Source organism: Simochromis diagramma, unplaced genomic scaffold, assembly GCF_900408965.1.
Source record: "Simochromis diagramma unplaced genomic scaffold, fSimDia1.1 OVJJ01000176.1, whole genome shotgun sequence".
In the NCBI taxonomy this organism is placed as follows: domain Eukaryota; kingdom Metazoa; phylum Chordata; class Actinopteri; order Cichliformes; family Cichlidae; genus Simochromis; species Simochromis diagramma.
This window is the reverse complement of record NW_024386892.1, coordinates 1,083,971-1,156,059: the sequence shown is the minus strand read 5'-3', so window position 1 is coordinate 1,156,059 and position 72,089 is coordinate 1,083,971. Positions and strand designations below refer to the sequence as shown.

The 72,089-nt window shown below is 39.0% G+C and overlaps 1 protein-coding gene across 2 annotated transcripts; it reads right to left on the bottom strand.

Moving 5' to 3' along the window:
• Positions 1-36,732: 36,732 nt before the first annotated feature.
• Positions 36,733-42,968, bottom strand: LOC120734819 (SLIT and NTRK-like protein 5). 2 transcript variants are annotated; one of them, XM_040033813.1, is made up of 3 exons: positions 42,016-42,968; positions 40,797-41,102; positions 36,733-40,142 (listed from the first exon to the last, which is right to left on the bottom strand). In XM_040033813.1, exon 3 carries the CDS (start codon positions 40,082-40,084, stop codon positions 37,457-37,459), a length of 2,628 nt encoding a protein of 875 aa, XP_039889747.1. In that variant the 5' UTR covers positions 40,085-40,142; positions 40,797-41,102; positions 42,016-42,968; the 3' UTR covers positions 36,733-37,456. The 2 variants fall into 2 exon arrangements, with proteins under 2 accessions (XP_039889747.1, XP_039889746.1); XM_040033812.1 differs by lacking the exon at positions 40,797-41,102.
• Between the last annotated feature and the right edge of the window lie 29,121 nt (positions 42,969-72,089).

Genomic DNA, 72,089 nt, shown 5'->3' with positions numbered 1-72,089 from the left:
CACTGTCGAGCGCAGATCCACTGAGCGCTCAACACAGACAGCATCGTCAGAAGGAAGAGCGCAGGGCAAGCTAGCGAGACAGAAGTTAAGCTCTCCTTGCAACATTCAGATCTGGCGTTTGGAATTATTTTGGTTTTCATGTGACGTATGACCCTGAAGGTAAGCGAGTCATGGACTAAAGTAAAACAGTATGTTGGATGTGCCATGCAATGCTCAATTACATGGGTGGGAACTAGTGTGTTAGCGCAGTTAGCTCGTTAACGTGTTGGCCGTCTAGCCCCATGCACGGGGCGATCGGCGGTAGCTCGTTAACGGAGATTTGCCGTGTTGTGGCATTAAGGTCATTTCAACAAGATCAACCTGAAAGCACTAGTGGGAACACAACGAATATGACTGCACATTTACGCCGACATCATCCTAGTGCAAAGACAAAAACAACAAGCATGCTACTAACTTTAGCCGAGTCATTTAGACAGCTGTTAGCACATGATTCTCCTTATGCTGCTGAGAATATAGCCCAGAAGAAGCGGATAGTATAGCTTTTATTTTGGAAAGAGACATTTCTCTGTAATAAACTCTCTTTTCCAAAGATGAGTGATTCCTCAATCAGATACAGGGCTTGCAATATCGCTAGCCCGACGTCCTGGGGCTAGCGATTTTTTCAGTCGGGCTACCACAATCTATCTCTTCCCTGCCCGTCGGGCTATTGTAGGAAGGAAAAATATATGTCAATGCTTTTGCATTCTTTCAGAAATGTAGCTGGGTAATTATGTCATTGGCATCGGTGAGCCACTGTCAATATGTGACATATTGTAGTCGTGTTTGAATTTGCGCTTGTTTTTTTGCTTTCACTTTGCAATCGTGCGAACTGTGTATAGAGAGCGACAGCACTGATCTGTGAGTGATGATAATTTGTGCACCAATTCCTCTGACATCGTCTTATTAATCGTTAGCTTACTATGCAAACATGACAAGTGAAATCTCCCGCAGCAAGCTTAAACATGTGAGAGGTTGATCGCGCAGAGAATCGCTGAGCTTATGTGAGTGCGTGTGTAAAAGCAGCACGATATATATTTTAGTTCTGCTGAGCCAAATAAGACAGGTCAGGGTGAAGAAGTGACAGCCAAAGAAAAGCTTACCGCAAAACGGAGAAGTTATGACAAATCAGACTATAAGGCAAAAAGAAAGTGCAGCTTTATGGTTTCATGGACAAAAGAATTTCTGTGGCTGCAATATGACGAGCTAAATAACCAGGGCTGCACATAAGTGGTCCGCAGGTGCGCATTCGCTGTCAAAATAAAAAACACGCACAAGGGTTAGGGTTAAATTTAAAAACTGTACTTTTGAGTTAAAATATATATTTATAATTTTAATAAATGACAAATTAAAAAGGCATGAACATTTTTTTTGTATCGAAAAAATATCGAACCGTGACACCAAAGTATCGAACCGAACCGAACCGTGAATTTTGTGTATCGTTGCACCCCTAATATACATATATATATATATATATATATATATATACATACACACGTATATATATATAATACATAAACAAATAGTATTGCCTTGTTGCCAATATCAGTAGACTCATCAACCTGAATTGCGTACCATGGTGACTTATTAGTCCTTTTCAGCAACTGTGTCTCAATGTCCTCTGCTATATCCTCAAGTGATGGTGCAAACTGAAAGAGGAACGTGTCTATAGATGTCTATAGATAGACCATGTCTATCTATTTAACAGCAGCCTGTCCTAGAAGTTCATGGCAAATGTCCTTAGCGGCAGGATCAATTCCCCACTGACAGTAAAAGGTTTCTTTGCCTTAGCAAGACGTTTGTCTTTTTCTAATTGTTGCTCATTTTTACTCATTTTTGCTAGCTTGTGGGTTACATTTTTGATGTCGCCTGGCCTAGCAGCTTTTCAAAATAAAGGATCTTCAGACGGATAATAAATCAAAAAAAATTTTATTCAGCCTTTCTGAAGGCCCGGTACCACATGACCCAGTGGTCGGGGAACTCTGGAGTAGAGTAATGATTGAGATTGACAGCAGTAGTGATATAGAGAACAGAAAAGCAGACTAACATCCAGGAAAGCAGGCAGATGACTGATTGCAGATCTTCCTTATTAAAATTATGCATAAGCTTTATATCTACACAGAAACCAAACAAGGGGTAAGTTTTCTACAACTTATCAGTGTAGATTTTATTAAAGCTTAAAGTTATAATTAAAGGCATAACTGCCATGAGTGTTTGAATGCTGTACGCCTGTTCACAGGTAATTCCAATCATACTCTGGACCTCTTGACTGTGTTTGCTGTTGGTACCTTTTCAGACATATTTTAAGAAATTACCTGACAAATAACATAGCTTGCTATGTGGTTAATTGTTCTAACAGGTTGTGCGTGTGATGCACTCAGAATCAATTGATGGACTTTGCTAAATAAGCTTGCTGGCAATTGCTGATAACAGCACTTCATCTTGTCATTCAGGCCTCTTGATTAGACTTCTGGATACAAAAAGTCTCAAGGGGTTTGGCCACAGTGCTTGAATCCATAAACTTTTATATGAAATGTATTGGTTGAACTGATGAAGCTCAAGACTTCCACCCAAGTGACTGGTGTTCAGGCCCTGTGTTTTAGTTTATTTTATGTTTAAATATTAATACTACTTATTTTCAGTTTCAGCCTGGTTGGGTAATTGGTAATTTGTTGTTTTTCTGAACATTTTCATCAGCATGTAATTCTGTTATATATAGGTTTCATGCTTACTTCACATGTCTTGTGGAATTTTACCCAATTAGTTTCCATTTTTACCTCACATTTTGTGTCACTATTTAAACTTTATGGATTAAGGTATTTTAATGTGGAAATTATCTCTCTCCTTGCACACATTCACACTTGTAAGCTGCCCAGTACAACCACAGTCTGACCTGCTTTCCACTGAGGAGCTCCACAAGAGCAGTTGGGGTTATGGGCCCAGCTCAAGGCCATGCTGCATTTTGAACGAGTTGGGGGCAGGCAGAAAACCTCAGCCATTATTCTTGCCAGGTTTTTATATAGTAAAACTTTTATAGATGGACTATTTTACCCTTATTTTATATTCTGTATAACAAGAAGGCAGCATGTTTACAGCCCCACTGCCATGATGAGAAGGATTTTACACATGACAGAGGATTCTGGAGGCTTGCTTGGGGGCAAAAACAAAAGCAATTCAAAAGAGGTTACTTCACATTTCCAGGTAACTTAGCAACTTAGAAACTAGTATTCATATTGTACATATACAGTACATATAGTGTAGTATGAAAGGATAGGAAGGTGTTGCAATATTCATTCCATATGTATCCTTTCATGCTTCTAAACATCACAGCCTAGACAGTGCAGATCTGTTTATGGAGAAGCAAACAAGTGCTGCAAATGTCACATTAAACTCATACTTGCATGTGTAGAGAAAACCCATTTTTACAAATATAAGTCTGGCTACAGTAGTGGGTGTTAGTCTGAGGAGCAACATGACGGGGACAGAGGTGGATACAAATGGTCAGATACGTAGTCCGAAGGAGACAAGCAAGCACGGCACGCGTCTATTGGCAGCAGATCAAACGTGGGAGGACTGTAATCCCGCATAGAGTCACCAAGAAGAAAAAGCAGCAGAATCTCTTGACAGCAGAGGAAAAGCAAAAAAAAAAAAACAAAAAAAAAAACAAAGAGAAGGATGGAGCACTGGTGGAAAACAAGCGCTGCCAGTAACTAGAGCTTCAAGGCTTATGCCTTCAGATAGAGGAAAAGAAAAAAAAATAGAAATCGGACTCAATACAGAGGGAATTATTTAAAGGATAATACAGATGGAAAGGGAAAAAAGGAAGCTGAGAGGGAGAAAAAGGGGCAGGGGATAGTGGAGAAGGGGAAAGATGTGAGCAAAAAGTGGGAGGAAAGAAAAGATGTTGATGAAGAGTGGCAGATAAAATGTAAAGAAAGAGGTTGCGGAGTAAAAAATGGAAAAATGTAGGGCAGCACAGGGAAGGCTGAATTGCTCCTCTCCCTTGCTAGATAATTAGCATGGTGTTGCCCTTAAACAAGGCACTCTGGTGCTGTGCACTATCCAACAGCTCAAGGCTGTGGTTGTGCTGGGCAGTACCCATGTGAGTGGATGCCTCCCCCTGCAGCAGCTTCCCCTCCAGGCTTTATGGCTGTAAATAACGATATACTCTTATAGCTGCAGTATGCAACTCCAGTGGCAATGGTGCTTTATCAATGTGTGTGTATGTGTCTGTGTTTATTTGGTGGATTTCAAGGTTTATTAAGGAGCTTTTATATGGGTGCAGCAAGCTGCTTTGTAACATCAAGGTTAGGCCAGAGACAACAATGTAAGCATGTTGCAGCAAACAAAGAAGTGGTGCATAAAAGCTGTACCAACAGGCAGAGTGGAAAGATGCATGCTTTTCAGCAACTGTGGACACATTTGTTAAGTGAGCTTATACTTGGATTTCAATAACAGATTTTGTTAGCTTTTAATTACAGCTTTTACTCAGATTCATTACCATAAATCTGTAGAATAACGATAAGATTACGTCTTGTGTAATTCCATTCAGAGCTGATAAATTACTATTGCATTTTTTTTTTGCTTTTTTTCTTCTTCTCAAGGCAAGAAAAAAAAGATCAACTCTCACACACTTTTAGATTTAGGGGTGTAATAAAAGTCCATTCTGCCCCTACTATTATAAACTACATGAATGTACCCTCTAGGGCTAATTAAGGGGCCTTAAAGTAACTATATGTACCTTTGAGTGCCAGAAAGGTACATAGAAATCAAACCAGGCAGTACAAAGGCACATATTAAGTATACTTCCAGGTTTTCAGGTGCACTGTTGTGTTCAACCAAATTCACAATAAAATTCAGCAAAATATTAATTTTCCTCTTGGATTTTTTCCAAAGGTTTTTTTTTGACCATTTCCTTATTTAAATTCAATGAAAAGCTTTTAACACATTGTGACAAGTTTCAGTTGTGCATTAGCACAGCTGTTGCCTCACAGCAAGGAAGTCTAGAGTCTGAATTTTCTGATTCCTTATTGTAGCCTGCGGCTGATGAATTTTGCTCTAGTTTCCTCATAGAGTCCTGGCACGTCCATGAATGATTGTGCAACATTTTTCAAATTCTATTAACACTAAAACTTTATCTATGTTACATCTGCATATAACTCATTGGTGCATTTTCAGAGTTTGAATGATAAAATGGACTAATATATTTTAACATTTTAAAATCTAAACTCTGAAATGATTGCCAGAAAATTCTTTTTTTTAATTAATATTTTTAAAACTTCTAACAAGACTGAAGTTTTTTATCATATTTGCTGGGAGAAAAATCCCACTGATAACGTAGAGGTCCAAAACATTTACAAAAACTATTGTATCAAATATGATCAATGGGCGTCAGTTCTATTTTTCTTTCTTTAACATTCAGGTACAAAATTGTGAACAAATGTTCAAGAATGTAAGGTAGGCTACAAATCAAGGGTTTAGTATTTTGAAGGAATTACCCCCTTAAAAACTGTTCAGTACAATAAAGTACTTCCTTTTTTGAGCATGTCTTTTTATTTTTTGGGTATACATCATATACATCATTATTTAGCTGAAAGAAAATACTGTGTTATGCCACAGTCACACAGGCCTAAAGTCTGATTAAGATAAGACTGACCTCCTGACAACCATTAGTCGTTCAAGATAAAATTGTGTTTCCTTTATTAGTTAAGTGGTTACTGTGAAATCAATTGTTAAAGTCCTACCCACACAGGCCGGGAGACCAATTGGCAACCACAGATCGCTAGTGAAAAATATGTGTTTCTTGACCAGTTGCTGAGTGGTTGCAAGATCTTGTTTGCGGTCACTAGGTGAAAGTGGGGGTTATATGTTGCTGTCTTTGATATGGGACCCTATCTCATATCAAAGATGAACATGGTTACTTTCAGTTTGCATCCCACTTTTTCAAATTTCACTTGATTAGTTTGCAAGCGTTTGAAGTCAGAGATCAAAAGTAAGATTTTGCTTTACTTTCTTTGTGACCAATGGAAGGATTTGCAATTGTTTACTTATCACTACAGTCTTTCTAAGAAAAGCATTGTTAGGTTTCCTATTTGCTGTAAAACTAAGTGGTGGTGATACTGAAGTCATGTGTGCGTGGATTTATTTATAGCCGAATGTTAAGTGGCGTCAACGTGAAAAGATTACCTTGCTGAACAAAACAAATGTATAACATTTAATTTTAGAAGAGAAAGTCCTGTTGGTTTTTGGTTAAGTGAACCACAGCAATGCTGAATTCCAGGTTGGCCTATAGAACACCTGCAGAACTCTAGACCATGTCAACTTCATTTGTATGAGCATTAACAAAGATGTCAAGTTCACTTTGGTGTTGGTGTTGAAAGGTAGGAAGGAGATGATGAGATGCAGTCTTTAACATCAAATTCAATTTCAGTCTCTTTTGATGTCTGTTGAAGACTTTTTTTTTTTTTAATTCCCTCTCGGGCTGTGATTTATCATCAGGGAGCATATCATTTCTAAAATGAAATTTATTTTTGGATCAGCAGATCTATATCATGTCAGAGCGGATCAAAGGGAAATTTGGTCGGAATTCCTTCAAAATAGAATCTTTGGGTTGTGTAGCATCAGTAGTCTTATCTGATCAGGAAAGAGTTAAGTGTGTTTTTGAGTGAGTGGGTGGAAAGGGGATAGAGGCAGAACATAATGGCACTGAAAGGTTGTGTGGGCATAACGTGCTTGGCTGTGTGCGGGTAATGTGTTCCTTAGACAATCGTCATGAAAAGTACGTCTTTGCACAAGGTGCTTGATGGTGTTTGTTATAATTTTGAAAGGAACACATTAAATACGAGAGTGAAAAGATAAAATGAATCTCTTTGTCTTTGTACTGTGAGTAAACCTAAAGGAATCTACTGTGGTCCTTTCAAATTCCACATTTTTATTCTTCTTCTCTGTAGGAGTAGCTCTCCACAATTCACAGATCAAAATAATCCTTATTTTTTTCTCATACTGAGCTTTTGTGCAATCTTCAGCACATCCACTGCCTGATACAATCTGTTTTAGCTTCCTTCTCCTGTGGTTTAAGGCAACTTTTTTTGATTGGCTGCTCCTCATAAGTGGGTGTGGCATCTTAGCCACACAGCACCATATTGGGGATATCCACTCTTACTGGCATTATAAAGGCCAATTAGTAGAAAGAAATAAGCCGGAAACTATGCATGTAGAGCAGTCTGAATCAGGATCTTTTTCCTCATTGTGTTAAATGTATCCAAGTTTAATACGACCTACCTTTATTCATTGTAGTAGTCACTGGCAATTGCTATTGTGTCACTCAGAGTCACAATTTCACATATATTTAATTGTAGCCTTCCACCCACATAAAGTAACCAATCCCTTATTGGCTTCACACACACACGTCAACAATTCAAAAACCAACAAAAACCAACAAACACTCACTCTCTGAGCAGTATTTAATTTTATTTAATTTTCAGGGAATCGTATTGAATTTTGTATATATTCATTTGGTTCTTTTTAAACATACTTTAAGAAGTTTGTAGAGCAATAAAAATCAGGGCAGCATGACAGATTTTTACTTAGACTCTGACATACACAAACATTAAGTAGTAGTAGGTAATGGATGATGGGTATTGATTTGTAAATACTGGACACGAATAACTTGAGCTTGTTATATGATATTATACTATGGAATAGAGATTTTTGGCTCATCTTGAAAAGACGTAAAAGATCGGAGGTCAAATGTGACATATATGCGAATGCAAACTATAATGTGATATTTTAAATCCCCATATATCAGTGTTATATCAAATAAAGGCAGTAGAATTTTTAGCATAGTAGTTTTAAAGATATAAGACATTTCATGAAGCATGATCTAGTGATAGTTTGACCTTATTTGACTTGAATAAGAGGTCAGAGGACCAAAGTAACAGAATATTTAGAATCTATATATATTATTTCTTAAGTGTGTTGTCAATACATGCAATGGCAGACACTCTGACCTTCAGAGTAATCTCTTGACCTTGAAAGAGAGGTCAGATGTCAAATGTGACATGTTATTTTAAGTCTTTAAACAGGACTTTCTATATGTTGACACCAAAGTTGTAACAAGTTCTAAGGTTTTTTTTGTCACTTTTAGACCGATAAATCATTAAGTTGGCCTTGAAGACCTTGGTGTGTGTGAGCCAGATTTTAATGGATTGTTATATGACCCCAGTACGCAGCTACAAAATGTTCAAAATCCGTTCAAAACAGTTCGAGCCCTTATGTTTACAGACTGACAATGGCACGCAGAACACCAAAAACTTGGGTGATAACTAATTGCAGAATGAGAATTTTAGAAACTTACAACTTACTTACTTTTAAAGGCAGTTACAGTGCCCCTTTTCAGCCAGTTCCCTCAACTGATTTGCTCCATCTTTCCATCTATATATAAGGGTTCTCAATGAAATTAGACTTAAGAGTTAAACTTGGCCATATCCTTCAAATTTAGTCCCAAATGATAGCTTTTGTCAGGCGGTATCTTCTGAGTTTCTGGTGCAATCAGTTGCCTCCTCTTGGAAACGTACAGCTTGGTTCAAAGATGATTGGCTTCCACGTTTGGAGAGATATTTTGAGATTACTTTGATCCAGACTTAGAGTAGAGAGCAACTTACCAAAAGGCAAACATTTTAAACAGATACTAAAAATAGGCAAAATTAGGTTAAAAATTCATAATATGTCCTTTTTAATGAATTAATGTAGTATTTTAGAAGTAGTTTCAGACAGACACTTCAGTTATATTTTAATGCCGCAGATGTACATGTATACATTTTTTCCACTCAGTCCAGATAGATGTGTTTCAATGATATATGTGACATTTCCCCAAGGAGACCGTTTTTAAAAGAGTAATCCATTTTTTTTCTCACAAACCACGGAGACCAAACACAATGAAAAGCACTCACTCATTGTCTTTCACCTTAATTAAGCCATCCATCACTGGCTGTCTGATGCAAGGGAATAGTCCTGGGCAGAGGCAAGAGGAGACAGTGGCGGTAAACTCCCACCAAGCTCTCTAATATGGGCATCATTAAAAGTAAAGAACAAATCCTCAGCGATTCTGTTTTTCAGGCGAAATTCTTTGGCCGTGTTTGTTGTTTTGTGTGCTCGGAGGCGTTCGCGAGAATGACAAACAGTCCAGCAGGGATCTGAACCAACAAGCAGACAATCAAATGGAAAGGAAGGAGATAATGGAAGCTGGATTTGACTGCCGTGGTAGATGATTGTGGCATCACATGTTTGCACCAACCTGTTTTTTTTTCCTGTCAGTCATCTGCTGTAGAAACTGCTCATATTTACGAGTATGTACTCTTACTATAGATATGCCTACTTGTGGACAAAGTGGCACCATGTCAAGCGCGCAGATAATCAGACATATATGGACAGACATTTGTCAAAAGGGACAAGTATGTACACAGACACACACACACACACACCTACACACACAGAAAATGTCTAGTGAAACTCCCCAGAGATTTTATCTTGTTTTCCCATGAGAGTCACTCCTCACTGTCTGCCACTGATCTGATCAAAGTAAACCAGAATAAAATTTGCTGAATTTAGGCCTCAAATTTGTCAAATCACTATTTCCAGCTGCCGCTTGTATCTCTCTTACCCCACTGAAACTTGTCACTCACTATCAGTGAGCGATGAACCCAGATAAAAACACAGCAGGTCTGAGTGTAGAAGGAAACTTCACTGAAGGTGAAGAATGTATGTCAGTATTAGGGGAGCTGTTTTTTATTTTCCTTAAAGACTGATTCTGTCAAGGTCTGAGCATTATATCCAACCCTCCCAACGTGTGTCGCCTGTCACTCACCATCATTGTTGCATCCATTGAAGATCACTGGTGACTTGAGTCATAATACATATTGAAAACGGGCTGTGTATGCAGGTCACAACAATGTTTGTTGAATGCTTTTTCAGTCTCTCTGTTGTGTTTTCTGCTATTTTGCATATTACTGCTGTGACCCAGTTTGGAAGTTGATTTAAAAGGAGGTCATATTAAGTTTATGTGAAATGTAAGGAGATTAAATTTAAAACAAATGCTTATGGGAGAAAGACAAGTTAGCATTTAACATTTCAGCTAAAAGGTGACACCAATTTATGCTATAATTATGTTTTTGCACTAACACTTAACACTAATCGTTAATTTTTTTCCTCCTTCATACCTTCACCGTGTATGATGTGAGAGGTTAAACCCTGCAGATGTGACAGTAGCTAAAGCACCCAGCGGCTGTTTGCCAGCAACCACTGAACAACAAAACTACTGTAGAAGAGTGCGGTCCTACCAGATGTCTGTACTACAGTGGAGGATTTCATCTAACATCAGGATTAACCATGCCATAATCCTTGAACTTCTGTGCACAGTAGGTTTTTCAATAGCATCAACACTGCTTTCTTTATTATCTAATGATTTGCAGAAATATAAATTCTTGGTTTCAAGTGGTCAGTAAAGAACAGAAATTTGCATATAGTAGGTCTTGTCCCATGTTACTTAACTATGAGCAACTCATTGTTGCTCACAGTTAAGTTGGTTCATTGGTTCTGTTACTAGTTAGCTAACATAAACTCATTTAAGTCTATTGATCATAACCAACCAACCCAGTGACATAACGTTCAGTAGTGACACAAGATGGCACTAAACATGTTCTAAAAATTTTGAATTTAAGCATTTATTTCTGAAATCGAGCTTCACAGACAGTATTACATCTATGTCAGTTTTTGAGAGCAGGGCAGAGTGGTGTAAATTAGCCTTTGTATCCATAGTGTTTCATGTCCCCTTTAATCTAAGCTTTAATTGTACGACTATTAATATGTGTTATTAAGCCCCATAGCAATTAAGCCATAACGAGTTTTTTAACTGTAACAGATGTCTTATTATTTTTGAAATGCATTTAGAATATGTAGTGAGTGTGATCACAAAGGCTAGATTTGGTGAAGGAAGGAAAGATCTAACTGAAAAGATAATGAACGCCTGAAGCCCTTAGTTGTAATCTAGTTGACCTGTAGAAACTTATAAGGCCATACTACAATTCCACCATGGTGTTTGTTTGGCCTAACATCTTTGAATTTGCTGTAGCTAGTCCTGACTCTCTGCCTTGCTAGTTCTATAGTAGCCATATTTCCTGCAGAGTCGTGCCTTATTGGAGTGCAGTGCTATGAGCACGAAGCCATATGTGCACCTATGACCATATTAACCTATCCAAATGTTCAGCAGCCACCAGAGTGAGATTGTACCACCCAGCCCTTTCACTTTTAAAACACAGCACTTATGGGATGATCTGAAACTGCAGACCCATATACGCACTGATCCAAAGACAGTAGGGAGGTAGGGAGGAAGCAGATGTAAAGGGTAAAGGTCAGTCGTTATTCAGGTGTTTTGAGTTTTTTTATGCTGTAAGTAATGCTACTGGAGTGTCTTCATGCATATAGCAGCATGCCTTCCTCCTCTATCTTCCTGCTTGTCTCTCTGTCTTATATGCTCCCACACATGGAGATACACGTGGGTGTTCACAAGTGGAAAAAAAGCAGCAAACTTCACAAGTAATCACAATCACTGGGTATTTAGGGATTCTGAGCATTGATTTACCTAAATTACACAGTGCAATAAGAGATCTGCGTCTTTCCACAGGCCTCTGAGGGGGATTCAGCTAGGAGATGTATTTTTTACCATACTTAGAGCTTCAATCTGTTCAAGCAAACAATTATATGTTCAGCAATGAAAAACCTTATAAAGACTGTGTTATATTACGCTGTAATCTGTCACGCTGGGACACATGAACCTGCCATTCCAATCAATGACTCAGTGTTTTGATAAACTTTTGTTTTAGTGTACACTGTTTTGTGCACATTTATTATGCAAGCAGCTGTTTCTGCTAGCTAAATCACTGGCATGGTAACTCAAAGCAGTCATTCAAAGCAGCCAGCATAGCAGTGGAGAAGAAAAAAAGTGTTCAAATTAAGTTCAGCAATTTGGAAAAAGCTTTAAAGCTAAGCTGGAAAAAATGTACTAACTTGAAATGAAATTTCAGCTCTGGACCTGTCTCCATAGGAGACAGAAATCAGCTTTAGAAAGCTGATACTGGAAATATTCAGTTAGATTCAGGTGAAGGGGCATATTTGGAGAGAACAGGGAGGAATCAAGAAACACAATGCCAGTGCACTGGCATGTGAATTTCTATTATGTTCTAGGCCCAATCAGGCCCAATCAGATGCCACAAAGACTGCATAGAAAAGAGCCATGACTGTGCATTTGCATTCTGATCTCTTTTGGATAAAGTTTAGAAAAGTTCAGGGCCACCAAGCAGTTTGAAAAAAGCTTGTTAGCATATTGTTCGTGACCACAAAACAGACTAAAATATCTCCTATAGTGAGATTTGACTTATAATTGATAGAAAAATTTAAATGACTAGTGATTTGCTTGACAGATTTCCACAGGAGGCAGTGAAGATTAGTCTCAAACCCTGCTGCATGGGGAGGTTACCTTGTTTCTCTTAGTGTGTTGAAAGTCACGTCTTTATTATCAAGTGTCCAAAGTATTTTGTGAAATATTCAAATCAGGGTCGATATATTCCCAAGCTTTTGCTGTGCATTTACCACTTCAGCAGTGCATCTCGCTGAAGCTACTACTTGCTTTCACCACCATTCAGGTTTGTTTGCTTGTAGAGCTGTAAGGCCAAAGTCGAGTGGTGCCCAATAAATTACCTTAATACAGTGAATTCAGATGTCCTAAACTCTTGAAGGATTTGCATGAATTTACTCAACCGACGAGCGCAGGATTGTCTCTGACAATAGGGGCTATTCGACCAATGCTTCTAAGAAGATATTTGATAATCTTCGCTGGCTACATCACCAAGGGAATACAAGAGTGAGAATGAGTGAACACGTTCATTTCTGGAAGGCCATATCCACAGATAGAGCAAAAGCAGATTACTTTTTTAAAAACAGACGTAATTAGAAATAACCCTTATGGAGCAGGGCAAGTGTGGTAACTTGTTAAAATGAATGATGGGAACAGCACTAGCTGAATTGGTGGATTTTCTTGTTGTTATTTTCTGTTCACTATTAACCCTTTAAAGCCGGTCGGAGCGGACACGCTCCATTTTGCGTAACTGTTTTTAAATCCCGGTAGCACTGCAACCACGTGAGCTAGCGCAATAATTTTTTTTGCATATGAAACCGGAGGAGTTGTACTTACATCTTATGCCATCAGCTTGTCCTAAGTCACAGTTTCCTTCCACATATAGCTTTGCAAAAACTGCATAAAAAGCACTTGCAGCAACAAAACACATAATATTCCAGAAACACTTTGCCGATACGATCAGCTGTTTGTAACACTTCCTAAGTCCATCAGCGTGAACTATCGCATGTCCGCCATGACCTGCCCGAAACCGGAATTGACGTCATTTTGCGGAAATGTAGATTTTTTTTTTTACCATCAGGGCCTTATGAGCCTATGCTTGTGTTTTTAAAAGTTATGTTTGACTTTATGACTTTCTGTGTCGTTTCTGGGATGCATAGGACTCATATTGCACTGCTGGAAATAGTTTATTTTGATGCATATGCTGCTTTTTTTTGCAAATTTGCATTATAATTTTTATTTTCATTTTTTCAAGCAGTATATAAAATTGGTGTATTTCAAAAATAAAACTATGAAGACACTCTCAAAATAAATTTCCTGTTGTTGTAAACTATTTTTGCAACTTTTTTGTATTTAAAGTTTTGAGGGATAAACCTCTTAAATTTCTCTAAGTAGAAATATATGTAAAAAAAACAAGAACGATTTTCAAATTTTTGTAGTTTATTGCACTTTTTTGCAATTTATGTAGTTACTATGGACTTAATGCATACATATTAATAAAATATGGGCTATAACAGTTGTATTGATGTATAGCAACTTGAAATGCTATGCTAGGTCTTAATATTAAATTGTGCAATTTGTTTTTTTTTTATGTTTCTCTTCTTTTGAAGCATACTTTGTAGTCCAGGTTCAGATGTACTAGTGCACTACAGTGGCATTTTGTGTCTGTATTGCTGCATTTCCTTGTGAGTTGCAATGCCATTTCAATAATCATGCTTGACTTGGTGCAAATGGGAAAAGAATGTTAGAAGAGTCTCAAAGTATTTTGCCTGTAGCTACTTCCCTCAACAGGCTGTTCAGGAGTAATGGTGTGTTACGTAAAAGAGGTGACACATGATCCCGGGATATACCTGCAGAGGTAACATCAGGGAAAGTAACCATGGGGAACGTCGAATCCTTTGACACTGATGTCCTCTCTGATGAAAGTCTACCAAATGACTTGGATTCTGTGGTTCTTTCTGTGTATTCTGATGCCGACTTAGTGGTGGACACAATGAATACTGAGTTGAATGATGCCTAGTGTGATTAAATTTGACTTAATCACATTTGCATATGTTAATGGAAGCACAGACTTATAGTATATTCTACTCAAGAGCACTCTAAGTCCTTAATTGACCAAAGAGATGACACTGATACGGTAACCTGGGGAGCATTTTATTATTGCACAACTGCAGAGCCTTTGATTTTGTGTTGTAATTTTTTGTAATTAGAGCTGATTGATAAAACATAATTGCATTGTAATAAAGCAGTGCATGCTACATCCATATGAATAAGCCACTCAGGTAAAATGGGGACCTGACTAATCTGATTTTACACATCAAAGTCTGTTTAAAGTCCTTTTATAGTACTACTGCGTATGTGAACAAAGTTGTGTAAAGCCTTCTAAAGCTCCAGAGGGATGTCACTGGAAGACTACAAGTTTGAAAATGAAAATGAAAATCTAGGGGTATGGAGCTAGAAGAAAGACGCTATACCAGACCTCTCTAACCAGCTCCTCATCACTGCTTGAGGGCCGGCCGCTCGAGGCTGTGTTAGCCGCTGATTGCATGGCATATTGGGATCTCCAACTGAACTGATGATCAGGAAGAGTGTCAGAATAGTGATTTTAGGTCTGCTGTATCAATTTTAAACTCTTTTGTCGGTCTATTGTCAGTGCTATGCTCAAGTGAAATGATTATGCTTTAGTTTCCATGTTTAAATTGGCAAAGTAGACTGGGGCTGAAGGTGATCTGGAAAACAATCCAAACAGTAAACTACAGGATATGTTGTAGCCACTTACTTACTGACTCACCAGTTTATCATTTATGAAGGTGGTTATATCACAATGCCATGATGCATCAGGCTGTGAAAACACTGCTTTCAGTCCCAACACATGTGCATGTTTGTAGAGGGAACCTCTGTTGTCTCTTTAAAGCTACATTTTTCACTAAACCTAACCAATGGATTGACAGCAAAGCTAATCAAAGAGTAGGGCGTTGTTGACTGATAAACTATTCTACCTTACTTTACCCTCCAAGTCCAGGCTGTGTACAGACCATAGCCTGTAAAAAGAATTCCATTGGTTTTGGCATTTTAAAACCCAAACATCAGCATTTCAGCCACCTTTTGTTAGGTACACTTTGGACTAGAGGGTGGAAGGTCCAAGTTACCAGCTAATGCTAGCAAGCTGCTTCTAAGAACTCTTCAGGTGCAAAGCGCAGAGACACATCCCTTTTAATTAGTGTACAGGACACTAAACTAAAGGAACTTTATGAATTGTCTAAACGACACAAACAAAACTACATTATTTGTCAGAGAAAGTTAGCAGAGGTGAGAACTAGGTAATTGGCTGATTGACTAGAGCTGCTTGTGTCAAGACACCCATCGTTCAAAGCACCCACACCCCAAGCTGTAAAGATGTGCATTTTAAAATGTGATTCTGTGTGGATTGACTTACTTTCGGAATTGGCCTCAGGTAGCCATTGTAGGAACTGCAGTTTTGGCACTTTGACAGCAGCTTCGTTTTCCAACCCCAGATGCTGTCACTTTCACTAGATAATTTATTAGCTGCCATATTCCCTTATCATTCCCACCAAGATACCTATTTGTTAGAATCTTCTTTTGAAGGTAGGGTTATTTATTTTATCTTGTTTCTGTTTTTTCAAACACATAGTTAGTGAGTTCCCCATAGGTACACCACTGGCCACTGTGAAAATTCTGTGAATTTAGCAAATCTGCTAAATGTGCGATATCAGCATCCACCTATTCTCCCTCAGTCCCCAGAGATTCCACTCATCGTTTCCCCCTGAGGATTTAATCTATGTTCTGTACTCTTTCTAGCACAAAAAGCATCAAAACATTTAAATTCTTATGAACGTGAGTCCCGATCCACCACTTTAAAGGTGCTATTCATTCCACAGGTCAGGTGTTCAGTTAAATAAACCCCCTTCAATAATAATTTAGGAAGTTGTGCATAAAGAGGATGGAGTGTGTATGATTTGGATCTTGTGCAACATGCTCTTAGGACGTGGCGGCAGCCATCTTAATGAGTTTGCAGCTTATCATCAGTCACAAGAGAAAGCAAATCAATCACTTCCCTTGCATAGCATTGGCTGGGTGGGAGGAGGCAAGGAGAGAGAGAAACTGAGGGAAGTAGAGATGTGACATGAGAGAAAGCTCGTCAGTCTTCGGGTGTTGTTTACCACAACAACCCTCTGCCAAGGATTTTCCTGAGGGACACTTGTTTTAATAAAAACAGGCCCCATATTAAATTCTAATCCATTAGTGTGGCTGGCGAGCTCTGGCTATGCTTTATCAAACTATTGGAATAGATGAATGTTCCTTCATTATCACGGCTGGACTTTCAATAAACAGCGTCCAGTCCACTCTCGTGCCAGGGTCACGTCGGAATTCACAGCGCACCTTTTCCGTGAATAATGCAGCTGTTTGTTATGAAAGCTCTTGCCAATTTATTGCTAAACAGGTTGTGTCAAGGACGTTTTGACCATATGTGCCTTTATAGCTGTGAGGTTATTTGACATCCTGAATCAATCATGCCATTGTCTCTCCTCAATGACATTGCACTATGTTCAGCCTATTTTTTTTTTTCAAAAGCAGGATATAAATATATTTAAGAATGATCAAAAAGCGCACGTCATGATGAATGTGACAGCCGCTGGCTCTCTTTTCATTAATTGCAGGTCAGAACCCCCATTTTAAGACACAGACTTGATAACTGCAGGCCTGGCTGCTCATTACTCACCAGATTTGTCAGCATGCATTTTCACATCAATATTAAGCATGATATTACGTTATACGAGAGGTAAACAGAGGCAATGGCTGCAGTGCGGAAATGGCTAAAGAGCCTTCTTCTTTCCTCTGGGCAGCTGACCATCAGAAGTGTTTTTTTAAGAGTTAGCCCTCAGTGTGATGAACAGGGATGAAGAGCAGGACATCGATAACAGGAACTGGCGGTGGAGTGGATAATTAGCCTTAAAAAGGAACAAAGGATCAATACCTTCTTCCCTTTGCCAAGAGTTTGTTCATGGGGAAAACAGGTTCAGGCATCCAGTGCAGGACCATCATCTTGTAGGGGTGACACGAGGACAACAGGGAGATCTATCATGTCGACCGAAAGAATGGATATACAGTAATGGAAGCTCAGATTTTTTTTTTCCGACCTCCTTTTTAAATTAAGCAGCCCTGCTGATGCAGCGACGCTCGAGCCCGCAGAAAAGTTACACTCGGAGTCATGTGGCACAAATGAAGGACAGCTGTGGTTAAAGCTTTCTATTCACTCTGCTATTATAACCATAAATCATACGGTGAATGCATAAAATTTAAAAACCACTTTTGATAAAATACACTGATGAGATGGAAAAAGCCACTGTTCCTTTACATTTTCCTTTATTAAATCTATATATCAAAAGCCAAAGATGTACTGGAGAGAATATTAATATACAGTTATTCATTGCTATCTTATCTCTCATTTTTTTTCTTTCTTTAGGAAATTATATTCAGCTGAAATCCTGATATAAACCTCTTTTGATTTGCTTTCTGTCTTGTGAAGGCTTCACCACACACAGTGCTGTATATTTAAGGGGAAGCATTTGGCAGCTACTTTTGTACATGCATGTGATTGACACCATACCTGACATGATCTGACAAGGTAAATCCCAGCCATCTGGTTCTTTAGGCAGGTTAAAACAAATGCCATGAATGATTTAGGCACACTCTGCTGCCCAGGTCTGACCATGATACTGTAACTAACTTCTTCACAGAACAATTATTTCAAAGTTAGAGAGTGCCAAATGGTTTTTGGGGTTTTTTTGTTGTTTTTTGTTCAGCACAACTTTTCTTTAAACACATGTGAGCATCAGGATCATGGGATTTATCACATGTGATGATTTATCACAACACCTCAACATGCAGCTCAAAGTGTATTGTAAGGTACAATAATACAGAGAAACCCCCCTACGAGCAAGCACTTGGTGAAAGTGAGAAGAATAAACTCCTTTTGACAGGAAGAACCTCGACCAGAACCGTGGTCAGGAAGGTGCAGCCATCTGCCATGACCGGGTAGGGGTGAGGGGAGGAAGACAGGACAAAAGACATGTTTTTTTTCTTATTTAAAGGTGTTAATTTAAGCAACTTCCATTTTTCAAAGGTTAATGGAATAATTTTGCAGCCAGATCAGCTTAAAATACTTTGTAGGGTCATCCCATTAGATAGACAGAATGATCACAGTAGTTGTTTGATCACATGGTTTTAAGAGCACAGAACTTATACTTATTAAGGGCAAAGTTTTGACGACTGACCCAACAGCTGATACAAGATAGAAAATAACAGCCAGGTGGTGAAAATAAAACCACTTTGATACAGGAGGCAACAAAATCCAGTAAAGAACCAAAAGGGGGAACCAACTAAGGCAGACCATGAAAATACACAGAAATAGAAGGCAGGTTAGATGGCAGAGAACAAGGGAGAACACAGACTAAATATACACCCAAGGGAGATGAATAGTAAGTCAGAGGTGAACTCAATCAAGACAGTAATGAGGATGGGAGAAGGGAGAAAAGAGAAAGTAAAGAAAAAAAAGCCATATAAAGATCTAACCTACTAAATTAAACAGGAACTATGTGGGAAAAGGACAAAGAAAAACTTGCAGGAAAACACACATGGAGTAAGGGTCAGATACAAAGACGGAAACAATTCTGGACTGTGGATTATAACAGAAAATAAGAATTTGTATTGAAGTGGTATTACAGCCATAGTCTGCTGCAAGTATATCTGATTGTCTTGACTAAGGCTTAAGTAGGGCGTAAAGGTCATAATTTAAGCAGTGACTGACTTTGGCCTATGTTAAAATCCTCTTCAAAAATTCTTTGTTTTCTGTTTCTTTTTGTCACATTGTATATCCACATACAGTGTTTGATTAAAACAGTGAACAGATTCATTGTTTTTCACTTTTTGTCTTTTACTCACCAGTATTCCACAAGGAGATCCTTTACAATGACTATAAATGATAAATCAGTGGTGGATCATGTTTCCCTAACCTTAGACGGACAAAGATGTAACAGATCTCTGCTAGACTCACTTACAGTTGAGCATGTTAAATTCCAGGCATTCCTTAAAATATCCCCTCTAAAGATAGCGCCTGTGATGGTAGACTGAGCAGAGAAGGCAAACAGAAAGGGCCTTTAAACAGTTTTTTGTTTTTAACCTCTTAAGCCCCAAGGGGTTTCTGAGCTTCCTGCTCGAAAATGTAATGCCCAAATTTAATTGATTATTTCTCTGCAATTACAAACTCTGTCCTTACAATCTTGGTATCAAAATAAAGCTAACACTTGTGATATTTCATCAGAGGTGTAAATATTGAAGCAGATATTACTGTGTCAAAGTTACTGAGACTGGAACACAGAAAAAGTAAGTAGATTTTATCCTCGCCTAATTTTTTTTTTAATTTTTAGCATATAACCCTTTTAAAAATATGCCTCAGTTCACATTTGGTCCCAGAAATTCAGTAACCAACATATAAACATCATCTGTGCAAAGATTTGTTTCTAAAGTAAAACAGTGAAAAATTACAGCCCTGTCAATACATGAATATCCAGACGTTGTACAAAAATGTCCAATTTTGGCACACAATTGGACACCATGCCAGTTGATTTTTTTCAGAAATTAAAAGAGCAGACATTAATAAATTTTATTAACAGGCCTAAAGATGCTTTTTTTTTAAATATTTTTTTGAAGACTTAACCACACATTTACATGGTGATGGCCCTTTTCTGCAGTGCGCATGGAGCGTTTAATTGGTCTGGCCCTTTAAACTCCGAGGGGCTGTAACTTTGGTTTCTTTTGGTCAATTTGCGTAATTGACACCTCATTTTAATCGTTTGAGCCAATAGATTCACAGTAACGAATCCACGTGGGTAACGAAACCCACGTGGGCCCAAATTTACTGCATGTGGCGTCTGTCCAGTCACGTGTCTGTAGGTGGGTCTAAAATGGAGGTTGTTGACGGAAAACGGCTCTGATGCGGCTAGGTATAGGCATGGTAACTACTGATAGTCATGTGGCTACCGGCTACCGGCGAAAATAACGGAGGAAATCGGGACGGTAAGCCAATTTCTGTCTTAGCGCATTTGCGCCGCTGTGTGTTTTTGTGGTCTTCTTTTGCGGCTCATTCAGTGAATTTTGGTCTGATCGTGGTGAAACCTGGTGTGTGGAGTCAGTGATTGCTCTGGAAGCTAACCAGCCTGTTTTTAGCTGGTTACATGAAGTCTGAAGAATTTCTGGTTGGGTTTTGTTTGTTTAGCGGACTTCTGCGCATTTACGTAACTGCTCGTTTAATCACGGCTTGTTTTCGGTGTGTTTGGTGGTTGTAGAAATGGTTTATATGACATTTTAGCTGAGAGTCTGAGGTTTCTGTGGATACCACACATGTCTGGACTTATATTTCTCAACCCGCGTTATAACCGATTAAACATGATCTCCTCCTTTTTGCCGGGGGCATGGGGCTTAAGTTAAATTAGCTTTTTTTTTCAGCAGTGCAGCATTACTATAGTGAAGATATGTTTGTCCACAACTGAAGATAAACTAAATACAAAAAACAATGACAATAACAACAATAACAATAACAGTAGTAAAAGAATGAAAATAATAACAGGACCCCACCCCTGGCAGTGTAGCTGGCCTGCTCACAGCTATTGACTGGCAATATGACTGTTATTTGAACTCCTTCCTAAGGTATATAGACAGTAGTCCCGACAATCCTATTTAAACATGTCATCAACTTCTACCAGGGGTCTATACATATTACCCAAAACACTGTGGCAAGAACTTAAGTGGGGAGAACTTCAATCCAACCTGCTTTAAATCAACATGTCTCCCAAATGTTATTGGTCAAATGTCCATGTACTGAACAGTTCAGCAAATCCTGGGTCCAAATCATTGTTTATATAAGACTTATGTTGCCTAATTTAGATGTTATGGACTAAGCATGACCTAAGCATCACTAGCCAAATAGTGCAGCACAGTGTACTCATGTGGTTTTGATAAGTGTTCCTAATCAACATACTCTACAGGCTAAAGATCACTAGTCTTGAAAACAGATTTTCCATCTTCACCGCGTACATACAGAGATTTCTCTGATGACTAAATCTTTTAGTGATGCTATAGATGAGAAATTCCCAATTGAGGAAGATTATTATTAAATTCATTCAGAGTTTTGTGGAAAATTTCTGTCTTTCTGTAGATCCAGTCTTAACTCTATACTCGGGAGTGTTAAAGCATACCCCTGATCACATAGTATTTGAGTGTGTAAAACTCCAGGAATTTGTCAAACCATATCCTTACAACTAATTTTCTTGGTATCACTGATTAGCTACATGCTGGAAGTTCACTTGGAGCATTAGCCTTTGCAATTATTTCCATTAGTGAATCAAGTCTGAATATGGAGACTTCTCCACATTCCATTGATTATTCCATAGATCATGTGAAAAAACCCAATGTCTCTACAATTCTTTAAAATGAAAGAAATGCTATTCTTATTGTAGTTATTCTCTTTTTTTGTTATTAAAAATATATTTACAGACTTTCACAAAGTACCCCTACACTCACCCACTGTTACTTTGAAAATACTCAGAATTGGTAATCAAAAAGACATTTCAAGTCTCTCGAGGCAAAAATACTTTTTCTATCTTATCTAGTTTTTGCTACTGGATTGTTTTAAATCTCTAACGTATGTTCCAACAAGCTGCAAGTGTAAGGTTTAGACAGCTATAATGTGGTTTTCAGAAGGTTTTTATCACCATTTGGAGAAAATTCTTACTAACATGTATGCATGACATATAAATAGAGTCAGCCTTTTGCCTTCTTTTGTATGATTGCAGCGAGTGCACAGGCATGCCAACGGGGGCGGATATGTGGAAGTAGTTATAGATTCATCAGATCTGGTTTAACAATTTTTGGCGATGGATGCTGCTGATGTGATGCCCTTGAGCAAGATGGTACCGACAATTTGCTTTAAGTGGGGAACTGTGAATGCAAAGCAGGATTTTGCTCAAAAAAAAAGACGAGATGAATTTTCACCTGTGCATTCCACAAAATAACATTATTCCCAACATGATCAGACTTCAGGTAAAATAGTGTTCAAGGTAAACCACCAACATGCCAGTTGTGATTGAAAGAAATCAAAGATGAAACCACAAACTTCTTTTTTGTGTGTGCATGTTCCTTCACTTATTCCTTATAAATCCGCACCTACCAGTCCAGACACTAGTATTCCTCTCTGTTTTTCCAAATGAAAAAGCCTTTTGCGGAATTAACTTCTTCTCCAAGACATGAAGAGTGATGACACTCTTTGATGAGTGGCTTCAAAACAAGAAAATCTCATAACGAGATGGAGAGAAAAAAAAGAGCTACATATTAAGACCTGAGATCAAAAACTAGGTCTCCGAGATAACGCTCTAGCTATGGCGGGTCTCGTGTTTATAATAGCCTTCTTGGCTTTAATTATTACCACATAAGTAATCTCAGAGGCACAAATTGATTATATGAATTTTTCACATTAAGTTGGAACCTACAGGGACCCCAATTTCCACAGCATTTGAACATTATCCTCTTTTGAAATCAAGTTTTCATTTAAAAGCTATTAACGGGTTTGGAAACACACAAATGAATGTTTAAGGCACAGTAGTATGTAATTATCTTGATATGAATTATTAATTTCATCACGCTGTAAAATGAATAAATGCAGTAGCTTCAGTTAAAGGACTGCGAGGCGACAGTAGGAGGAAGATGATGGTGCTGATGTTTGACATTTGGATCAAATCTATGTATTATTCATCAACAGTTGTGTCCATATTTAGAAATTTATACTCCAATGACAAGCAATGCACACAAATGTGGCAATGAAGTGCCATTTTTTTCCTAACAGTTGTTTACCTCATTTTTATCATCATTATTATTAGAATTATTTTTGCTTAAGTGTACTTTGACTGAAATATTGCCCATGCTCCATTTTAAATTGGATCCTTTACAGAGCACAGAGGTTATAGGCTGGAATCATCACATTAAAAACTGGCCAGCTGCAAACTGGCCAATTGTGGAGCCATTAGCAGTTAACATTTTGTCAGCAGAAAGAAGAAGAAGCGTAACAGGCTTTGCTTTACTTATAGAATTCATTTTTTGCAAGTTTTTTGTGCATTTAAGCAATTTCTGTGGGTTCTCTCCTTGCAAATGTGAGCAATAAAGCCCAGATTCAAGCATAATGAAAACCTATAGATATTATCTTATCATTCATGATCCATATGGTCCTTATCTCTAGTTAGAGACTGGTGCACTTATGCTGACAGAGTCATATTCACAGCCTTTAACATTTGCTAGCAGCAAAGGCAGTGTAAAAATGAGAATGTCAACCCCAAGAGCAAAAATGGACAGACCTTTTACTGCTGGCCAATTAAACCCCTCTTTATTTTCTACAACGAGGAAGGATTTTTTTTTTATGTGGAAAAAGTCCTCGCTGAGGTTATATCTACAGAGGAGGAAATTGTTTGCACCCATGGAATGCATTTTTACCACAGGTCACTGTGTAAACCAATTTATATTGCTTTTTGAGTCATTTTTCATAAAATACTGTTGCAAAGTGTCAGCACAAAAAGCGATAGAGACTTTACAATGTCCTTCAAAATGTCAGTGAAAAATAAACTATTCTTTCTTGCTGAGAAGAGTCATCACGCTGTTTCTAGTCAGATTGATTCCTCCCTGCTAATGGTTTAATTTTGGCATAATTCAATAACCAGATCCTCCCATGACACCTTACACATTTATATGGAGTCTATAATAATATCTTGACAGTGAGATGAGCTGGGAATCTCTGGTGGATTAATTTGGTTCTAATTCCTCCTGTTAACACACTTAAACATGGCAAATGAGATCGGATACACAGCAATGATTTCTTCCTACTGTTTTCATGGTGCTTGTTGTGAACCAGTTGTTGAACTTGTCTAGTGGCCACAAGGTAGAAATCGAACATTTTAACATAGGGTTTAAATCCCTGGAGTTTTGGGGTAAAACTGAAAGTCGGCTGCTTTGATGGGTGGCACAGGGCAGAAAAACAGTTCAAACTAAAATATCTCAGCTGATGGCTCAGCTTCTATATGCATCCAGTTAGCATATCTAAGTAAAGCTGCTTTTGCACTACTCCTGAGGCCGGAACCTTTTCGATTCAGCTGGTCTTCTTAATTTCATTCTTTATTTGTTCAGATTACTGCTTCACACTAACACATTACACACATTACACGCTAATTCAACGACGGTTTCCACACTGTTCTACACAGCCAGTATTAATATTCCATAAATTCCATACACTTTGTCCCGCTTTCTCCTGGATCAACATCTCATCTGTGACCCTTTCATCTCACTACAGTCAGCTATATATTTGTCTACCAATCACATCTAGCTAGCTCTGGCTCACATTATAGCAGCCTTCATCACTATGTGTTCCGAGCAACCAGGGATACTGTGAATGTTAAGGGGAGCACTTCACATTGATTTCTGTAGGGGTCAGAATTGATTCATTAATGGTTCTAGCTATAAGTAGTTGTATTTTTTTGTCCTCCATACCCCAGAATTCACTATATGAAGAAGAAACCATTTTAGGAAAAATCATGAAATATGAGATGATGGGGTTTTTATTTAACAGAGTCTACAGCTGCTGTGCAATGCAAGCCACTTTGCATCCTACCACAGGTCCTTCTTGACATTCTGTTCTGACTAATCCAATATCTATTGTCACTGTTATCTGTTTGAGGGTTCTTGCTGCTGCTCTTCCTACATCAGCCAATTTGCATTGTTTTAGCCTCACCACTGGTGCTGCATATCTGCAAGCTGATTTGCAACCCCCATAATTCTTTTCATGTCGTATCTAACTTAAATAAAGCCTTTTTTCACTCATACTCATATGTCTTCTGCTCTATGTATTGCTGCTTGCTCTTTGCTATCTTTGATGTAAATATGCTAGAATAAGAGGATAAAACACATTAATTCAGTCCAAAAACAGGTAAAATAGATTAACTAGCAAGGATAGAGTTGGGACCTTCACAGCGGCAACAGGCCAAACCAAAATGTCACCATCTGCATGAAAATGCTCAAATTGCAATTAAAAATGAAATGCTGCAATTAATAAGTGAAGCAATGTGAAATGAAGATAAAACTACCAAACCCAAAGCATCTCAGTAAAAAAGCCTCACCATTGCAGTTATTTGTATTTGTGGTCCTGTTCATTCTTTCTGTGAGTGGCAGGCTGATTCCTCCTATAAAACCTAACTGTTATTTGGATTTTTTCCCCCCTTTGGCACCGTGTCTGGATCAATGCCAATGATGATGCATAGTGGACAAAATTGAGCAGAATAACAAGGAGGCATGTGCAGCTTTGAAGATACAATATTTCCTTACATGTACACATCAAGCTGGATGACAAACAGTTATTCACCAGTCAGCTCGCAATTCTTCTTATAAATTTAAAACGGCTGCACACTGCATCATTCGTCACCTCTATTTGCTATTTATTCTTCACCATTCAGCCTTTGTGAATTTCATTAAACTACTCTAACTCCCTGCTCTTCATGCATGTAGCCTACACACACACACACACACATATTCGCAGGTACAGCAGAGAGAACATCACAAGTAGCTGACGTCAATAGTGTTGTAAGAGCTCTCAGAGCCCTTCCACGGGAGCCATTTTTTAACAAGCACACCCACACTCTGCCAACTTCAGCCTCGCTATTGTCTAAATACAAGCAAACTGTCACTCCCTGCGATCTGGGAGGAGGACACAGTTGGAAAACAATAGTTTTCCCATCATGACAATTCCATTTTAGATAGTTAAACCAGTGCCAAACTTTATCCTTTAAGCAGGTCCATATCTCATGAGCTGAAATCAAATAACACTGTTGGATTTTGGAATTGTCTCTTTCTTTCTTGCCAGTACTATTCAGTGCTATTTTCAATAGCCACATTAGTATGTCTCTCTCTCACAAGTGAGAAAATGAGTTTTTCTACCTCCCACCATTTCATTATCTGAGCAATCTCCCAGCGCGCAGTCTAATTCCTTTAGTAAGGCCCCGGTTTCTGCCGACTCCTCGCTGCACTTCCAAAGCCACAGAGATAGAAACAAAATGGGGACAGGAGAGAAAGGGAGCAAAAGATATAGAGAGAAAGAAGAAAAGAAAGAGCTAATTTTACAGTAAATCAGAAACCTGGTAAAGTGTGTGCTGCAGAGACCGACCCACAAAGACGCAAGCCACCCACACGCGGTGCTTATCTCACCCTTTCAAACTATTAGAAGCATACCTCCAGAGAGCCCAGTTTTACCAATAACAATAAAATATAATTGTGACCCAAACTCATACTAAGTAAATACATTTTCTGTTTGAAGAAAATTAAGTGAACCCGTAGGGCAAATAATCTTATACAGTGCTTTAAAATGCTGTCGGATAGCAGGTCTTTCAAAGAAAACAAATCACCCAGGTGGAGGAAGTGCACTTGTTTAAGACGGGCATTAAAAGGAGCTTTAAAGAAAGTGATTTCACAGCAGAAAATATAGGATACAAAGCATATATGAGACAATATATTTCCCTTTGATTTTTAGACCTAGACAAAACAAAATGTACAGCAGGGCTGTTGAACAGGCAAGTTGTGTTGAAAAATGCAGCTAATTTCCAGTGTAAGGAGTATTTGGTGTCAGAGTGTATCACATTATTGAATAAAGTACTGAAAAGGTGCATTGGTGCGGACTAACTAACTAACTAGCTAATGTGAAATGCCAAATAATATCACTTTGCCCTGTGCCTTAACGCAATGACGTATCAACAGTTTGTGGTGGGCCTGATTGAAGCATTGTAGTGGGCTGCTCTGTTTAAGCTGTTAAGAACTGGTTCTTCATATATCACTGACATTCTGCGTATGCTACTTTACGGAAGCAATTTTTTAGCCTTATTAACGCTCTATGCCCCGTCCCAGTGATGGATAGCCAGCAGGTTTCTGCTACTGTCTGTGTATTAAAACATTTTTGTACACATTACATTCTGACATATTTAACTAATATCAAAACCTAACACTAAATCTGGAATAAAAAAATCTGATGCATGTCAGTAAAATATGCAGTATTTTATGTTCCTACTCCTGAGTCACCTCAAATGCTTTGGCTAGTGTTCGTATATATTAAATGTAGTCTGTCAGCCCGCTGTTTACCTCAGCTGTCAAAATAGTGGGTGTAAAGTCTTCACATCTATTTAGTGTTGAGCAGACAGTAAAACTTTGTGAAAGGAGTCTGATACAGGATGGTGAGTCAATAAAACTCACTGCGGAACTGAGGTGAGCTATTGAGGATGTTTAGCCTGTGTTAGTTACACAAACTTTCTTTGAAATGCTGCTATCAGGTTTGGATAATGAGTGAATAAATGTAATCAAACTGTTTTTCACAAGGAAACTATAATTTTCAAGACACTCAAATCTAAAATTAGCTGCCCTAATGCTAGCTTAGCTGTTGTTGTTTTTGCCAGCCTGTTGCTATTTTGGCCAGCTAGTCATCAGTTATTTGTGATCTTTAAATTAAAACTAACTTGCATTTTTTAAAAGTATTTTTAGCCAAATTTAGGTGATTCAAATGTTCATCAGAGTTCCCCTTTCTTTTGGAATTGTCAGGAATCTGGGAAATGCTAATATAATTATCTTCTGGTATAGAGGGCGATACTGACTTAAAAAATGCATAAAGTAAGAGCCACACTTCAGTCAACTCAACTCAAACTTGGCTACAAGTCACCTAAATGCTATATGTACAGTTATTTAAACAAGCCTACAGTTTTTCTTATGATACAAGCTACTAAATAGGGTTAATGATTAAATGGACTGGGATAGAGTAAAAGCAGTACAGTCTCATAATGTGGTCTGTTATTGATTTTTTTGGAGGATTGATTTGTGTTCCCTTTTAGGATGTTGCAGGCCTGATTGAGAAAGTTCACATCCATCCTTCAGGCTCTGTTTCACCCATGTATGGTGTACTCAATTAGGAATTTTGTTTAACGTCCTTTGTCTTTGTTGGTCCTCTGGCGTTATACTAATAGTAGTTACTCATTTGATTAGCCAGTTGCAACCAAACCCCCTGCACCCACCGAGTTCCCATTTCTTGTTAGTCAAACATTTTGATCCACAAATCTCTGCAAGAAATAAATCTAATACCTAAATAGCTAACAACTATCTAGGACTGGCTACTACAAGAGTATTGTTGAGAAATGAATTCTTTTTGAGATAATAATTCTGCAATGAATATCTGCTTTTGTGACATCCCTAACAGGGATGGAGCTTTTTGGTTTCTGTGGAGCTTTACCCACATGAGTCCTAAAATTCATGCTCAATTTTGACAGATTTCTTTTTTAAATCTTTCTCACAAGTCTTCACGGAAAACTTTAAAGTCACTTGAGTAACCCTTTCATCCTCTCAAACATCTCAAGCAATTCCAAACCGGATGGAAAAATATGTCTAGATCATAACAGTGATGTCCCCTGGCTCGACCTTGTTTCCCGCTGCTGTCAACTTGCATGACAAAATTCCCTAACAATAACCTGACAAACATGCATTTCTCATGCTTTGTTGATCACAGATAGGCCTTCTTTTTTTTTGTTTGTCAGTAAATTTTCAAGCTGATGACACACATGAGCCAGACCAGGACAGGGCAAGATTCCAAGGTGTTCACCCACAGACACAGATGTCTATAGAAGCACAGTACCTGGACTGACTCTACTTAAATGACTTGACACTCTGAAGGAAGCCATACATCAACCTGTTGTTTTTTTGGCCAGGCATCACCAGGCTCGGCTGGGGAGTCAGTAATGCTATGGTTGCCATTTATCAAACAACAGGGTTACTGCAGCTCTGGATCAACGGGTGCACCCGCCATAAACAAACAAACAAAACGGGAGGCCTGATGAATACAACCAGGCTGCCCGGTGGGAACTGAAAAGGAGGATAGGGTAAACGACGGAAGGAAGGGGGAGGCAGGCGTGTTATGGGAAGAAAATGAAACCATGAGGAAAAAAAGGGTGCAAAAAATGACTAAATAAAACATGAAACAACATCTTCGTATCTCTTCACATCCACATAGTCAGTGATATAAATGCAGCTCTTTAAAAGCTTTGATCACACATATCTGTTGGTAAGTATCAAACTCCATTTACGTCAGCTTATCCCTTGATTTTTCTTTTTTTTCCCCTCACAGCATGGGAACAATATATGGTACTCTATTTAGAGTATTGTACATATGCCACACTGGCTCTCAGCATAATTGCAAGCCACTCTGTATTCAGGATTACCTTTCACATTGAATTGAGAGGGGTGGGGGTGCCTCTAATGGTAACAGCAGAATAAGAATGACTTCCATTATGTTGTTTTTTAAGCAAAAGAGGGATTTCCTCCTATGTCATGCCATGTCACATGATGACATTAATGCATGTGCACACACGCAGACATACATGCACACACAGGATTACAATAGTAAAGTATTCTGTATAAATAAACTTTGCATACATAAATACAGACCTAATTCCAAAACACATGAAATCAAACTTGAATGCTTGGCCTAAAATCTGACTACAGGGAATGAAAGTCAGACTATCCTGATGGAATTTTGACATGATTGAATGAACCCGTAGAAATCTGTGCTCTGTAGTTTCATCCCTGCCATTATAGCCTTTAGGTTATAGCCTTGGGATCTTATTTCCTTTAGTGGGATGTTATTTGTGCTCATGAGTAATCATGTTCAAACAAAACATTGCAGAGAGGATATTATGCATTATTCCTTAGGGACATGTTGGTGGAAATAACATTCAGGCAGAACCTGAAGCACATGATGTGGGCACAGATTTTAATCTTCCAAAGAAAAACAGAGGCCTGTCAGTATATTCTGACTGTGATTCCACGAATTCAAGCTTCATTTCCTATATTTTTACTTTATATAGACTTGATTAGTCACACATGTTCAACTGTTTGTTAATGCATATATCTAATCAGTCAATGACATTGCAGCTAGTTGATGTTGACCCTATTTCTAGGGTTTACAGAAAATGGTCAGAAAAAGAGAAAATATCCAGTGAGCAGCTGTTTACCGGTAAAATGTCTTGTCGAGATCAGAGGACAACAGCCAAACTGCTTGAGCATATAGGAAGGCTACAGTAACCCAAATAACCACTTTTTACATCCAAGGTATGCAGAGGAGCATCTCTGAATGTGCAACGCATCGAGACTTGAAGCAGATGGGACGCTACTCCTGACAGCTAAAAACAGGACACCGATGTTACTGTTCAACCAGCTCACCAAAACTGGACAACAGTAGATTGGGAAAACTTAGAATTTCTTTTTTTGCTGTGACTTTCAAATGCTAGTCTCAGAATTTGGCATAAACAACATCAGTGAAACAGCCTACCTGAGTAGGCTTGCTGACCATGTTCATCACTTTATGACCATCTTCTCGTGGCTGCTTCCAGCAGGAGAATGCACCAAATGGTAACAAAACTCAAATCATCACAAATCGGTTTGTTGAACATAACAATGAGTTGATTTTTCTCAAATGGCCTCCGCAGAACACCGTTGGGATGTGGTGAAATTGCAGATTCACAAATCAGCAGATGACAAATCTGCAGCAACTGTGTGGTGCTATGCGTTATCATATGATAATGGACCAAAATCTCAGAAGAACATTAACACCTTGTCAAAGCTGTGCCATGAATGGAAATGGAAGTTTTAAAGGCAAAATGGGCCTAATCTGGTAGTAATAAGTGTATGTATATGTAGTAACATCCTAAATTAAATACCATAATCTTTTGGATGGAAAATTATGTAAGGTGAAGTTCTGCTAATTAGTACAGCTGCTTGCTTTGCTAGTAGACACAACATAAAACAAGTTAACACATTGTTCAAGTGACAGTTGGTATAATATTTCTGGCCTTTCATGTCGTTAGCTATTTTAAAAAGAAAGCGTGCAAGGAAAACATTGAGATTTTACCACGCCCCAAAGGAAAATCATTGTTCATTTCTTACAAACATTACATAGCCAGACAGTTTGCAGATGGACAGAAGAACCAACAAATCAATTCAAAATTATACAAATATATCTGTCACATTTTGCCAGCATGCATATCACAAAAGGGGGAAAAAATGTTCTCAAACCAATTATATAAACAGAATTTAAACAACAAGTAGCCTGGTTTGTTTGGCAGATGGCATCGGAGTCTGGATCCAGACTGTGCAATGGATCGTTTCTTAAAGTTTATTCAGCACAGGCTAGACAGTAAGGCTGTTAACTTAGAGGCTGATTAGCCCTGAAAGTTGGTAAAGTATTCATGGAACAGAACAATTATTTTATTTGGATAATAAGACATAAACGTCTCATTTTGAGCAGTCATTATACACAAGCCTAAAGTGCTCTGTATTTTTATGAGCACAAGCTTGTCTGTATACAGATTTCACTGTGTTTGAGTGCTTGACTGACCCTTTTAATGTTAACACATTTACCAATGTTAGAAACACTTCATCCATAATGCATTCTGACCATAAAGCATCCCAGTGACTTCCATTGTGGATTCACACAAGACCACAGGAACAAATATCTCATCACCTGCTGAGTGTTAAACAGAAACTAAAGGCATAAAGAGGAAAGAAAACTGATCAGTAATTATAGCAATGTGAGGTAGAAGAGGAGGTGTAGTAGTGGGGGTAAAAATCGGTTCAATGCTGATGAACATTTGAGCATTTCTACATGCCTGAAGGAATTCCATTAACCACTCTGATTAAAGTAATCATTGGAGCCATCGGTGCCTGTCAGATGCCATCCCTGCCCTCTCAATTACCCAGATCTCCTTGAACTCAATTGCTCACATCATCAGGGAGACCGAGTGGCAGGAATGCAGCGAGGCAGCGCTGAGGATGAGGCATCTTCAGCAGGGGGTAGGCGAGGCATTGCCCGAGCATATGGAAAATGTCCACCCTCTCTATCTGTCTCCGTATAGAGCGGGCAGCCGCGCATTGGCCTAATTATCATTTAAACATGCTGTTGCAGCGTCAGGTGGTAAACTAAAAGAGAGACAATGCATACAAGCTTAAAATAATGAAGCACTTGCAGGGGTATCAAACACATGGCTTTGGCGCCATATGTGGCCTGCCAGGGGGGCCAATTCAGCCAACTGGATGGCCTTCAGATCTAGTGACTGTTTAAATAATAAAAGCAAATAATACTACTGTTTTTTTCTGAAAATTTTACATTTTATAAAGGCACAAAACCTTTAAATGTAATGTACCTGTAATGACAGGTACATTATATTAATGTGAAAAAAGAGACATAATGATTGATTAACTGAATTATTTTTTTGCTAATTTTGTTTTTTAAAAAAAAGCTTATTAAATGTGGACATGAGTTTGAAACCCCCATTTCATATGATAAGAAACAAAAATAATAATTTCATCAAAATAACACTTATTTTTAATCACTTTTGTCAATGTTTTTTTCATCAGGCCAGCAATTCAATAATACAATCCTTCAAACTAAAAGCCTTACGAAAAAAATATTAAAGAAAGAAGGAAATCATCAAATGTATCATCAAAAAAGTTGATGTGAATTTGTGTTGTTTGAGCTCTTTTGAAACAAAATGATTCAGCATTAGCCATTCAAATATTAAATATTTTTAAAACACCATTTGCTACATATTCATGTAAATTTTCTACACCGTTTTGGCCTAACAAAAAAAAAAACAAAAAAAAACAAAGCAAATACATCTTTTTTTGCTTTTTTTAACACAACACATTTTGACAAGCCATTCATTTGCATAAGAGCTCATTAACACATAAGCAAGACAGTCTTTATAACTTCTGACAATTACTTTGTGGTAAATTTAATTCAAAATTAAAGTATACGACAGGTAAAAGGGCTGAAACCTAATATTTCTACTGAACACTGTTTTTGTTATGTATGTGAATCTACACACATTGCTTATGTATAAGCAATTATGTATAATCAAGACTGTCTTCATTGTTTTTGACAATTGCTTTGTTGTAAATTTGATTCATTTCAAATAAAAAAAAGACTTAAAAACAATAAAAAGTACGAGGGCTTAAGGCCAATGCTTTCATTTCTACTTTGTATTAAATCCTGAATTTGTGGAATGCTTTGAATTTTTTGTTGCTTACATGTAAATATATAAAACATCTTGAAAAATTATTCTTATGCATAACAACTAATAATGCATAATCAAAGTTTTTACTGTTTATTGAAGTCCTGGCTTTAATGTACTTGAATACTTTAATTTCTGTTTATATGATTTAGTCAATAAAATCGTTCAGAAGCAAACTAAACAGTACATATTTTGCATTATGGACACTTTAAAGGCAACATGATACATGTGCAGTACACAAAGAGGAACTGGAACTGAAGGGGGCCTTGAGCTTTCTTTTGCCCCTGGGCTCTGTAGTAGGTAAACGTGGCCCTGTGTATGTGTAGCATCAAGCTGATTTTATTTACCATAAACACAAAACTCTGCCAGTGCCATCTGATCAGCTATGAAATATAATCTTAGCATAAGTCTGCTAAATCAAATCCAGAAAATGTTTAATTAGCCGGGTATTTTCATACACTGTTAGAAAATAATTGCCTCCAACTTAAAGTCCATGTACCGAAAATAGCAGAATGATGAGCCAACAACTTCACGCAGCTTGGACGGGTTTCACGCGCTGTCCCACTCTGATTCAACATTGATTAACTCTCAAATGGTGTGAAAGCAGAAGGAGAGTGTCTCTCCCTCTGCTTTTAGTTTTCTGAGGAAAAAAAAATCTTTTAAACAAACTTAACCAGTGTCTTCTGAACTTTCCTTGCTGCAAGCAAAGCAAAAGAGTGAGGCCTCTGTGACAGCTACATCTGCACCTACATCACGCCTTGTGTTGCATCAGCCCTGCATCAGATTCCACACGGTGAGTTTTAGCCATAAATCATGGGGGCTCGTGTGTAGCATGAAGCAACACATTTGGAGATATTTCACCTTAGAGCTTCTTTCCTCATCTGAATACAAATATTGACCACTGCAGAAATCGTACTGTTTGTGTGAGGGATTATTGCTGAAAAACTTCCACAGCCGCTGAATGCACTATATAGAAGCCTGATAGAAGGCTATAGACTAAATAATCCGGGAAAGGATAATAATAATAAAGTCTTTGTCCTTCCTTGATGCATCCATTTGTGTACCTAGAGGCCATTGGCTGGTTAAAAGCATTATTTCAACTGGAAGTAGTCCCCCCCGCCATTCCCCTCTATCAGTACGCACACACACGTGCACATTATAGCCTCCTGCAGTGGGATTCTCAGAGCATCCATCCCCCAATTACACCAGGACAGAGTGATAAACGTCCACACTGGGAGTTTGGGCTAGAGAGATGTGCATATGCACGCATATGGTATTAACAAGCCCATTTGGAATACATGATTCAGTGATTATGTAATTGTGCTAAAGCGTTTTTGTTTTGTTTTTTTTCTTTTTTCTCTTGAACGTAGCCAAATCATCCTGAAAAATACAATACTATGAGTATTATAATAATAATAAAACAGATAAAAAGAAAAAGAGCCATCTGCCCGCATTTTAAACAATTTGTCAACGCACTGCTCAGATCCTTGTTGAACCTCAGTAAACTATAAATGATTTCCTCTTTCAACATTGGCATCAGAAAAATAAATAATGTCAAAAATTGTCAGTACTGCGACATCCCATAGGCCACTAATACTGGGCAACTGCACGCACTTCTTGGCTATGATTCACATCCCCTGCTACATGTATGACACATCCACAGTTACACTCAGTTCCAGGACTCCTCATCTCCCAAATGGTGCCTTCTGTTCTCATTCTGGGCTTCTATGAAAAGCTCCAACAAAAGAAGAGGACCCAGAGCATTGGATTTTTTCCCTTTTTTGTCATTGAGAAAAGGCAGCTGGCACCACATAGAAAACTCAGTATAGTTAAATACCGTAAAATAGACGTTTTCTAGAGGGAAAAAGTCGATTAAAATAATATAAATTCATAGTTATTCCTTTTGAGGTCAGAATTAAGTGTCGCATTAAAGTGTCTGATGTGGCACAGCCCCCCCCCCGCCACCCCCGACACACACACACAGACAGACACACACACACACTTCTTCCATTCTTTTGATTCCTCTCCAGAAAGATCCGTGCCCATCTCAGTTCTGGAACACTGAATTCCTAAATGGTGACGCTTGCTGCACACTGAAAATGGTGGCACAGTGCATCCTCTGCATTTTTATAGATCTACTTTGCATATTGAATTTAAGTGGGTCAAGTGAGAAGTCAATTAACAAACAAGCACTTGAAAGACCGGAGAAAAAAAGCAGATTTTGAACATGTTTTCTTATATTTTTAAACTTCTTGACTTACAAAACTGTTTGCATATCAAACAAACCTATTACGTTTCGACACCAAAAACATAATCCAGCACATCTTTATGTTTCATACCCGCTGACTTTGCGAAGATGTTAAATGATGTTTATATAAAACACCTGCTCATCCATTGACAGACGACAATGTGGATTATGTTGTCGCGGTATAATTGCAGAAGGCCAGCCTTACATAATGGTCATTGATTAATACCCATTGATTTAAATTCTCACTGACGACGCAACCTCCACTTTAAGTGGAGCACGAATACACTGTCTTTATCTTCTTTGACTGAGTGCATACCATAGTCTGATCTGGTCAGCCGATATATTGTTAACTGATTATGGCATAAAACAACTTTTAGCTGTGGGAAAACTCTCTTGATTGCACATCTAAAACCCACATGCTGAACCAAAAACCCAAATGGCCTCATTCCACCTTCAGTTTCCGCATAAGCACATTATATGAACCTGACATCATGTTTATTTGATGACAATAACATAGTTTGGTCAATATAGTGCAATAAGTGCAAAGCAATCAAAACAAAAGAAACCCATAATCGATAGAGAATTTGCCAATGCTCGTATAAAAATAGGTGTTACATTGATTAAAATGCCAGTATTACACAACATAATTAATACTTCAAATATCATTTATGAATTTTTGTTTTGATAACATATCAATCCTACATATTAAGAATGAATAGCCATATTCATTTTTAATATAATAATCTCCTTTATGAGAGCTCATTGAAGGCTAACTTGCCTTCCATTTCCAAAAAGTGCAGAAAGCATACAAAGACACTTCTTTTTTCTTTTTTTCTTTTTTTTTTTTTCATCTTCTTCAAATGACGCAGTCTGTTTTGGACATTGGGGTGTGCCACTTTCCGAGAAACAAAAGAAAAGAAAAACAACAAAGGAAAAAGAAAAGCCACTTTTACAATGCAGAGCTACAGTAAATGAAACTAGAAACATAAGCCTTTTTCCGGAGGATGATGGAGTATGATGACACAGGTAATACTGATGAAGAATCAAAAGTTTTGAAAAGACATGGCAGATTATATCAATAAATACTTACTTACAGACTACAGCAGAAAATAGTCCTACACAGTTTTGATGATCTGCTGTACAATGTGTTGGGGTTTTTTTGTTGTTTGTTTGTTTTTTCTTGTATGTCCAGGTGTGATTTTTATAAACATTTCTTTTTCTGATTCACAATATATCTTATGTATGGTTATATTCCTGAAAATGAAGTTGGGTAAGATTTACCTGTACACTTACATTTTTGTGTGTTATTCAATCTTCACCATAGAAAAATAGATTTTGCATCATCAGTTAAGCAATTTTGTTCATCCATGTCTCGAGAAAGCTGTATCCATTCCTGTAATGTCATGTTTCTGAAATAAGAATAAGATTGTTCGGCACACCCCATTTCAACTCTTTCTCTTTTGCTTGTTTGTATTTGTGCCAAGGCACCCTAGAAACTGAGCCACTGTTTCAAGGAGGGTCGAGAGAGAAAATGCTTCATTATGCTCACGACTCTGTTGCTCAGAACTGGCTAAAGGTGGTCTGTTTCTCAAGAACTTCGAGGTAATCAGGCTCAGACTGCAGTTTAGCTTTTAGCTCCAAATACTCATTCCTGTTGGGCTCGACATAAACAGTACTGGGTGCTGTGCCATAGAGCACTGTTTCTCTTATTCTCTCCGGGTGCAAGAACTGACGTCTGACATCAAAATTTGGGTTGTACGTGTACGACACGGGCCCCGTATACTTGTACTCTAAATTGGCCCCTGCTGGGATTGATGGGATGGACTGGTGGGGTGACTGCTTATCGGGTTCAAGGATCCCTCTGAAGAAATGGTCTGCATCCTGCACAGGGGAAGGGTTTTCACGTGGCTCGATGGTGCTAACACTGTATGAAGGGCTCCTCATCGTACTACTGTCCCTCTCATCATCTGGGGTACTCCTGTACGTGACCTTGAGCTCATGGAGGTCACGGTAATCCTCCACTGTGTTCCCCTCCCTTGACCTGTAAATGGGATTTTTGCACATATGGCCCATTGGATGGGGGATATATTCATATACATGACCAGCCGGGGCCTTAACTTTAGGTCCAGAGCGGTTGCTGTAGAGGCTGTACTGCAGGTTAAAAGAGCTGACGTCGGAGTTGTTAGTGCTAGTACGGTCACTCTGTGACTTTTTACGCTTTTTCATGACCACAACAAAGAGCCCCGCAGCCACAAAGACAGACATGATGAAAACAAGCAGGAGGCTGAGGATAAGGACGGAGAGGGGGACGGTGCTGCCAGGGGGTTCCAACCTCCGAGTAGCACCTGTGGTGACAACGTGTTCGTCCATGGGCTCCTCCGTAGGTGGAGTTGGCGAGACATAGGCTTCGGAGTAATCTGGGCAGAGCTGCTCTGATGGGACAGAACGCAGGTCCATTCCTGTGTGGCGTTTTGGCGTCTTGCACACGACCTCATTAACCACAGTGCCTGCACTGAGCTGCTCGAGCCATATCTTCATCCCCACTATGTCGCAGGAGCATTCCCAGGGGTTCTCAAACAGATCTATCTGCAACAGCAGCTTGAGCTGATCCAAAACACCACTCACGGGGAGGTTTTGGAAATGGTTGTTACGCAGATTAAGCCTAGACAGGGAGAGGCTGGAAAAGATGCCCACAGGTAAAGTTTTCAGGAGGTTGTTGTTCAGGAAAAGCAGCTGCAGATTAGGGAGATAGCGGAAAGTGCCCGCATCGACCTCCTTGATTTTGTTGTACTCTAAATAAAGATATTGTAAGTTCTGCAAACCAAAAAACATTTCTCCTGTGAGCCTGTCCATGAGATTACCATTCAAATACAGCCTACGCAGGTTGGTTAAATCCCCAAAAGCCCGGTCGTGGATCAGAGTTATCCTGTTGTTTCCCAGGTGAAGCAAATCCAATCCAGTGGCGTCGACAAAATCTGATCTCCGCACCACAGGGATGTAATTTCCAGTGAGATACATTTTTTTAGGATTGTATGGCTTGGGTTTTAGGTCAGAAATGCTTTCAATCTTTCTCTCTTGGCAGTTGACATTTAACCCAATTTCAGATATCTGCAGATTACATGTGCAGGCAGTGGGGCAGTCCAAAGGCACAGGAGATTTGGTCTGAAAAGCAATGATGGGGCCGTAGTTGTATGGATTGCCGCCTGGTATTCGGGAGGTGGGCTTTAACCTGGTTCTGTTCAATTGCCGTGTGCCCTTGGTAGGCCTGGAAGAAGACCTTAAAACAGCCGAGGAGGTGGCAGAGGCTGTGACAGCGGCTGGTGTGGTCTGATAGTATCCATTAGTGCTGCTAGGCGGCGCAGGCCTGACTGTGTCTTCTAGGGGTCTTCGTGGGCAGAGTTCCTGCTTTGACACCTCATCCAGGTCTCTTCCATGGAGCCTGAATGGCGTCTCGCACACCACTTCTCCCACCAGAGCTGTGTAAGCTATACTCTCCAGCCAAGCCTTCAGAGCAATGAGCTCGCAGGAGCAATTCCACGGATTCTCCTCCAGTTGTAATTCCACAACTTTGTCCATGTGCTCTAGGAGGCCAATATAGGGGAACATTTTTAAGCGGTTCCCTCTCAGATCCAAGTGCGTAAGGGGGACATTCCGGAAGATGTTGGGAGGAAGGGCAGAGAGCAGGTTGTCGTTCAGAATCATCACTGTTAGTTGGTGTAGTTTGCTCAGGGCGTTGGACTCTATGTTAGTGATGAAATTATAATCAATCTGTAGGTATTCCAAGCTCTCAAGTCCTTTAAAGGTTTCATCTCTCAGAACTTCTATCTTGTTGTTATTCAGGTGCAACCTTTTTAATCCCTGGAGTCCATTGAAGGCACCCGACTCTATCTCAGAGATATCATTGTTCCCCAAGTGCAGGATGGTCACCCCGGTGTAATTGATGAAATCATCAACCGACAGCTTCTTCAGGAGGTTCCCCGTGAGCAGGAGGTGGTACATGGAGTACTGGACAGGGCTGATCTCCGTCAGCCTGATGATCCCCCGGTTCTCGCAGCTCACCGTCAGGATCCCTTCCTTCTCCTCGCATGTGCACAGGTTTCGGCAGATCTCCCCATAATTGTCATACATCTCAACCAGCCTGAGAGATGATGCAATCAGAAGTATTATTTTTAGGATCCAGATATGCATTTTTCCTGGGAGAGGATGCCCCAGCTCACTCAAGTGCAGTACCAGTATGAGGTGTCATCTAAGGAGGGGAGAGAAAAGGACGAGTTGTGTTTTACACAGCATGGGCACAGGTGCAATATTTACAGAAATGCAAATTTGCTCACTCAGAAGAGCCTAAACGAGCAAACATTAGATGTATTCACACACACACACACACACACACAGACACATACACACGCACACACACATTTTTTTCCAATATGCAGATGTGTTATGTCGGCATCATTTTGATTTTGAAAGTGGCAGAAAACAAGTTGCGTGTTTAACAACTGCATGCATAAAGAATGTTGTATTTAAAGTAACACAAATATCCGCTATTGGACGGCCACTGCGTATTTTTTGATAGCTCGCCTGAATTCCAATCCATCTTGTTAGAATAAGAAGAAGAAAAAGAAGAAGCTATCGCCATCCACCGTTTGCAGACTCGGAGATTCGAGTATTTGTTAACAGATGACAGTGGAAAAACGACAAACGACACTTCTTGTCAGGTAATCTCGAGTCACATTCCTTGTGAGATGGGTGATTGTTGCATTTACGGTCTCTGTTATTATTATTATTATTTGTATGTGTAAATGTTTGTTTGTTTGTTTGTCTTTTCCTTTGACGATTCAAACTCACATTAAAACCTCGAGGATGAACTCCTATCTCCGAACTACAAAGATACCTCACTCACCCCTCATACCCGACGACTTGGGGAAACTGTCGGATCCCTTCTCTCCACCTCCACAACATGAGGATGAAAGACGGGGGGGTGAGGGGGGGTGTTTATTCCTGTGCTATGATTAAAAACCGTCCTCGGTGCGAATAAAAATAAAATGCCGGTTCCCTGATACCAATCGACAGGGAGAAGCAGACAGTCCTCATCTCTGTAGAAAAATGGATACACATATATATATCCGGCCTGCCATAGAAAATGTGAATATGAGCCTACAAGGCGACAGTCGCAGCCCTTCTTCTTCTTCTCCTTCTTCTGCTGCTGCTGCCCACGGGCGGAAAAAAGAGGAAAAAAAGAAAAGAAAGATTGAAAAGAAAGAAAGGAGAGGAGTTGATCAAAGGCAAATCTCGCGGAGGATCTCTGATCCAAACTATATTTTGACGTGGAGTAAATAATTCTATAATCAAGTATTATGTATGGCATCTGCTATATAGAAGGTTACAGATCTCTCTCTCTCTCTCTTTCTCTCTCCCTCTCTCTCTCCGCCTCAGACGCGCTCGTGCACACACACACGCGCGTGCACGGCAGACGCACACATTTGGGTCTGTGTGCGTTCCTTAAAAGAGCACAAAAAGCCCACACATCGCTCCATAAATCACCCCCCCCCCCCCCAAAAATCAAAATAAAATAAATAAGCGCAATTTTAACGCACGCACACAGGTAGCCTACTCTACCACTGAGGTGTCAATCAAAATGTTTGAAATGTTTCAGTTTAACACCATTTCAAATAAATAAATAAATAAATATTTGTTTCTAAAAGCCAGGCTCACGGAAATAATGGAGATATAACTTGGAACGCCAGTGCATCAGCGCGCCTTGTCTTTGCAGAGCATCCGTGTGCGGATGCAGCAGGCTTTTTTTTAAAAACGGGATGCTCTAACTGGAGCGCAGAAATGCGGGCTCTGTGCTTGTTACTGGCACAGCGGCCGCAGACACCTTTCTTAAAAGCACCTTTAAATCCGGGATCAACTTCAGTAATGTGACTGAGGGTGGAAGCAGGTTTCAGCACCACGGAGAGGTCCCCCCCCTCCACACATACACACACACAGATACACACTCACCCCTCCTCCTCCCAATAAAAAAAAGAATACGTTAAAAAGGCATAACGTCTCAGCTGAGACAAGCAGTTAAACCAAAAGAAAGGGGGGGGGAAGAAAATAAATCAGGGTTTTCTTACCGTGCTGATTCCGGTAAACGCCAAAACATGCCGAAAATCACGGCTGTGTCCGGTCTTTTCCCCCCAGCCTCAGTGAAAACATGGATTTCGTGATTTCACTGTCCGCCCTTCAGCCGGATGGTTAAAAAAATAAAAGAAAAAGGAGGAAAAGAAAAGAAAAGAAAGAGGAAAGAAAAAAAATCAAGTCAAGTCTCCGCGGTGTTTAGCTCCATAAACCAGGCATGGACGAGCGCGGGTAACGTTCTCATTCACGCCGATGATGTGACAGCCTGCGCGGCGAAACGGGCTCCGGTGCTCTTCCAGCGCCGACTGAAATTAGCAGTGTCATCTCGGAAAAAGAGCCAAAACCAAAGTTGGAACATGGTCGGGAGGCGAGGGGGGCGAATAAAAACGCGGTAATCCCACATCAGACAGGACTTGCCGCATGCATTTTAACTGTGACTTTCATCCATGCGCACTGACGAAGGAAGCGGCTCAGAGAGAGGCACGAATCCCCCCCCACCCCTGTCTGCTGCCAGCGGTGCGGCTCCTACCAGTTTATGTATAGATCTGCCCAAGGTCTCTTTATTTCAATTGCCAGTGCGTCCAAATCGACCGGAGATCAATGTTCCTCCAGTTGCCTCCTCGGCTGCGAGAATCCGATCCCCCCTTTCCTCCTCTTCTCCTTCTTCTTCTTCTGTTTTCTGCAGTTCTGTTGCTCCTGCTCATAGGATATCCTATGGACGCGCGCGCTTCATCTTTCCACCCAGCGTTGTCAACTAGTGGAACTTGATCTCGGTTGGTTGGTGCAAACCAGCCCGTGCCCTGCAGCGAAGGACGTATTATGAAATAATTACCGTAGCATGACAGTGAAAGTCACTCGTGAAAATGCATAAATCCCCCCCAATCTCAGAGACTGTCACAGCACGGAAATGAAAAGCAATTTAATGCGCGCAATAGTCTTTAAGGGGGGTGGTTTAGGAAGGGGAGGAGAGGGGGGGGGGGGTGCAAGCTGTGGTAATGTGGAGGAGGCGGGCTGGTGGTGCTGGGGAGGGGTGATGATGATGATGATGTGTGTGTGTGTGTGTGTGTGTTGGGGATGGGGGGGGGGGGGGGGGGGGGAAAAAGAGGGAGGCTGGAGGAAGAAGACCCGTAGAGGGCAGCATAATGATGAAAAAGGCTTCTTGGCAGGACTTGCATTCTCAGGCTGCACTTTGTAACTCGCTGTCTTTTGATTTAGCTGCAACAACCATTTGATTTGTCACTCAGCAGCCATTTAGCTGTTATCCACCAAGCCTTCCTCCACGCTTTTGAAAGTCACAGCTGGACACAGTGGGAGCTCTTCATTTGTCATTAAATGGCCACAGTACCCCCCTTGATTTCCTTTTTTTGAGAAGTTGGGAGAAGATGGCTGACACCCATCCTGAACTGCTGAAAAGAGCATTCTTTGAGGCGCCATCAGTATGAATTCTTGGCACTTCAGGAATGTATTAGCTGCACATTGTTATCCCCCTGCCTCCTTGTACTGGACTTGATCAACCAGCCAGTTATAGTGAACTCAAAGCAGAAGAGTCGAAAAATGCAGTACCACAAATGCCACTTGAGGCTTGCTTCAAAAGTGAGTCAACCCCCATAGACCCCCATGTTAAAAAGGCCCAACTTTAACATCTTTACAGCCTTCTAAAGTTTTTTGTAAGAGGGCAGCTGTAAGTGTTTACGTATACATAAACAATTATAGTCTCTAAAGGTAATTTTACGGTGGGTCAGAGAGGTCAAATGAACTGCATCTCATGAAAATTCCAGCAAGTAGAAAAACACAGCAAAAGCACACTAAATACAACAAAAGTTGAATAAAACAGAACAGAAATCACAAAAAATTTTAAAATAAATGCTGTAAAAGTCATAATTAAAAACTCAAAACAAAAAAGAAGTGTTTGTGGGGACACAATAACATGATGGACCAGCTGCAGAAGTGACAGAAACCAAAGCTAAAGAAGGATTGCTGTGAGACTGAGACACGTTTAAGAGAAGCAGTGTTCATCAGTGAGGCGGAAAACAATGCATAGTAACATGGTTTGTTACATATAATACTGAAAATACACATTTAGGCTACGTCCACACCAGATAGATTTGAAAACAGCGTTTTCGTCTGAAAACGCTCCGCGTCCACACTAGCGTTTTCAGTCGTTGTCACAGAGTTGTGCGTCCACATTGAAATGGCTGAAAATGCTTACATTCCAGTACTGTGCATGCGTGAAACGCAAGAAGATTCCGCCTGCCTCATTTCTGTCTGCTGTTTATTTACTTTCCAGCTCTTTGAAACATCACGGCAAAATGTTGAGGAGAAGCACCAAGTTTTTTAAATGGACTAACAATGAGGTGGAGTTGTTGCTGCGAGTAACACAAAAGTACTAAGTTGCAAAAGTGAGTGAGAGTTAAAGAATTTGAAGAAAAGCTATCTGGAGCATGTACAAACTGATATAAATCTTTAACAGGGCTGTCAAAATTGAGAGCAAACAAAACAACTGCTGTATAATGCCCTCCGCTATCTTAGTTTAATTGGTCACATGACTGCATCACATGAGTAACATGCATCCTCGTTTTAGAAAGTCTCCGTTTTCGCTGTCCACACTGCGACGCAAAAGCACAGTTTTCAAATGTATGTGTTTTCAAAACGCTGCGTTTTTCATGAGCGAAAACGCCGTCTCAGTGTGGACGGGAGGCCAAAACGGAACGAAAACGCATTTGTGTGGACGTAGCCTTACTGTTACTGTTAGCTTGTCACTTCTGCACCTGTGTCCTCAAAAACACTTCACTTTTGTTTTGTGTTTTTTTTTTATGCCTTTTACAGTATTTTTTTTTATTTCTGTTATGTTTTATTCAACTTCTGCTGTATTTTGTGTGCTTTTGCAATGGTTTTCTGTCTGCTAGTCTTTTCTTAAGCTTGAGTGAATTTGACCTCTTAAGGCCACCATACAAATTCCAGACAGCTAGGCTTTACCAGCACCCATCGGAAGGCCGATGCAGAAATACCCTAATTATATTTTTATTTCCTTTTAGGTAAAGGTAGAGGAACATGTCTGGCTTGAAAAGGACATTTTTAATGCTGAATACAACTAAACGTTAATTGTTTAAGTAAAGTTGCCCCTCAGACTCAAGAAGGAGGTTAAAGCAGGTTATGCTTTTTCATATTAGAGGTACAGCCCATCAAAAGCATTCAGAGTAAAAGGAAAAAATATTGATATTTATCTGCCTGTCATCAGTGTTTGTGCCCTGCACCCATTTTGCTAACAACCTATAGCATGCCATCCTGTGCTCTAAATACAGTGACCTTTTGCTCCTCAAACAATAACATGGAAGCAGTAATAATGCAAACACTGAGACTTAAAAACCCAAATCCACTGGGTGACATCAAGCTGACCGTGTTTCTCTTTTATATAAAGTGTTTATGAACTACCTGCATTTTTAAAAGCCATCACCATAACATCTTATAACATCTATTGATATGGCAGGGCATATTCCTCATTAAGACAACCTTTAACCTTAGATTAAGTGGGTATTAAAAATGTAGCAGACAATTCAGCTAAAGCAAACACATCACATCTCTTTATGGACCCTTCTTTGGATTAAGCTCCTACTCCTAGAAACCACACATTTGCAAGAGATCTGCATTGAAAGAAATGAATTTACTCTAGGATTAGGTTTAATCCAGTTTTGCACCCAATACGCTAATGCTGCTGTGTCGCTATAAGTGTTCTGTATTTTAGCAAACTCGTGGCTTATTTGCCCTTTCTTGAAGAAGCAATTCAAGTCAAAGCCACAGCTGCCCTCTTACCCTCTTGCTGTGGAACAAGAAACTTTAGAAGCACTTAACTAAAGCCTAAAAAGAAAATCGAATTAAATCTAGCATATGGTGGGTCGCCATGTCCAAAGAGATTTCCCACTTAGTCAGTATTGTGTGGTAATAAGTCAACTCTTATGCTCTCTTTAGCATGCAGGGAACGACAATAAGCGGATGTGGCATCCATGCCGCCTTCTCAGAATTAACCGTGGAGATGCTTTGAATTATCTTAAAGTCTCTAGCTCTGTAATCGTATTAAGAGTGGTCTATCCTGTGGGGATAGACAAATCAGTATCTATGGAACCCCAGCTGGAATACAGCGATGGAAAAAAAAACTAATGCGGCAGGGTTTTTGCTTCCTCCCTCTGGAAAGGACTATGGCAGGCTCCCCTGAGAGGCATCATGGCATCATAGCAAGGGGGTGTAGCTGTCCTAAATTATTTTTTGCCTTAAATGACTTTGTGTATCACTGATGGGAGAGCTAGATAGAGGGAGAGCGCTAGATAGCTTCAATAAAGTATGGTGGTCACAGTATGTGTGTGGACGTATCTTTAAATATGATCACATTTTCATCAGCACACACTGGCGTGTGTCAGGGAACATTTATGTGGGCAAACACATATGTTACCATCTTTGCGTGTGGCTGTTAATCGCTGCTTGACACAGGCTAATGGGGTTCATACAAACATAAAAGCTATTACCAGAGATCTGCAGCATAAAGCACATTGTACTGTAATATAGGTTTGGAATTAATAGGCAAGATATCAAATGCAAATTAAAGTTCACGCTATTGTGAGCCTAACATGTATCCTTTATATGAACTCATCTCAAAAGCTCCACTACTCAAAGCATTTTTTACTTTATCAAAGATTTTTTTAATCAAGATTAGCATAATCACTATTAGGTAACGCAACGTACAACAGCGGTTCCAAAAAGTCAGCATGCTGTAAATAGTTATAGAAACACATTTAATATATTTAATATCTATTTGAAAATGGTACAGAAAAATGCAATAAAAAAAATCAACATAATTTTGCTCATTAGATGCCCACAAATGCTTGAAATATTAATTAACAAGGAATAAATAATGAATAATGTTTAAGAAAAGATGCCTTATCATAAATTTTTCATGTGTTTACATTATTTTCATCAGTGGGTTCACATGGAACAAAGATTTGGAAACTTAAATCTTAGCACAGCATTGGATATCATCTTGTGTTGCTGCTGCCCATATTTAGACTGTGAATGCACACCTCAGACTAATGAACTACATCTGGTTAATAAGAACATTTGTAACTCCTGCCAAGTTAATGTATTATCAGGTATTGGGGTAGTAGATACAGATTAAAACACTTTGGTAATATTGTAGGTCAGTGCATAATGATGGCTTTGATTCTTGGAATCAAAGCTGTGCTGACATAATTTTTTATAGTTAAAATGATAAAAATCAAACAATTTGATCAGTTTAATAGTGTAAGCAACATGTTCCAGTTACGTGGTGTCATTTCATTTCTTCTTTCTTATGTAAACATTTGATAACTAAGAAGCTCAATTTGACATCAAAATTTTTCCATTGTTAGTTGATGTAGTTTTAATTTAATTATTTTTTATTTTTTTTATTTTCACAATATGCCAGAATAAATTCAATGGCTAACAAGTCCAGACTACATGTATGGCAGTTTAGGTCCTGTTATCCATGCTGAAGTAAAGAACAGAATAGGGTTTAGCATTGTATTGCCTTTCCTCTCTATACAGGGAGTGCAGAATTATTAGGCAAGTTGTATTTTTGAGGAATAATTTTATTATTGAACAACAACCATGTTCTCAATGAACCCAAAAAACTCATTAATATCAAAGCTGAATGTTTTTGGAAGTAGTTTTTAGTTTGTTTTTAGTTTTAGCTATTTTAGGGGGATATCTGTGTGTGCAGGTGACTATTACTGTGCATAATTATTAGGCAACTTAACAAAAAACAAATATATACCCATTTCAATTATTTATTTTTACCAGTGACACCAATATAACATCTCCACATTCACAAATATACATTTCTGACATTCAAAAACAAAACAAAAACAAATCAGCGACCAATATAGCCACCTTTCTTTGCAAGGACACTCAAAAGCCTGCCATCCATGGATTCTGTCAGTGTTTTGATCTGTTCACCATCAACATTGCGTGCAGCAGCAACCACAGCCTCCCAGACACTGTTCAGAGAGGTGTACTGTTTTCCCTCCTCGTAAATCTCACATTTGATGATGGACCACAGGTTCTCAATGGGGTTCAGATCAGGTGAACAAGGTGGCCATGTCATTAGTTTTTCTTCTTTTATACCCTTTCTTGCCAGCCACGCTGTGGAGTACTTGGACGCGTGTGATGGAGCATTGTCCTGCATGAAAATCATGTTTTTCTTGAAGGATGCAGACTTCTTCCTGTACCACTGCTTGAAGAAGGTGTCTTCCAGAAACTGGCAGTAGGACTGGGAGTTGAGCTTGACTCCATCCTCAACCCGAAAAGGCCCCACAAGCTCATCTTTGATGATACCAGCCCAGACCAGTACTCCACCTCCACCTTGCTGGCGTCTGAGTCGGACTGGAGCTCTCTGCCCTTTACCAATCCAGCCACGGGCCCATCCATCTGGCCCATCAAGACTCACTCTCATTTCATCAGTCCATAAAACCTTAGAAAAATCAGTCTTGAGATATTTCTTGGCCCAGTCTTGACGTTTCAGCTTGAGTGTCTTGTTCAGTGGTGGTCGTCTTTCAGCCTTTCTTACCTTGGCCATGTCTCTGAGTATTGCACACCTTGTGCTTTTGGGCACTCCAGTGATGTTGCAGCTCTGAAATATGGCCAAACTGGTGGCAAGTGGCATCTTGGCAGCTGCACGCTTGACTTTTCACAGTTCATGGGCAGTTATTTTGCGCCTTGGTTTTTCCACACGCTTCTTGCGACCCTGTTGACTATTTTGAATGAAACGCTTGATTGTTCGATGATCACGCTTCAGAAGCTTTACAATTTTGAGACTGCTGCATCCCTCTGCAAGATATCTGACTATTTTTGACTTTTCTGAGCCTGTCAAGTCCTTCTTTTGACCCATTTTGCCAAAGGAAAGGACGTTGCCTAATAATTATGCACACCTGATATAGGGTGTTGATGTCATTAGACCACACCCCTTCTCATTACAGAGATGCACATCACCTAATATGCTTAATTGGTAGTAGGCTTTCGAGCCTATAAAGCTTGGGGTAAGACAACATGCATGAAGAGGATGAAGTGGACAAAACACTCATTTGCCTAATAAGTCTGCACTCCCTGTAGATTGCTTAAACACTTGTATACATATCTTTCAGCATTAATCGTGCCTTCACAGTTATGCAGGTTACTCATGCTGGTGTTGTCACCACATAATGCTTGATAGAGTTGAACTATGTGCTGAAAACAGGCTGGGTTCCCAGTCTTTTCTTTAGCTGGAGTATGCAGCAGTCATAATTTCCAAAAATAGTTTAATGATATTCTTAATCTTATAAGGTCAAAGCACAAGCTAGTCCTAGAGAACTATCCATAACTCTATACGATAGAGGAAAGTAAGAATAAAAATATTTCTAGGTTTTGCATTTATGTTGCTGTTTTGGGACCCTGATTGACAGGACTTTGGAGAGAACTTTTCAAAAGCCAAAGATATCATGTTGTTGGGAGGGACATAATCATCTTTAATCTTACATGAGAATTTAAACCTTTGAGGCATAAATTATTAAAACATTTGCCAGCCAGAATGTCTTTTACAGAGTGGTGAAACCCTCCCTATCTTTACTTTTGAAATATTGGTCTTTTTTATAACAAATCATACTAGTAATTAATCCAAATGGATATTAGACTTTTTTCTAATGTGTTTCACAACACTGAATGTCCACAACCATCAAAATGAATGTTTATTTCTTACAAAAAAAAATAAAAAATCTCAGTTTGAATGTTGAAATGCCATCTTTGACACGGTGTGGCAATCTTTCAGGAAAATGGGAAGAAATGTTGCTACCTTATATTTAATTTGACATAGATTTATAATGAATGAGCTTTGCATATTTCTTTCCAGGAAACAAGACTGAACTTTTTGTTTCATTGGACCAAAAAAAGAGGGGGTTATTCAAAGAAGTGCCGATCACAATAATCATATATTCATTGTGTTTTTATGCACTTCACACACTTCAGTCTTACTGTGTTCTGGACTTGGCTGTCTGTGATATCAGAGAAAAGGCCTTCTGGTAGTCAGGCTATGAGCCAAAAGCAGTGGGTAGAGGAAATAATGAAATGTGCCTAAAAGAAAACATCTCTTTGGGGATATACACCATTGGTTGTTCTTTCCAATTTGACATTTTACGTTTTATCCCCTTCCATTTAAAGAAAAAGATTTCAGTCAGTGTTTTAATGTGCTGACTTGTTTGTCAGTGTATACAAGTGGATGTTAACTCTGAATAATTTCCTTCTCTGGGTCTGGAGATTTGTTAATGCAGTACATGACATCAGACAAACACTAGGTAATAAAATACTGCATTTATGTGCAATATAGCTGTAAATTAAACGAGTGAGATGCTTAACATTAAAGCAACCTCATCATTTAGGCTTACATTATTTTAAGGCAATTCTGACTATTTCCCTTAATAGAAATCAAATTATTTTGTCAGCAGAGAGCCTGATATGGATTGTGGTATGATTAACTTATGAAGTCTCATCTGGCTTGCATGTCCAGAGGCCAATTGGTGCTGCTAGCAATTTCCGTTATAACCCAGTAGGTCTAGAACAGGTCTTCGGGGCCAGGATCCATTCAAAAACCTGATAATGTGAAATTAAAAAACAATTTCACTTTGACAGTACAATCCAACTGGCACATCTCCTCTGCTGATAACAAGATGCAGTCCAGAAATTGCTTTACATAAACAACCTTGGATGTAGTTTTTGGCCCTGTAATGGAACGAAGGCTAATGAGACAAGCTTGGATGGATAGGATGTGGAAGCAAAAGCGTTTTGTTGCTTTCTGCTAGTGTCACTCCACCAATCACACCACTAAATGGTTTCTGTCCTTGCTGTGCCACATTTAATGCAACTGCCATCAAAGCTACAGTACAAGCCCATTTTCTGCTTTTTGGAAGCTATATTTAACATATACAAAAAACATATTAACATTAATAATGTGTGGCTAGCCCACAAAATGCCTCTTGATGTTTTTTACTGAAATATATTAATTGAAGACATTTTAGAAGCTGTCCTTGAACAGTTTTACAGCTGATAAACTTTATATTGATGCTTTTGATGTGATGGCGACAAGAACTGCAGTTTGCATGCAATAAATAAGAGTGAAAATTACATAGCAGTACTATCAGAAATAGTACTGGCTTTAAAAACTCAAGGATAACTCTTAATTCTCAGGTAGCCAGTTATTTTAAATAGTTACATTTTATCTCCAAGAAAAAAATCATGCTAATTTGTCACGACCACTACATATTTTTTTTTCTATAGCACAGTTTGAACTCTTTTTTCTATTAATTCTAATCCCCAACATCGCCTTCAAAGTACAAGACACCACCTCCGCCATGTTTTACTGATTGCTGTAGACTCTTGTACCTCTGAGCTGAGCTGACGTTCTCCTACTGATGTTTTGAACCACAAATTTGCACAGTACTGTAAAGGAATCCAAACTTTTCATAGTTCCAGACAGAACTGATGTCTAATATGAGAGTACTGTGTCTAGGTTCAGTGATGTGGTCTAGGCAATATAAAACGCCATAGCTGTTCTGCTGTTTGAGAATATCCACCTGATATCACAGAATACCTCCAACCACAAGGGTGAGGAAATTCTGTTCCATGAGTCAGGTCACTAAACAAACAAACTGCTTGAGAAGTTGATAATTCAGCAAGTCGATTCAATAGCCGACAGACCTCCTCTCTCCAGAAACATGCATCTGGAGATATGGCTTCCATGTAACAGTGTAGGGCTCACACTGAAGCACAAGATTCAATAATGGACCTCAGTAAAAGAAAACACACACAGTTGTAACCTGTTTTTACTGAGTGGTAATGAACATTGCCTCACACATCCTTTTCTGTAAGTTCACCTTGGCAAAATAATAGGTTAGAGTACCGAACTACTTCAAGCAACATGAGACGGAGCCTCAGAAACTTAAAAATGTTGTTTTGCTTCTAAAAGTAGCAAATATGGTCTCAGTACATATTGTTAAATTATATGATATTAAATAGGCATGTTTAGATGGATTTTCTGAGGACAAAAAAATGTTTTTCTAAGAAAAAAAGGGGGGACTCCTGAACCCGCTGTAATCTACAGTAATTTCCTTTAATGCTTACATTCATATATCAGACTTTCCCCTTTGTGTCTTGAGCATGTTTTTTTTCGTCATGGGGTCAAACTAGATTTATAAATTCTACAAGAAAGAATGGAAAAAAACTGGAAAACTCCACAAAACAGATTTTCTTATTGGTCATTTTCAAACTGATGTAACATAACTTCAGGCATTACTTTTCAGAAGCTGATGTAATTTTTTTATCCTTATATATCTGTGGGCCTTCTTCTCCTAACAAGGTGGGGAAAGTATTAGAAAATTGTTAAATGTCATGTAAGAGTGATCGTTTTTTCCTCTTATAGTGGTAATAACTGCATTAAAATGGGCTTCAGTCAAATGAAATATTTTCAGTGCCATTATGACAGTTGATATCATTTGCACTTATTCTGTGGCAACGTTACCTGTCGATGGCACGGTCTCTAATGAAAGGCATTGGAGCTAAAGCCTGAGCATTCATCACAGCTCCGGATGATGTAGAGCTCTGGTGTGAGTTCCCACCAAAGAGCGGGAGCACAGCTGCTCTGACAGCCATGATTGATGGCCAAAGCAGCATGGTAGGGTTGCACAGGGAGCCCTTTCCTTTGTTTTTTCCCCGTGACTTGGCACGAGCCGGCCTTAGCAAGGTAATTTAAAAATGTTGAATCGGTAACATGCAAACTTAACCAGAGGCTTTAATGAAATGAACTGCTGACAATGCGATAAGTGCATCCTCCATGTATCAGGGAGTGGATGGGATTGACTTATTAGCTCCCCGCACAGAGGAACAAAAGCAGTGAACCATAACCAAGTCTAGTCCATTCATTTGACTGGAGTCAGCAAGCATGAAGGCATTTAAGGTTATGGGAGCACTTTAGGGTTTGATGCACAGGCAACAAACTATGCCTTTGTAAGTTTAACTGTCTAGTCAGTCAGTTAATCATTCTGTCAAGAAATCAGTCATTAGCAAGCTAAATCCACGTCTGTGCTTTTAAGATGCTTGGATCATTATTATTTCACTCTGAAAGGGTAGCTGCGAGGAGCAGTATTTCCAGTCCAGCAAATACACTATATAAACTCTAAGTCTGTTAAAAAACTCCCTGGGAGCTGGTCATTTTTAGCAGGTACAGACAAGATAAAAGGGAAATTATCAGAGCCACTACCAGTAAGGGTAAGATATGGTTGGAATTTGCAAAGCAAATATATCTTAGTAAAGTAAATATTTCACGCTGTGCAGGGAGAATGTTCTTCTTCCTTCTTTTCTTTTCTTTTTTTTACCGCAGATAAAAACATATTCAGATTGTGGCTCCATATTTTTTTTTTAAACGTATACTACACATATCTACCTGTCCAACTAAAAAGCAATGCACTCGTATGCATACCGTGCATATATGTGTTGTCTTCATTCACATTTATAGTTGCTTCACTTGCTAGAATGGTTTAAGATCTGTCTGATCATTACATACAGCCCTCATTACTTGGCTGTTACAGTGAAGCTGATGGAAAGGCAGTTGTCATTTCATCCGTATGTCACAATGTTCACATTTGGAACCAGTGGACTTACATCTTATATGTGGAACACAGGAATAATACACAAGGAGCTAGCAGGACACAGGGCAACACACGAGGGCAGGATATAAGAAAGTAAAACTAACTGAAATGAAAAGACTAAGTGACTAAAAAAGTCCAACAATAAAAGAGAGACATGAACAAGAGACACTGAAGAGTGGCAATAAGATGAGGCACCACACTGTAGAGCTAGTCATTTAAATAAATCCGCCTTTGCTGTTTAAACCCAGAGATAAACTTTGTTTTTATGTTACAATGTTTCATTTTTATTTTAAATTGAAATTCAACACTGCGTTATTTGAATTTTCCACTATTATGTGAAGACCTGGAGGGATCAGGTTAGGTGAGGCCTTTTTTGGAACATGACGACCTTTTTCTGTTTGGCATCTTCTCTTCTGCTTCTTTGGATTCCTCAAGGACAGCCTGGCTGCTTGTTGATAGTAAAGCAACACACTCTGTTCCTTTATCTGGAGGGTACAAGTAGGAGGGGGTACAAGACAACTTGCTATCAAAGGGTAAAACCTTAGTTTAGGGATAGGCATACCTTCCGCGCCATGCACCAATTTCTCTTCTTCATGATTTTAAACATTCCAGTATGATTTACAGTTTTTACATTTAACTGAATCTGGTGTCATGATAATTTCTACAGCAAATTCCCAGAAACAGAAAGAGAGAATCTGCCTAGGGTTAGAACTATTTATTTATGAAGGAAAAATATACATAAATAAATGCTTAAATATAATTAAACTGTGATTCGGTCAGCTTTAGTCCACCTAGCAACAGCAAACTACCACCTGTCTCATTCTGGTATTGCTTAGATTCAAGTCAGTCAGGCCTAGAGACTGAAACTGGTCAGCAACCATCAACTACCAGTTGCCAAACAAAATATGTATTCCCTGAGTGGTTAGCAAGTGGTTGCTGGAGGGTGCTAGCAGTCAAGATAAAATCCATCACTAAAGCTTCATTCACTTAGCCATTGAAACTGTACACTCCCATATGGAAAAGAAATAGTAAAAACTTATATGATTTACTCATGAAAGTGGCCACTTTCTCATTACTTTCATATATTGTTTTAGTAAGTATCCAAAACATACAAGTTTCATTTATATAATTTTTCAAGGGATCGTATATCTGTTTTCACTCTTGTATGCTTTTCATACAAGTTTCACACAAGACAGATAAAAACTTTATAAGATTTATATATATCTTTTCCATATGGGCTGACCCTGTGGATACTGCTATTCACTAGAGGAAAGTGTGTGGTGGTTGTTGAAGGTTGCTGTCAGTCACTAGTGTAAAATTGGTGACAAAGAGGTACATGGTACTACAAAAAAAGCTTCTTTCGATTGCATTGGTTGCTAACATATTGCTACAATCGTCAGTAGCTTGCATGGAGGACACTAGCAAACTCCTGCATGGGGTGGACAAAATATTAAGAACACTTTTAAACATTATTATAAGGGTAACAATATCTATCGACTTTACCCTGAGTAATAAAGAATGTAGGATCAATTTTTGAACACCTGAAGAAAAAAAACTGGTGAAAGAGGTAGATGCAAAGCCACGTGGGGCTCTAAAAAGCTGGCAGCGTCTATTTTTATTCCTCATTATCAAAACAGCCATTGACTGAGCTTTTTTTTCCCACATGCTCCATCTTTGCTCACTTGCAAATACTTTACAAATGATTAATAAAGACTGCAAAATTTCAGGTTTTTTGAATGTTACGATGTGATGTGTGCAATTATTTCACAAATAACAAAGTGAGAAACAAAGTAAAAATTTATAAATTGTGGTTCTTAAGAAATAAATAATTGGTGCCATGCTGCTAATTCAGGGGCCACATTCATTGGTGCGCAGCATATGAGGTGTATTACCTAAAACAAGGCTGTCTTTTTTTTAAGTTGTGGCTAATCATCTTGACTGCACTTTCTTCCATTTCACATTAAAAATCACTGCTGGATTTTAATCTTTGAGTGAACAGGCGAGGGAAAGAGGGGGCAAGGCTTGCCAAGCCAATTAGGCAGGCAATAATGGATCTGCAAGTCACTAGAGGAACCATTTGCCCTCTATTCAAATAGTCAAGATAATTACAGTTTATTCAAAAAATACGAATGAGAATATCAGCATGTACAAATCAATTCAGTTAGCCTCCTTCTTTCATATGCGTCGAATCAGAAGTCAGACGAAGTGACACAGGCGTCTTTTGGTTTCCAGCTCTCTCTGCCTCAATATTTCAGCACCCTTGATGCTTTGACATTTCCCTCTAATAGGGAGACAGCACAAAAGGAAGCTGTTGGCTCCAACCTTTTGACACGAACTCAAAAACAGTACTTCCTAACAATTAGCAGTGTTTCAGTGCTCCACTATTCAAGCTAGACTAACAACAAAAGCAACTGTGTTGTTGAATCCAGAGACGATTCAGGTGCCAAACTACTTTTTTCCATATGCTTTAATGATTAACCAGCTTGATGTTCCATCAGATCTGTCTGTTCCAAGTATTCCACCTTAGATCTCTCAAGTAACGTTAAAGGTTTTGCGTGCATCACAGCACTTCCTTCTTTCTCTTTTTATCCCTTTGTTTTTTCACCCCAGTGCTGTCTTTACTGACGCAGTGTGAAGTACCAGAGGCTTCGCAGCAGCTAGTGAAGGCTGAAAGATTGTGCGGTGGCTGGGCAGGGCCTGACAGTCTGGGCACTGGATCAGTCAGTGGATTTGGGCCTGGTGGCTGGTGGCTAAAGCTATCCCCTAGGTGCACTGACTTGCTGACTTGCTTCATACTGGAACCAAGCGACTATGTATGGTTGTGTGTATTTGTGCGCATCAGTATGCCTATGTATGTGGACTCTGGATTTGTTTGGCCCCTTGTGGACTCCCGGATGGCCTAGAAGGCGACTGCAAACAAAATAAAACTCCTATGTCCTAGAAAAAGAAATTTTGCACATTCAGTACATTAGTGGCTTTGTATCATACACTGTTTTTCTTTAACAGACATGAGCCTTTGTCTATGGAAAACTGAGCAATTTTGTCCTATATACATGTCTATCTCAAACTACTTTTTCATTTTTGCTAAGAACTAAACTCTTATTACCAGACTGTCAAATACAGCTGTTTTTTTAAAGCCAATGTTGTGCCGATGATAGAAACAATGTGACCTTTGAGAGCTTGCCTTGAACGTGACTCCAAGGTATCCTTTACAAGCAATGATATTTAATGACAAAGTGATTCGGTTAATGTGGTGAAAGAGGATATTATAACCTAAATCCCAACATTTTCCTAAAATTAACCAAGTAATTTCAGTTTTTCTGGGTTTATAAAACCAAATCCATATAAAAAAAAATTGGAAGAAAGGATTTGTGATAGGATAGGTCAGGAAGAAAAAAATGATTATTAGTTACTAAATAGAGGGAAAGTGGTGGAATTAAATAAGTTTATGTGTCTTCCTATTCCCTATTGAACATGTTATTTATTACGATTATCATTTTTTCCACGTCTTGTTTTTCAGCTTTAGTGGTTAATCCTTACCAAGTACTTTCGATGTCAAAACCTAACCAATGATTAAAATCAAAAGTTTAAAGAGTGTGAAAATGGATGAACCACAAACTGGCTTTACTCAGCCTCTCCATTCTCCAAATGCAGACTTTTCTGGTCTTTAAAGCAGAACTAACATTTCTCTCATCTCTGTATTGTTGCAACAGTGGATGCTCACATCTAACATGGGTAAGGTTTTTTTTTTTTTTTTTTAAAAAGTGCAATCTTGTGAGCCTAAGGTTTCACGTTGCTCTAAACATTCATTTTTGAGCTGTTTCTTCTACTCTTGGCCCTTTTTGATGCAAACAAAAAAAAAAATTCTGGATTAAATATTAAAAACATCCAATGTTTAAGTCCCGACAACCTGCTGTACCAACCGGTCTTTTTGCAAGGAGCAGCCGAAATTTGATTTAAGGGGATGGTGGCCTTACACAGAGATGAGCTAAAAGAAAGGCTTGTTTCAGAGTTGATGAACTGAGGAGCTGGGCCACGGCCTATTACCACATAAATATTCTTGAACTGTGAATTCTAGTATCCTAAAATAAAAACTTAAAGCACCTTTATGAATGTCTCTGCAGTGCCAGTGGAATTTGAGAGATCAGCAATATTTAATTTGCTTTAGAAAAAAAAATACATCCAAGGTGTATGCAATTGGAACAATAGACACAAGATTATCCCCTTTTTTGTTTTCACAAGTGTTGGTCAGTTTATGTTTCACAAATGTCTGTTAACCTAGTCCCGGAATGCCACAGAGATTAGACAGGAACAAAAAAGTCAACATATATCCTCATAATGGCCTTATCCTACTTTTTTCAGTCCATCATATCCGATATATACCTTTAATGTGTATTCATAGCTTTGCTAGCATTCGAAAAATGTGTTGGTCAGTGATCGCGCATAAATAACATTCAATTCCACATTTTGTCCATTGGTCTACCAATGTGGCATTTATATGCTGACCCAAAGTAACCTTAGATATTCATAGAGACTAACAATGACTAGTATCTATCTGTGTAGTTGTGTTCTAGTCAAGTCCATATCTTACCACAGTTGTCTTTAAAACTCACAAACAGACAATCAGTGAACAGTGGAAAACCTATTAGGGATGGCTTGAGTCTCCATCCTTGGCTTTATGGTGGCTCAAATAGACATTCCATCAGCTTTAACTGGATTCCTGGTAGAAAACATCAATTCACATCTTCCCAAATGTTTCCATTTTTTGTCAAATACATGCAAGCTCATAAGTCTAGCAATAATAAGGAAAATGACACGGAATCTTTAAGCCAGATAATACTTATATACAAGAATTCTCCGTTCTGCAGCAACAAACAGATTATCTGGCATGAATAATTTATACAGCTTTGTCAATATATATATATATACAGCAGTGCATCCCCCAGACATACTTCAGCAAACAATGTCATATATATTTAGCCTAGTGTTTCAATGGTAACATCAATGACAAGCTTTGTTGAAGAAACAGTGTTGTCAGCTTTCATATTTTTATTTTTTTTAACGTGTGTGTGTGCGTGTGTGCGTGTTTGCGTGTGTGTGTGTGTGTGTGTCCTGTTTGTGTTGTGAGGTCGCCGTCAACCTGTTTTATTTTTTGTATTTGTTTTTTGCTTTTTTTTTTGTTTTAGAATTCTATTAGCATATAATTACTTCGCCCTTTTCTTCCCCTGCTTCCACAGTGTTGTATAAGTAACAGAACGAAGAATTATGGCTAATAATTTATTCATAATAATTTATTTATTTTATTTCTTTATAACTTAAAAAAAATCATGCATGTATTTTATTTTATTTATTTCATTGATTAATTATTTTTATCTTAAACTACCTGTTACCTACCTGTGTTTCACTTTTTGTATACATTGTCTATTTTGGTACCTAATGTTCTGTTTATTTTAGCCTTTTGTGTATAGCGCTTTGTAACTGCTTGTCTATGAAAAGTGCTAAAAAAAGAAACTTTACTTACTTACCTACACAAAATAACCCACAGTAGCGTGGATATGCTCAGCTTTGAATTTGAAATTAACCACACACATTGCAAAAGGCATGCAGCAAAAGTGTCATCATCACATGACATTTGATGAATGTTTTGCATGTAGCCCACATTTTTTTCTTAACCATCAGGCATATGTAGTGCAGTACTTTGAAGGCCAGATCATGCACAGTGGTGGAACGTAACAGAGTACCCTGTTACCCCTTCAAACACTTTTGAGATAAAATGAATCCATATGTTGCACCGGGACTCAATTTATGCTTCTATAAGTGAAAGAGACCAGATTACTTTTGTCATCTTTTTAAAATCTTATCATATCAGTGTATATATGTAATATCATATCAGTATATACTGCCTGATTTAGTGAAATTTGCTTTACTCTAAAGCCCTAGTCAACACTAATGACCTTGAAACTTTCATAAAGTGTTTTATTTTAAGAGACTACAATGGGCTTGATAATGTGTCTGTCTAACAGTTTGCAAACAGCAGAACTAATCAAAGAACATCAACCCCCCAGGGCAAAATCTGGTAAATCCAGGAGTATCTTTCATATTATTAATATGGGATCTCCCAAAATCCATTCTTACTTTATTAAACTGGTAGAGCTACTCCATTTATGCTCCCTCATTTCTGCTCTCTCTCAGTGAAAGCAACAGTTAGTGAATGAACATTAAATGTCCACTGGGGAGAGCATAGTCTTGGACTCACTATAGACGAAGTATGTAGCTTTCGGTCCCTGTTGTCTGGACACAATCAGGCTGGAGCAGCTGTTTATTCTGGAAGCTAGGTGGAGGACAGGGCTGTCATGATGTTCCAAGACCAGTAGCTGGTTTGGCTATTTTATGTCACACACAATGTGTAGTCAGACAAAAACAGAAAAAATACAATGACCTCTGGACTGCTGTTTGGCTACATAAGGGTCAGACAAACTGCACTGCAGGAAGTATAACTGAAGTCACTGTGGGGTCGGCAGTGACCACTGGTTAGCCTTTCGAAGGCTGACACAAAGGGAGATGAAGTCTACATACTAACTTAATAGTGTGACAATATGAAAATAAAGACTAAAGATTAAATATAAAGTGGTGTATAAACACAGTGATAGAAACATGATTTAAAGACAAAGACAAATACATTGGAGAAAAAGCTGCCCAATAAAAATATGGTACAATGTGTCATTTTAAAAGTAAGGATTTTTAGCCACACAATGAATTTTACCATTTATAAAAATCCCAGTAAAGCTCCAATTTTTTGATACAGTAAGTTTTAAAAATGAGGAGATTTTAAAGCAGAACAGGGTCCATTCGATATTTATGTCTAGCCTACGGTGTATTTTTGAGTGTGAAGACAAGCAAGGGGAAGAACATCGTGGGAAAACCTACAGGTAACCAAAGGGAAAGCAACAAAGTCCACTGCAGAGAACGGTCAAATAAGGTAACAACAAAACCATCACTGCTAAAAGTGGACCAGACAACAGACTCCCAGCCATCCAAACAAGATCAAGGTGTTCACGGTCATTCTACAGATTCACTTACAAAAACCTTTTTGGTCCAGTTTTTCTCTTTTCATCATCTTGGCCTGATCTGAACTGTGAACAGTGATTTTGTGCTTGGTGGATTTATAACACAAAACAAAGCACCATCATCATTATGAATTTGCAAACAGTACAGTATCTGTTTCATGTCGATTTTCTTGATTTGTATTGTATGAACTCAAGCAAGACTTTGTTCTCAGTGAAAAGCAGCAACCTCAGTCATCTGAGTGAAACAAAGAATGCTTCTAGTTGAAGTTCTCAGAGATTAGGATGACAGCCTGCAAATTTCACTGACTCCTAAAAAAAGGGTTTGATGTCTGATAGTAAGTAATAAATGACAAAGCGCCAATGACTAGGCTGTTAACCAATTGAATATCATGGCAAAGAATGACTTTTGTGGAACCAGCAAGGTCTTAAAAAAACAAACAAACAAACAAAACCCTACAGTTCTCAAAAATTCATTTGCTTGTTCAGGAAAGCTAAAATCAAGTATCTGTTGCTCACAGTAGGCTAATCTAGCATCATTGACATGTTTATGTTATGCCCCCAGCTCTTTGGGGGTAAAGGGAAGTAACATTAACAACTACATAATAATGGCTCAGTCTCCAGGCAGTAAAAAGGATGCCTCATTAGTCAAACCCTTCAGTCCAAATGGCTAAAAAAAATACACAGACAGCATGTAACCACTAGCTAGCAGATACAGAAAACACAAGCCTGTTAGCAAGTGTTGTATAAAATGCAAAGCAAATGAGAGGTTGAGAGCACTGAATGATTTTGCCAAACACTTTTAAATCACAGTTCTGTCTAGTCCATCATAAAATATCCTCCATTCCATAATTTGTTGTTTGGTCAAATACTTTCAACTTAACAGCTCAGTGAAAAACAGCTTTTTAGCATTTAAATAAAATACATTGTTACAAAGTTTTTTTTATTGTTGTTGTTTTTCAGAGGGAGATTAGCAGAGAACATCAAAAACATTAATAAAAACAAAAATCATGCTTACTAAGCCATATAAAGCATGAAAACAGGGAGCTGGAGTGGAAGTGGGTTGCACAGCAGCTTGCAGATCCATGGGAACTAAGTGTGTGCTAAAGCAGCTTAAACAGTGTTCCTTGTGTAAGACATTTGGAGACAGGATGGAGATCAGGCGATCTGCTGCTGCTAAGCCTATGCTTGCTTAAATGCTTTTTCTCATTTAGATGATGAAACATATATTCCAGAGAGGATCATATTTCTTGTTACCACCAAATTTATAACATATAGTCTGCAAATGCATATTTAAGAAGATAGGATTTACTGTGACCAAATTATCTGTCTTTGATGTTAATTTGAAAGATGCAGAAATAACACATTTTAGGACTTGTCTGTGAAAAAATTCATGATTGTCCTGTGGAATTCACTTAAATTCATTCTTAAAGCAATAACTCTACCACTATAGTAGTACCAGTTTGTCTCCTTGAATGGGAGCTGTTGGTCTGCGGATAAGGGATGTGCCGCAGGGCAAGGGCTGTTGTTACTAAGAGTGAGTGGAGTGCATGTCCATCCACCTCCACCTCTATCTGTTCCTTAAACTACGACAAGTGACACCACCCCCCACCACCCCTTACTATACACGCTTCATTTTTCAATCTCGCCTGCAGGCAACCACTTTTATCCACCTGAGTTATCACAGGGAAACGAAAAGTATCACCAATAAAAACAGATAAATATATTGTTCTTTAGACTATTCGAATTCTTAATTGAAATAGAAAAAAGAAAAGACGCATGTGTGTTGTGCAGTTTGGACACACTGACAGTCACTATCGCTGCTGTTTTGTTTCCTTCCATGGGAATAAAGAGGGGTTAAAGAGAGAGTAAAAAGATGTGAGGGAGAAGGTGTTTCTTCCTCCCAGAGGTAATTACATATTGATCCAAGTCACTGAAGATCTAAACTGTGACAGTACATTTAGTTTTATCTTAAAGGGAGCTTGTTGTTGTTGTTTTCTTTTTTCCTTTATTTGTCCCTCTTAAATTCTGCAGTGGTTGATAGCAAGGAGAAATGATATTCAGCTAATTACATTTTCATGGAGCAGTCCCGCTTCCCTTGTCTCCTGCTTTCAGCTCTCTGTTGTTATGCACTTTACAATTACTTGATAATTAAATGGTGGAGGTCTTTGGATTCTACTGCTTGCAGAGTCCTTTATTCGTGCTACAAGGAAGACTTTTTAAATTACCAAGTCACTCCTTTTCTCCGCCTCTCGCTCCTCACTCTCCCTCTCTGCCTTTCAAACTTCAGACGCTGTCTGTCCAATGATCCAGAACAGCCTTCAGTGTACCCCACCCCCACTCCAGCACCCCTACCACCACGCCACTGATGAATTAAAAGTGTTCCTTTGGCATTCAAAGCCTTGGTGGCAAATTCAAAGGCAAAAAAATAAAAATAAATTACAAAAAAAAAAAAATTCTTCAAGAAAGTGAGAAAGGACGCACTCCATGCTTAAAGAGTGCAATTTTCTTTAAGTGAGTGTGTGTGGGGGGGAGAGATTTTTCAGTGATGGACAATTATTAAAGAATGTTAACGGCAATTGCGTCTCAAGGCCGCCTGGGAGGAATGTGCTTTAAAAGCTTAAGTGGGGCAAATAAATAAATAAAAAAAACATTAAAATCATTAAGGAGGCATGTCACGTATAAACCTTTGTGGGCTTTATTTTTCCGTAAAAAGAGCTGCTGACAGATTTCATTCAGTCATATCAGCCAAGGAGGAGACAGACAAAATGAAAGGGAGGTCCCTTTCAAATTCAGATATTCTTTCTTCTTTTTTTTCATTCTGCCAACAAAGCATGCCCTGCTTGACCCTCAGTTATTGTAAAACTTCTATTCTGTGTTTTATCTCACACGCTCATTTCGCAACACTCTCCAGGGTCTGGTTCACAGTCTGCGCACATGTCTGACTCACTCACAGTTTTCCATTGAGCCGGATGAGGTGTTGCATCACAAAGCCAGGAGAGTGTGGATAAGTACAAAAGCATGTATCCCTGCAATCCTGAGTCTGTGTTCTTGTCTTACCACTAGGAGTCCTACTAAATGGCACTAAGTGTTTTCTGGGGGGGGGGGGGGGGGTTATTTCGTGCTGTTGGTCTTTTAAAGCTTTTCAGAATAAATAAATAAAATTAGATCCAAGTATAAACATTATTATTATTATTAGACAGATACAGAGAAGACTGACAGGGAGGCGGAGAGAAAGAGAGAGGGAGACATCCAGTAAAGAGCCACGGGTCAGGCTTGAACCTGGCCCGGCCGCTCTCAGCCATGCGGCATATGGTCGCCTGTTCATCCAACTGAGCTAAACCAGCAACCCATCAATACTACTAATATTTGGATCGATCTGCCCACCTCAATATAGGTATTTTTTCATAGACTTGACATAAAAGATAGATGTAGTTTTAGGGCTGGCAAAGCAAAGCTAGTGTGCTTCATTCCTATATATTTTTTAGTGTCCAGCTGTGGAAAACTGCTCTGCTTGGGAAACAAAATCAGGTTTATTGCTAGTTAAAAGTGCATTTAACAAGATATTCTTTTGGTAAATGGTCTGTATTTGCATAGCGCTTTACTAAATTACTAAATTATGGTGGCAGTTAGAGTTAATAAGGACAATAAAGCAGAGGAAGCTTTAGACAGCACCCTTCCATCAATCAGTGCTTGCATTGTGAAATGTGAAAACATTTCACAATGCATTAACATGTACATGTACTAAAGTAAAGCTATCTCTGTCTTTTAATCTCAAATGTCATAAATGTCTGTCACTTCTCACTTGTTTGCAACCATTCTTTACATTATTGTCATCTTCTAGCCAAAACTTTCAAATGTTGCTTACTTGGTTTGGATAGTGTTGGAAACTGTAGTGTGTTTCCATTTCATGGGCATGAGTGTTTCCTGTTAATAATGGCTGGAGGTTATCGAGGTGAGAGGCCAGCAGCTTTTCCTGGTTGTTTTGCCCATGGACATTGTGAATATAACTCCAGTCTTTGATGAGAGACCAATGGGAAATTGACATACTGCCACTGGCTCAGCACCTGGTCTATCATTTCAAGACTTGAGAGCAAGAATGAACAATAGCACTTATATTATATATACTGTAATCTTCTGGCATAAATTGCAGGAATTATGACTGTATTGCTCATTACTCTTTGATTAAGATATTAAAGGTTATATTCATTGACAAACCAGTAGTTTGGACATCTTTATCTATTTGGCAGCCTCTGTTTATGGCAGGTTCTATTAAATCATGAGTTTGGATTAGTATTTTGCGCAGGTGTTGCTCAGTCCTAATGGGATAGCTAATGTCTGCTAACGCTTGGTTTGGATGAGACTTGGTGATTTATTGGACTATACTCTTAATTGTATTGCTTAATCATGCAATAGGAAATGCACTGTGCATTCACAATTTTTCAATCTTCAAGTTTATATCTGTCAAGAGAAAATTGAAGCATGACAGCCTTTTATTTGTAAGGCCCTTGGATGCTTGGCAGTAAGGAGGTCTAATCCAACTTTGCATCTTCACAGTCTAATTCTCACACAAAGACCAGATGGAGGATTCTTGGCCAGGGCCAATGCAAGAATATAATCAAAAGCACTTTTCATTTATTTGAAAGTGAAGACTAAATGACAATCAAACACCGCCAAGAGCGTCTTGTTAGGGGGTGAATGTTTTGAGGGAAGCCAGTAGCATAACCCTAATAGTGAACAACAACCGTTTGAAATTGACCAAAGAAATGTGTTGGCAGATACTCACTTGACTCAATTCCAATGGCATAGCTGCATTATGTCACACTACTGCTCTCATATAACCAACTGCTCACCCTCATGTAACAGTTATAACGCGAAGGTAAATGAGGTGAGAAGAAATGTTATTCTTTTTTTCTACTTCACTGACATATACATGAATAATCTCCAAGCCCCACAGTAAGTAGTAGATTTGATGTAAATGTCATTTCCACCTCTGAGGTGTCAGGATTCAGCAGATGTACTTTGTGCACCTCAGAAAAGCAACAGAGGATGAACGTCTTCCTTTGAGTCTGAATTATGGCGCAGCTGAACAACTGCTAAGAAGTACCGTAATTTAGCCTTTGAGGACAAAGATGACAATCTGACAAGTTAGCATATGTTTTTATTTTTTAATTAAGTTTCTGGTGATTAAAAAAGATTTCTACAAGGAGGAAAACTACAATGATTTATAGTGAGCAATAAAGTACAAATGACTAAAAGATGATGTGTCCCCATATCAAAAACAGAGGCTCTTTTGGAAAAAGTTATATAACTCAATAATGCTTGACTCATAGTAAAAGAGCTGAACATTTTCTAATACTCTGATCACTTAAATTTGGCCTTTCATTTTTGCTGCATACTCAGCACAAGCAGCTCCTTCACCTCCTTAGCAGAGATGAATAAGAAAAGAGTCAAGTAAGCCATCTCTGAGCCAGAATGGCCCATTGGGCAGGAGGAGAAGCGTTCTGTTGTTTCTGAACCATGAGCCATTTTGGCTTACCAGACAAAACCTGCAAAGAGTCGAGTAAGTAAGAGAACCACTCACAGATTCATGAGATAATGGGCAGGTTGAACGTTTCATCAGTGCTCCTTGAAACCATGAAAAGGTTAAGAGAATTTCAGAGATTATGTGCCATTTAAGATAGCTGAGGAGGGACGGTGCTGAACTGGCCTTTGCCAGGCAGATCAGCACACAGCCAGAATATGGAGATCTACAGTATGTTCAGTTCCACTGAGCAGTGATTTGCACTCATGTGCCTAACCTCCCTTGTCTTTGCTGTGATGAATGAGAATAAAATGTGTTCGTAATATATTGGAATTTATGATTTTACTACTCCACCCTCCTTAGTAAAGCGCAAAACTACATGTGAGGTGTACAAAATATAAGACTGGAGTTCTTGTAATGCACATATATTTAATTAGCTCCTTGCTCCCCTTTCAGGTATGGTACCAATGTTAAATAATTCAGCACTTATTGGTTTTGTGCATTTTTGGAAAGCTTTAGATTCTCTAGGGGGCATCAGGGAATTCTTTTTTTACTCAGCAATATTAATCTCATTTGTTTTATGTGTGTTTGGTCTGACTTTTAAGTACATTTGAACTTGATTCACCTCCTCTGTGAGGGAAAAAAGAAAGAAAAAAAAAACCTTGTGCTCATTTTGTTTATTTTTGTCCCACCTGGTCAGATGCCAAGATCTAATTTTTAAACCAGCAGTTCCCAGTCTGGGCTACAAGTAGCACAAGCAGGGGTGAACAGCATAGCTCAACTAATGTTTTCTTTGAAGTAATTAATGCTAGAAAAAAAGAAAGAAAAGGTACATAACTAACAAGGATCTCAATATGTTTGAGCGGAAGTGCTCAAAGTTAACTAAAAGTGTTAAGACATACATATATACATATATATATATATATATATATATATATATATATAGAGAGAGAGAGAGAGAGAGAGAGAGAGAGAGAGAGAGAGAGAGAGAGCGAGCAAGGGTGTAGATTTGGCATGGACGGAAGGGACATGTCCCCACCAATATCCAGCGATTATTGAATTTTCCCCATCAATAATTTGATAAGAAAAACAAAACCGATAGAATTTAAAAAAAAAAAAAAAACGATCTGTCAACGTCTCATTCACCTAGCGGTGCAGAAAGAGTTAAATTACGTTCTCTACTGGAGTCCTACGTGATGTGACAAATATGGCCAATGTGATTGGCTGTGCCTTTCAGGGAGCTCTGTTTAGTTTTAGCAGCGGCAAACCTGCGCTTCAGGAACTGCAAGGAGGAGAGGAGGATGGCAGCAAAAAGAACCTGGATATAAGAAAGTATTTTTCAAAGAAACCTGTAAGTCACTTAAAGTCAAGTTCACTCATAAATCTGTCAGAACCGGTGCCATCATGGTAGTAACCAGACGGAAGAGCAGCGCAAATTTCGGTGCTTTATTTTATCCTGAGCTGTGATACACTTTAGATTCTAGCCAATCATTTTACGTTTCCGAGGATAGTAGGCGGGGCCAGGTACGTACGTTCTTTTAGAGCAGAGCTACAGATTAAAAATACCCAAGGTGAAGCGGTCAAAAGTCTGGCTGTACTTCACAGCAAAGGATGCAAACTCAGCAGCCTGCAACAAGTACTTTAAGCTGATACTGTGACACTGTCAAAGGAGGTAACACCTAAAATCCGACGAAACACCTGGCGACGCATAGCGTTTTTTTCAAAGCCGAGAAATGCGCCATATTTGATAGCTTGCTGCGAGACCTCGCACCGAGCACATCTACTGTGGTGCCTTTTATCGGACCCGGAGTTAGCAACATCCCCCAAAAACCCGAAGAGGCGAGTCCAGGTTCCCATCTTCAAAGCAACCATTTCAAATTCAATGAGATTGCAAGTTAATTGCACACACGTGCATTAATTTTGATCATGCTGCAATCTCCAACCACTGTTTTCACTATAGTGACTGTAGCATTAATAAGCCAAAAGTCATCTGGTTTCAAAATAATGGTAACGCAAATGAACACTTTTGAAATGAGACGTGGTTTTGATAAAGGCATTCTTGAGTCCATCTGAATGGGCTTTGTCAGATATCATATCATGATCGTGTTCAGCTGTTGACTGTTGTTTACCTTTACTTTCACTCATTTTCTCTTTAAAGTGGTTCACAGATTTAGCTCTATTCACAATAGCATCCAAATCTGAGTTTTCCATATGGAAAACATAGTGAGCCAATGAGGATAAAGTCTTATGAGATTTTCAGCCTTCTTTGACCTCCCAACCAAAGCTGCAGCGCAATGCCATGTTAAGCTGCATCATAACAAATTTAAATACTGGTCTTCAATGTGACAAAGCAGGCTGCAGGGAGTCAGCCAGTGGGGAAAACCCTCCCAGCCAACTGAGACATGTATGTTCACAAACTTTGGGGAAGGGCCACTCTGGTACATACAGATAAGTAAAAATGAGGAAATTATGTGAAGTAATGGGCATGAGACGCTCTAATCCTTCTCAAATGCTATAGGCATTTATGCTATAAAATTTTTCCCAGTATCCTGTCAAGATCCTCAAATGCAGTTAATTATGCTCACTGTGAAACACTGATTCACTTTAAATCCTTCATGTTCTCAGTACAGCTCTTGCAAGCTGACCAGAAAGGAGGGAAAAAAGATATTACTCTGCAAGTCTTGCATACAGCCTAAATCTGTCAAGAAAGGTTTGATAAGGGCCTCCTTGTATTTTGTCTTCTTTTTTTCCCCTTCTTCATGTCTTTCTCCCCACCAGCCCTTGTCTGTGGAGGGCTCTAAAATAAGAAATCCCTTTCTGCAGATATAATTAATCACTCTGGGAGAACAGGCCGTGTAATTATTTAGGTTACCACAGAACTCTACGAACCTCCTCCACCTCGCTCCCCTCCTTCACTCTACATGGAAGCGAGGCTTTTAGGAGACGCGTAACCAAAATCAGCAGAAAGCATTTTGCTCAGCAGTTTTGCTTGAGAGTTACCATGTATACATGCTACCTATAGGATGTAAATTTAATGGGCCTTTTCACCAGGAAATGTAACGCACAAAAACATCAAGTTGATCCTGTTTTCTTATCAGGTAGCAGGAAAACAAAGAGCTAGATATTGCTCATTAAAATTTGATATGTTAGCGATCACGATGAAGGTCGTGATGATGATAGCTGATGTCAGATGTTGCATATGACAAGTAGCTGTCCAGTGAACATTATTTTTCTCTCTCACACTGTCAAAAAAAGAAGATGTTGGCAAACAGCAGCAGGATATTTGTTGAGCATAAGCGAGACATTCAAAGAGGGAGGTGGGATCGCCTCGCCTCTCCTTTTCTCCCCAGCTCCTCTCGAAGGCAATTATACACCCTCCTCCCCTAGCTGATAAAGAGTTCAGCATCAGTTCACCCAAAGATTAATACAGCACGATGAACGCACCCTTTGGAATGGCCAGGGTGATTCAGAATTAGCCCGATTAGAGGGAACCTCAGCTAAAAATCCCCCTGTAGACAAGTCCTGCAGCCCACAGAAAGTTGCTATTGTGTGGTGGCAGCGGGTTCACATCAAGCAGTCAGAGAAAGGAGTAGGCACGCCTGTAATGTGAGCACTGCCAGTTGGATAACATGGGTGTCCAAATGAGAGATGGCTGCACTTGTCAGGAGGGTGATTGAGCCATGCTCTGTAAAGGGAGGAAAGATTGATAGTGTACTTTGTGCATGTTATGAGGCGCCACAGAGGGAGCATTACAGCTACAAACCAGGCCTTAACATGCATCTAATGCTAGCTCTCCTAATGTATTATAAAGTAGCTGTTGTGTTGCTAATGTGCTGCGAAACTAAAGTAATTTCTGTTCTGCTTCTAGAACAGCTGGATCAGATGACAATGCTGTCGAGACGACCAGTGCTTGTTAAAACAGATTTAGCTAGCAAAACTGGTAAAAATAAGTCTTGATGTTGCTTTAAGCTAATTGCTAGCATAATGCTCCTAAAACTATTTGCATTCCTTTGGCATCAAATACTGTTGTTTTGGAAGAGTTCAGTGATGTCTCTGAGATGTGTGCAAGTTGCTCAGGACCTCTTGGAATCATATTTAATCACATTAGTAGCAATAAAAGCTGAACCAAATACCCCCATGATTAATTATTTTAAGATTAATTTTTCAACATGCAGAGTAAGTAGTAAAATTAAGCCAGTGCGGAAGTGGAAGTGTGGAACTGTCGTTATTTAGGGATCTGATTTGCTGCGTTATTTGCTGCATGGTACAGATCATTCAAGAAATATCTGCTCCAGATCTGGTAAATGCATTTCTAGTTTTTTATTAGACTTCTACTTAGCACTACTTACTCTGTGTCTTTCTTGCTAGCCAAGCTTCCACTCAACCCTCTTGTCCAAATATGCTAACGTCTGCCTCTTAATAACTAGCATAGCAGCAGGTAAAGCTTTAACTGGGAAGCTTCTAAATGTCCCCAGTTTACACTGCTATTACTATGTCAGTGTAAACACTAGACATAATCTTTACACAAGTAAAGCTACACAAGTAGCTTTGGTGCCAAATAATTTCTGTTAACATAGGGTTAGAGCTACTTGTAATTATTGGTGATAATATACTATAGAGGGTTAAAGCAGGATTCTTGCCCCAATATCACAAAATATCAGTGCTAAAGTACTCCTCGTGACAATGTTCATAAGCCTATGATAATGTCTTACGCGTTCACAATGGCAATGTTACGATGCTGACGTTTAGCAGGTGCAAACCACCATCAAATGTCAGCGGATCAACAAAGTCATCAGGATTCATTCTCTCAGGGACAATATATCCAGTACTTGTCAAGATATGTCACTAAAAGCCAGACATGTCAACCTGTGGGTGGCATTAGATAAAAAGCCAGTGGATCAATGCAGTCACAGTTTATTCTCTTGGGAACGCATGGAAGTGTGTACAAAATGGCAGCTGGTGATTCATCTAGTACTTGCGGAGATATTTCAGTCAGAATCAAAGTGTAGACCGGGCCAGAGACAGTCGGAATGACACTGACATCCCTAGAGCCAGTGCTGTTAGCATGCTAAAAACAATACATCATTCAAATCTCAGAACAATAATGAGAGAATGAAAGTGGCAACCTCTCTCCAGCTTCTTATTGGGAAGTGTTGTGATAAATTTCACAGCACACTGCAATAAATCTAGGATTACTGGAGAGAAGGTCAAAATGAAAGAAACCCGAGCAGTTTATTTGAGTGACACTGACTCGAGGAGTGATTTTCTGAATTTGAATAGAACCAGCTTTGCTCACAAAGGGCAGCATTAAACTACCAGTACATAAGATAAAATGAATGTCTATACACAGGCTGCCAGCAAAGGATTTTAAAATTTTTATCAGTGTGTGGGTGATTTTAATAAATGCTGTGTACATTTGGATATGTTCCTTTGGTGGTATCATGCCTGTGTGTTATGGAAACATAGATGTAAGCCCATGCAGCCATCTCTCCCCCAGCCCATCTTTGTCTTTCATTTCTCTCCCACACACTGTCTCTGCCACAGTGCCGACTCTGAAGTGACTAATGCTTTAAAAGTTCCTGTAGCCAGGGGAAAGACTGTCAAGCAAAATTATATGTTGGAAAGATCTTTCATCATTGTGGATGTTGTCATTTGCCTTTTCTCTGCAAATGACACAACTTTGAAATTGAAAGTAAACTGTAACATTAAGGAGGGAATAAAAACAGTACTCGTTTGTGATTTGTGCAAGTCTCCAATGTCAAATATTTTTTTTAATTTATTACTCTCAT

What these genes read in the sequence shown, in the direction of transcription:
- LOC120734819 (XM_040033813.1), bottom strand. Translation starts at nt 40,084, where the DNA reads ATGCATATCTGGATCCTAAAAATAATACTTCTGATTGCATCATCTCTC.